The 69,728-nt window shown below is 33.9% G+C and overlaps 4 protein-coding genes across 8 annotated transcripts in view; 3 read left to right on the forward strand and 1 right to left on the reverse strand.

Moving 5' to 3' along the window:
* Positions 1–5,311, forward strand: part of LOC113869246 (probable UDP-3-O-acyl-N-acetylglucosamine deacetylase 2, mitochondrial) — an 11,254-nt gene extending 5,943 nt beyond the window's left edge. For 3 of the 4 annotated variants that reach the window (XM_027505482.1, XM_027505484.1, XM_027505480.1), the window contains 2 exons: positions 19–83; positions 4,537–4,801. In XM_027505482.1, the coding sequence (XP_027361283.1) occupies positions 19–83; positions 4,537–4,738 (267 nt within the window). In that variant the 3' untranslated portion in view covers positions 4,739–4,801. Of the gene's footprint in view, positions 1–18; positions 84–4,536; positions 4,802–4,968 lie in introns of those variants that run through there. The other variant, XM_027505481.1, reaches the window with a different exon arrangement.
* A 5,243-nt stretch (positions 5,312–10,554) lies between these two features.
* On the reverse strand, positions 10,555–11,040 carry LOC113870067 (uncharacterized mitochondrial protein AtMg00810-like). Its single transcript, XM_027506666.1, has one exon. The coding sequence runs from the start codon at positions 11,038–11,040 to the stop codon at positions 10,555–10,557; it is 486 nt and encodes a 161-aa protein (XP_027362467.1).
* A 22,568-nt stretch (positions 11,041–33,608) lies between these two features.
* LOC113869176 (E3 ubiquitin protein ligase RIE1-like) lies at positions 33,609–45,945 on the forward strand. 2 transcript variants are annotated; one of them, XM_027505375.1, is made up of 5 exons: positions 33,609–34,280; positions 39,456–39,575; positions 44,190–44,322; positions 44,415–44,573; positions 45,493–45,945. In XM_027505375.1, exons 1-5 carry the CDS (start codon positions 33,790–33,792, stop codon positions 45,652–45,654), a joined length of 1,065 nt encoding a protein of 354 aa, XP_027361176.1. In that variant the 5' UTR covers positions 33,609–33,789; the 3' UTR covers positions 45,655–45,945. The 2 variants fall into 2 exon arrangements, with proteins under 2 accessions (XP_027361176.1, XP_027361177.1); XM_027505376.1 differs by having other exon boundaries at positions 33,609–34,268; positions 45,493–45,880.
* A 23,007-nt stretch (positions 45,946–68,952) lies between these two features.
* Positions 68,953–69,549, forward strand: LOC113870068. Its single transcript, XM_027506667.1, has 2 exons — positions 68,953–69,313; positions 69,458–69,549. Exons 1-2 carry the CDS (start codon positions 68,953–68,955, stop codon positions 69,547–69,549), a joined length of 453 nt encoding a protein of 150 aa, XP_027362468.1.
* Positions 69,550–69,728: the final 179 nt, after the last annotated feature.

The following is a 69,728-nucleotide window of genomic DNA, read 5'->3' on the forward strand; positions in this document are numbered from 1 at the left end:
CTTTAAAATTCCTTGCAGGTTGAGCAAATGCGCAATGCTGGACTTATCCGAGGAGGTTCTTTAGAAAATGCCATTGTGTGCAGGTAATTACTTTGTTTCAAGCATGCATTATAAATGTGATTGATGCTTAGCTATATGATAGCTACTGAACAAATTTGGTAGCCTATGGTACTAGAGCAGAGAAGTTTATGCACCAGTAGTGATATGTTAGAAATTTCATGTAAGTTCATTCTTGAAATTATTTACTTCAAACAAGGATCTAGGCATAATTCTGCATACAAGGTCCGTACTCCCTAAAACATAGACCACAAATATAAATCTAGGCACTAGGTCCTTAATGTAAGGCACCCTTTCTTTAAAATAAGGCATCAATTGTTTTGCAATTATATGGCTTTGTCATGATTAGTGTTTTTTTGAGGAGCTGAAACTTCCTTGTAAGCTGTAGTTGTATGAATCCTTTTCAAGACAGATTGTCAGATATTTATCCCTTAATTTCAAATAACAAGATCAATTGTGACTTTTCTATCAGCAGTCCTGTTCTCTAATCCTCCTTTCATAATCCATTACAAATACCTTCACTTCTTGCCAAGTCAATTTCTTGTTTCTGATGTGAATACCAAGACTTCCCAAAGTAGCCAAAAAAGGACTTGTCTCAATTCTGAAGCTCTCTGGTAAGGACATGATGGTATCAAAAGCAACCTGAACCAATTTCATTGCAAGGGAATCAATTGAAACAATACAAAGAACCTGTACAGAAAGTTGTTAGTCTTCTAAGCAGCAAAGCTTGAACAAGGCTCTTTCCAAGATTTCTTGGTATTAAAAAGGTCAAAGAAATACAGGATATTCTGTGAGATGTGATTAAAGTATTAGAAAAGTTGTTTTAATCAAGCTATAGAACCTTTGGAGTGTGAATGAAAATGTATGGGATTTCTATACCTGAGTGGTTAGGTTGTTGATGAAATTAGAAGTTTATGGTGCTAGCATTCTGTAATGAGTTTTGTTGAAAATGTGATTGTTATTTCTGTACTAGAAAAATCCAAATCTATTCCACCATAATACGCTTGAAGTATCAAATTCTCTTGAAGCCCATGAGAAAAGAATGGCACTTGTACACAACAGCCACTACAAAAAGCTTTTTAATATAAGGGGATCATTTGGTATGTATAATCTTTTTCCCAACACAATACCCTTCCTATAAAACATACAAGTCTCAGCATTATCAACAATATCACAAGTAATATCCCCTGCTTCTCCATCAAGTTCCCAAATACAAATCCTTGGAAAACACACTCTTACACCCATCCATTGACACCCTCTTCTTCACATCCCTCTCCTTCTCAAACCCCCAACTCCGTGACCACAATATTCTTGTGATACTATTGACTCTATAACATGCAGCACGTAGAAATCCCGTATAAGCCAAGCACCTGCTTTTGCATCCAGAAAGCCTTTGTCCTTCGGAGCTTCCCATTGCAACTTTATTGATGTGCTTTTTGATAAATTCTTTCCACAGAGAAAAATAACAATACTAATTAGTTGAGTTCATTCACAATTGCAAAGCATTTCATCGAAACTATAGAAAATATTATCTCAATTAGATAAAGGCATTTGGTTACCTTAAAACTCAAATGGGATGAACCGATTAAATGAAATGAAACAATTTGGATTGAAATTCAAGCGATGAAGATTAGATTAGGGACTAGTAATCCAAAGTATGTTGCCTAAGCAATTCTCCCAACTTCCTCCAAAGTACATTACTGTTAAGAACTATGGGAAAATACCGATAATAGCCACCTAAAAATATCATGAGGGCAAGGGGTTTGTGAAGTTGGAAGGTGGTGGTGTTTGTGGGGATGGAGATGGTGGTTTTGTTAAGTTGTAAAGGGTGAAGAGAGAGGTTGAAGAAAATTGACTAATTATTAATTTTTAAATTAATATAAATTTTTTGGCTTTTTTTTTAATCTAAATAATATAATTTTTAAAAACTATTTTGAAAAATAAGGTTAATAAAAAAATATTTCCTATTTGGTACTTTTTTCTGTTATGTCAGAGTGTATCCGACTTTTATGGACGATAATATTTTTTTATTATTTTTTAAACCAATATCGTAGGTTTTAGTTCAATATTCATCCTGCTAATGACACGTAGCATGCTCAGAGAGAATATTTTTATTCTTTGAGCGATACTGCTTTAAACCTTGACACGTGACATGAATTTTAAAAATTTAAAATTATAAACATAGAAAATATTTTTTAAATTAATAATTTATATTTATATCTTAAATATATATAAATTAATAATTTTAAATTATATTTAAATATAATTTAAATTTTTAAATATATTTATAATATTTAAAATTATTAATTTATACATATATAAGATTAATAATTTATACTTAATTTTAAATTATTAATTATAATATAATTTAAATATATGTATAAATATAATTTATAATTTTAAATTATATTTACAATTATGAATTTAAATTATTAATTTATAAATATATTTAAGATTATAAATGTAAATTATTAATTTATAAAAAATATTTTTTATATTTATAGTTTTAAGTTTTTTAAGTTCATGGATCAACACTAGTATAAGTATCGAATTGAAATCTCTGATATTGGTTTAAAAAAAAAAATATTATCATCCATAAAAGTTCAATTCCTATGTGGGAAAAAAAAAAAAAAAAGTACCAGACAAGGTTATCCTTAATAATGCATCAATGTTGGGTGTCAATCTTCTTCAATGAGAGCGATCAGCCTCAGCAATAGTGTTGGCCTCCGTTGTTAGATGGTCATGTAATTTTACCCAACAAGCAAAAGACGAATATTTTTGTAGCCCTAGCGGTATAATTTTTACCATCCAATCTCTCAATAGAGAGAGAAGCAATGTTGTTAAAGATGGCTGGTTCAGCCTTGGGAGGGTCGGTAGTAGCCGTGGGCAGTGCAGAGGAGACAGGGTTGAGAACACCAAACAAGAATGTGAACAATGAAGAGAAAATGGACCATGGATCCAGGAAGAGCACACACTGACGATCTCATCAACGTTAAAGGCGGCTGGAAAAATGGTTGGATGCATCACCATGCATGGCGGCAGTGACAGCGGAACAATAGAACCACGCCTGCTTGTGGAGGCGGATGCAGGCGCATCGGAGCTCTGATGAACATGGGGACTGGTGCCGTTGGGTGGTGCAGGCAATGATGAACCAGATCCAGTGATCAGAAAGGTTGCCAGAAAACGGTGACCACTGGCAAGAACAGTACTTGATGAGGAAAAAACTGTCAGAAACTGTGAACCAAAACAGATTTTGAAAAAAAAAAAAAAAATATTATGCCAATGGACAGTAGGAATGGACAGACTGACAAATTAGGAATGTCCTCTTGTCCGGCTCTAGATACCATGTTGAGAGAGAGAAACGAGAAGACATTGGATGCATCTGTGCGCTGTAATACACAGTGGAGCTATCTATTTATAATAATGTTCAATGATTACATAATTTTTACATGATATTCTGTTATCTAGAATCGCTATATATGATTACGCCATCTACATAGTTACCTTATTTACATTATTCTCAACAAAAATTAACAGCATGCCTTTAAAACGGCAAACAATATCACACTGCCATTTATTATAAACAATCAAAATGAACCCAGGTTTCAAATCATATAAAAGGTTCTAATTATACCCTAAGTGGCCAAAGGGACCCCAAATTAGAATTTCTACATCCATACCTCTCTTTCCTCCTTCAAGTCTATATAGCCCCTTCTTAAGATCATATATGACAGCCAAGTGCCTGGCAATTTTAGAAGACATGTTTCTGCATATTAAAGCATGCTTGGATTTCTAGAAATTTAAAAATTCAAAGGTTTTGTTTTAAATTAATGAATGAAATTTCTAGTGTATAAATAATTTTGCATAAAATAATAAGGCATTGTACCCCATGGAATCTGCAATTCACCCATACACGCCCAACCAAATACATATTACATATTACACACTGATAAGAATTGGCAGTGTCATGCTCTCAATTCTTGCCTTTGTATTTCTTTTGCTTTATTTATTTGTTTTATTAATAATTTAATATTCATTATAATTCTTTTGTCCATGCAAATGCATGGGACCAATACGTAGTTTTTCTAACAATGATAACCTATTTATCTCCTGATCCTCATGGCAAGAATGATTGAATTTCAACAATCACGGCAAGAATGATTAAATTATCATGATCATGTAAGGTGTAGGAATTTGAAAAAATACACAATTGTTTCATGAGTTGACTCAAGGCATGGTTGTAGTCAACCATACACATCTAACATATTGTAACTTTAGAATCTGTAGATTCTAAGTAGTACACATGAAACTTTGGTATAGTAAAATGTTGGCCAAATGAAATTGTGTTTGCAGAGTTGCAAACTTTGTTGATAGTTTTATTAGATCTGGGGATACATGAGAAAGTCATGCATTGATCATGCACATATTGCCTATTGTGCTTCTTTGTCTTTGTATAATTAGTAATGTTTTCTTCTGCAGTGCCAGTAAAGGTTGGTTGAATCCACCTCTGCATTTCAGTGATGAACCATGTCGTCACAAGATCTTGGACCTTATTGGTGATCTCTCGCTGTTTGCTCAGTTTGGGAATCAAGGACTCCCCGTGGCACACATTGTAGCTTATAAGGCATGTAAATTTGGTTCTTTTCTTCCCAATATTAGATATTCTCACTTGTCAATTTAATTTTCATTCATTCATTGTCAAAATTGCTGATGTTGTGTCTTGTGCAACCTAATTTATCCAATCCCTCCCTCTGGAAATATTTGAAGTGGCTTTTGGTTGATCATGATGCAAAATAAGCTATTATATGTGTTCTACAATCCTATACCCAGATTTGAATTATGCCCATTGCTCAAGAGGCTGCACCTGCATTGACCATGATCTTTAATGCATTTGATTTGTGCTTGATGCAGGCTGGTCATGCATTGCATGCTGATTTGGCACGTCGCCTAATGGGAATGATTTGAGAGGCTAACATGTTGCTATCAATTACTGAGAAGCTGTTGCAGTTGTAGGTGAATTTGTTGCAGTTCAAACACTAGGAGCTTCTCTGCACCAAATGTTATATCGAGTAGAAAATTTTTTTTTGCTCTAGGATGCTTGAAGATAACTCTTTGAATCAATCAAATAATATATCTCCGTGATGCATGTAAAGAAAACCTTTATATTTATGGTCAATATGCTCACTTTAGTGAGTTTAAAGACTAGCATTGGTTTATTTGAAAAAAAATAAAAAATACTTGCATTGATAACTTTTAACGTTAGTCAGGTAACTTAAAAAGAATAATTTTAAACACGTACAACATTCTTATACTAATAATCTTCAATAATTAAAGGAGATTGCCGCAGATTTCACTCCATTCAAAGGTTTTGCTTAATTCAGTGATCAAAGCTGTGTGTATAACATTTAATATTTGAACTTGAATAACATTTTTTATTTTTCTTTTTCCCCTTTACTCTTTTAATCTTCTGTCTCCTTTAGCTTCTTTATTGACCTTAATGTTTCTTATTTTTATTTTCTCTTCTTCCATTTGGCTTTGTTTCTAAATGATACTGGATCTCCGGAAGTCGACCACAAATATTGATGGTGATTCTCTCTTGACTGTGTATTCCTTTTTGTTAAATGAATATCTCAATGATAGCCCTCAACGGGGTGATCAATACCTTATGGCAAACCTAGACAAGGAAAGGTGAAAATTAAGAATGAGCATTTCCTTAAGAGTTTTGATGAGTTGCTGCAACATAAAGAGACACTTGCTCCTTTTCCCGAGCTACTGCAAGGTTTCCTTTCTATATCTTCTAAGCTCCATTTCTAAAAAGTGGTGTGATGTCTCAAAGCATCCAATTAGCCTATTAAAATCAAATTTATCTTTAGGGCAAAGATGTGTCTCACATTGTGCAATCTCCACAAGATTCTACTATAAAAGTTTTAATATTAATTGACCGTTTTCCCACAATATCAAGAGATCTATCATCTACAAGGTACCTTTCCAAACTTTTTAGACACAGCAATTCTTTAGAAGGTGTAGTATTCAATATTACGAGTCCTTAACCAATAAATCAATGAGATTATCCAAGCTACAAATTCATTTATTTCTGCATTTGCAGATTCATCATCATCTTTTGGATTGATCGGTAACATGACCCTTTTTTTGTCACAATTCCACCAAATAATATAATTTTTGACTTTTTTCTAATCTCAACCTTGGACCTTATTCTAACCTTTTTAACTACTCCTTCTTATGCTTTCAATGTTCAATGCGAAACTAAAAAGCAAAAGTGGAATACTTCTAAATATTAGGATGTCAAAATGAGTGAGCCCACCCTGACCCGCTTTGTCAAAAGTCTGCCTTAAAATGGACTAGCTTAAGCCCACCATGTTTAGAAAATGTACTAATTTTTTTAGCTCGGTCCATTTAAGAGTGGGCTGACGAATGGACCAGTCCAGCAAAAATTAAAAAAAAAAAAGTTAGTGAGTCATTGAATTAATGAGTTAGTCCACAAAAAATTAACCAAAAAAATAAAAATAAAAAATTACAATAAATAATAAAAAATATTTAAAAATATTTTTATATTAATATTTAGGATCGTCAAGTGATGATTTAGTAAATAATGTTTCACTTCATACCAGTCACATAATATGCTAGTTTCAAACATGATAAAATTTAACTAAGTAATTAGTTCCTAAAAAATATTATTTTTTTTAGAATTAGTCCCGATTAAATTTTTATTTTGGTTTTAGTTTTATAAAATTTTAAATTTTTGAAATAATCTGTATTGTTATATCTTAAATCACTATTATTGATTTAGATAACATATTACACTTCATCTTTCTCATAGGAATATTTAACGAGTTAGTACTATCTGAGGTCAAATAGTAAAATACTTTAGTATTGAATGTAATGATGAAAAGTTAAACTAGAACAAAATTGGAATCAATCAACATGCAACATTTTAAAGTTTTCTAATCTTCTACTTTTATTATCATGAGAAAAGAGTCTATATTCCTTTTGTTCAAGGTAAAACTAAGTATGATTAGAGTAAGTATTTCCATCTCATAGATAATGGGAAACCTCTATATTATCTCAACTGATGAAAAGTAGAAATATAAGTCCAAAGAAACACAATAAAGTAAGTCTTCCTTCTCCACACAATTCAATTGCTTTTAACCTAATTTCTATTTATTTTTTTTTGTTTTTAAAATAAAAGAGTTTCTAAAAAAATAAAAAGAATTTTGACAAAAAATATTCCTTTTAGCTCAAGCAAGAATATATCAAATTTTCTCGTTTGTACTCTTATTTAAGCGAGAAATCTGTTGCTTGAGCAAAAATTAGTGACTGAAATAGGTAGCTTTTTGTCTAGTTTTCGCTCTAGCGAAAATACCCTCACTCAAGCAAGAAAAATATCAGCAAAAGAGTAGCAATTTTTTTTTTGTTTTCTTGCTCTAGCGAAAATACCCTCACTCAAGCAAGAAAAATATCAGCAAAAGAGTAGCAATTTTTATTTTGTTTTCTTTCTCTAGCGATAATTCACAAGTTTTAAAGAGTATTTAAGGGATTGTCATTCTAAAATTTGTATTGTAAGGCAAAAAAACCTCTTACACACATTTTTCTCTATTATCTCATTTCCTTTCTCAAATAAACCTCTCCCAAACCTCAAACTACTTCCGAATTTGAGCTTGGACTTCCTTTCCTCTTGATCCTAAGTAAGTTCCTTCAAGCCCAATCCTTCAATCTCATTTCTATATTTCTCTGTTTTTTGTAACATCCAGTATTTTTAAATATTAATTAAAGAATTATGTGATATTAAGTGTGATTAGAATAGATTTAGATGAAGTTTGAAATTGAAAAAAAAAAGTGAATAGTAAGTTAGTCATGAACAGTAATTCTGGCAATAAACAGTGTTTTCAGCGATAAATAGTAAGTTGGTGTGAACAGTACTAAATTTTTTTTTTCGAGATTGTGCCTATAAATAGGGGGCGTTGCATGAAATCTTCATTCTTCACACTTCTCAAAGGTTCTAGAGAGACCCAAAGCCATATACTACCATTTTCTCTCATCCTAAGCCTCCTAAACTTTGATTTTTCTTCAGATCTAGGATCGTATGTTCATTTTATGCGATTCAAAGTAAGTTTTTCTAAGTTTGAATCTAGATTTATTATTCATTTCTCTTCATCTCAAATTTCTTATAGGTATCTTATGGTTTTTAGGATAAACTTTGATTTTAGATTAAAATCTTCTGTTAAATCTTTGAGAAATCCTTATCTTAAGGTAAGGGAGGCTCTACTTTATCATTTTATTATGTTTATTACTTGTATTCTCATAGATCTTGTCATATATGTGATTATATATGGAATAATCCTTGTTTTGTGAAAAATAACCGGTTAAAAGTGAGAATAATTGGTTGTTTATGTGATTTTATGATGAATATATGGTGAAAATGTGTTATTTTGTTCAAATAGTGCATGATAAGGTATATTGAGGATGATTAATATGATTTTGTGATTTTGTGCTATGAAATATACAAAGAGATGAATGCTTCATGTTTGAATATATTGTGGTTCATGTAAAAAATGATGTGTATTGTGAATATGCCATGGTTTGATGTATATAATGAATGGTATGTGGAAATATAATGAAAAATGTGTGAACATGAGAAATGACATATGTGAACATGTGAATATACTCAAAAAGAGTATAAGATGGAAATGAATATGATGTAAATAGTTATAAAGATACACTGGAGAGTGGAAGATGGAGGCAATGTGGGATATCTTAGGAAAACGTAGGGTGGTAAATAACATTCGGGGTTATACACGAAATATTGTGTACGAATGCACCATATGGCTGCACACTCGTTTCCTGACTTGACTCCTGACCATTACCTTTGCTAAGGGGGTGTCTATTGCATGCGTTGTATCCGTATAACATTGGACTATCTGGCGACTATTTACATAGATGTGTATGACCTCGAGATAGAGACATCGGATAACTGTGACCACAGGGTGCAATAAGCACAGATAAAAGAAAAAGAAATTGTGAATCTATGGAATATAATATGTATTTATGTGTTGAGATGAGAATTTGATTTATATGACATTGTGATATGCAATACTATGATGTTTCTTTAATTGTAATAAGATGTGTGTTATGATGAATATGTATTATGTATGAGTAGTAGGGTAGAGACTCACCCTTACACAACATTTTCAAGAAATCAGGATGAGTAATACCAAGCTCACAATGCATGGATGGATGAGAACTGCTACAGGACTTATTTGAGTTATGTAATGAATATTTTCAGTTCTATAGCATTCTTTTGGAACAGTTGTAAAACTACTATTTCTTTTGTTGTAGATAAAAAATTTAGAATCTTAATTTTCTATAGTATTTATGAATCAATAAAATTTTTACACTATGGTTTATATTATTTTCACACTTCTTTCTCACTTACAAGAATGTTCAAAGGAATTCATTTTATTTTCTTGATTCTTTTATGAAAATATCATGTATTTGAGAAAAAAAAATAAGACGTTACGTTTTCTCCTTCTCAAAAGTGCTCTACCTTGTAATATATAGAAAGAATTTAGTCTTTGGACAATCTCTTCCGCAAAACCCTTTATAAAATCATCTCATTGAGGTAAGGAGAGTTTTATCCCATCATTAGAATCTTAACTACATGTTGTTCATGTGTATGACTATATACTCTCTTTTATTTTAGAAATATGAGATAAGAAATTATTGCTTTGAGTGGTTGAGACTATGGTTATTTCTTTCAATAGTGGGTGAGCTAATGTATACTTGATTGTTTTTTATTGATATGAAATATATGTTGTATTGATAATATATATACAATTTGGGCTGAGTTCAGGGTGTACGACCTCTGACAAATTTGTTGATGAATTGATTATATATATGAATGACATGTTATTATGATTATGGATCTTTGTTTGGAAGTTGAGATATGTTTAAACTTATATTTTTCTATTGTTCTCTCTCAAATTATATGTGAATTTATGTGTAAAGAGTAGAACTTGTGGAAAACAGTTTTTTTTTTCTTGAATTTATGAATGATACATCGGGAGATATATATAAATAAGCATGACATAATTAGGGACATTAATCTAGCCTAGAAATTAGGAAAATTGATCTCCCCATAAAAGCTAATTCTAAATAAGGCAAATGCAAAATTACAGCTAACAGTTATTACACAAAATCTCTAATAAGTTGTACAAGGTAGAATATGAGGAAAATTTGTTAATTTTGTGCCGATCTTTAACACTCCCCTCAATCTGGGTGGTAGATGTATATCATACCCGGATTAGATCTTATATTCTCGTATATATTCATTGGTTGTTTCTTGCTTCTCTAAGTTACCGTGTTGCCCCATATACATGTTCAATATCTTGAAGTTGATTTTCTATCATCTAAACATCCTGCCCAATCTGAGTCAGTATAGACTTCAATACCTCTGTTTGAGTTCTTCTAGAAATAAAGCCCTCAGCTTGGTGTACCTTTAAGGTATTGGAGGTTTCTGTTTACATTTCTCATGTCAGGTTCTGTTGGGTTTGCCTTATAGTGACTAGCCATTCTCACAACAAACCTGATGTTTAGCCTAGTATGAGTTAGATAGATTAGCTTTCCAACTAGACTTTGATATCTATCTTTGTTAGCTGGTACACTGTCCTTTTCACTCCTTTTGGCTGGTTCTATAGGAGTATTGGTTGTTTTACATTCAAGTACCCTTGTTTCTTGAAGTAAATCCAAAGTGTACTTCCATTGAGAAATTGAAATACCATTCTTTGTTTGAGCAATTTTCATCCCTAGAAAATACTTAAGCTGGCCTAGGTCCTTGACTTCAAATTCCTTGGCTAGGAGACTCTTTAGGTGCTTGATTTGATCATAATCGTCACCTGTAATAATGATATCATCAACATATACAATGAATAAAGCTATCTTTCCGTCCACAGAGTGCTTGGCAAACATAGTATGATCTGTTTGGCATTGAACAAACCCATCTTGTTTGACAACTTTTGTTAGTGTAACACTCGTACTTTGTTATTTATTAATTTTGTCTTTTGTGTGAATGGTTAATGCTTGTTACTTGAAATTAAGAGAGTTTTAGATGTATGAGTTGCGAGATTTCTCACTGTAGCGAGAAATGAGTATTCAAAATCAGGCTCTTTAATGCTCTCTCACTGTAGCAAGAATGTTCTCGCTGTAGCGAGGAGCTCTTGCTGTAGTTAGAATAAAAGACAGCAAAGTGAAATTTTATCTGATATTTTCGCTGCAGCGAATTGGTTCGCTGTAGTGAGAATGTCACAAGTTGAAGAGTATTTAAGAGTTTCTAAGTTGAGAAACTTGGATTATAATCCAAATTACGACCCTTTCCATTCTATCAACTTCTCTCCTCATTTTTTCAAAAAATTCTTGAAAAACTCAATCTTTCTTCAATCCAAGCTTGGAAGTTCACTTTCCTTGCTATTTAGTAAGCTCTTGAAGCTTAGTTTTCTATTTCTTTGATTATTTTCTTGTTTTTCCTCCTCTAAATAGGATCTCTTATGATATTTAGGAAGAACCCAACCTTTTGAGCAAGATCACTTAAAAACCCTTCACTAAACTTCCATTTCAAGGTAAGGAAAGGTCTATCTTGTTGCTAAGAAAGTAGTATGTTTGTATTCATAGAAATGTTGTGATGAAATGCATTATTTTGGGTATATGTTGGATGAAAACATATTCTTTTGTTATGTTTGAAGCATGTTTTATGATGTTGATGACGTAGTAATAAACTTGAGTAAAATAAAGAAATGAAAGGATGAATAATATGATAGTATACAGGTAATGAGTTCAGGTTATAGTAAATCATGAATTTAGGCCATAATGACTAATAAGAAGAGCAAATCCATAATGAGAAATGTAGAAATAAAATGGAAAATATGGAAAGAGAAGTGAAATGAGGAAGGAATAAGATAAGGACAAGTATGAATAGTTCAGAGGTATATTGGGGGTATAGAAGATAGAGACGATTGAGAAATTTTGAGAAAATGAGGGTGGTAAATGTTTTTCTTGAATTTCGCATAACAAATGAGAGAAAGATCACCACAGGCCTCACACTTATTTCCTGACTTAAACTTTTGACCATGTTTTTGCTAAAAAGGGCCAAGTCGGCACACGTTGTATCCATGTAGTGCGACTATCCAGCAATTATCTATGTTAAGGAAGACCTCAAGGGATTCTAGAGGCAATGAAAGTGTAAAGTGAGAACTCTGAGTGTTAATAGAGACAAAATGTAATAAGTTGAATAATTGACGAGTGTTGCTTTTATTTGCATGTGATCTTATGGCATGATGGTTTGTTGTGTTTACTTTTGTTGTGTTGTTGAAGTGACTATGAATGTATGATTGGTAATGAGAATAGAGGCTTATATAACCTTTCAGGAAACTACGATGACACCTAGAGAAAGCATTAGACTTATAAATAGCTTTATACAGTGCATGTTAAATTATGTATTTAACGAGTACCATAGATTTTGTTATTTTAAGTTGGCATTTCATGTTAATAATGTACCTCGTAACATTATTATGCTAGAAATGGAATTATCCTATAGTGTATCTTTTGATTTCTCTGTAAACAATAGAACCCACCATATTTTGTGTATGTACCTCTACCAAGGCATAGTTAGAGATAGGTGGCATGGGGACCACTAGTGTCGTTTCAGTCTTGGGGTGATAGGCTGCTCACTAGGACTTATTATATTTTGTATATTGTAAATGTCATAAATGAGTCGTAAAATATTTTAATGTTATATTTTACAAATGTCAACTCCTTGTGAACTTATGAGAACAATGTATATTAATGCTATTTCACATTTCTTTTAATTAGTTTAATTCTATTACCTTGTTATTTATTTTTATAATTCCACATGTTATATTTGGCTGACAAATAGATTTAATTTAAATCTTTCTTTCCTAACTATGGAATTATTTTCTTATTATTTTGAAAAAAAACAAGGATGTTACAGTTAGCCTGTCAAACCACGCCTTTGGGGATTGCTTGAGAATATAAGGACTTATGGAGCCTGCATACCGTGTCTTGGGTGCCGGATGACTCAAATCCTAGAGGTATTTGCATATATACCTTCTCTTCTAACTCCACATTTAGGAAAGCATTTTTTATTTCTAGTTGGTGTATAGGCCAATCTAGATTTACTGCTAGATATAATAGGACCCGAACCGAATTAAGCTTGGCAATAGGTGCAAATGTCTCTTCATAATCTATTCCATATGATTGTGTAAAATCCTTTGCAACTAACCGTGCTTTGTATCTTTTTATACTTCCATCAGCATTGTATTTGATTAAGAATATTCACTTGCATCCCACTGCTCTCTTCCCTTCTAGAATAGTGGTTATTTCCCATGTGCTATTTTTTTTTACAAGTGCTCGAATTTCTTCTTTCACAGCTGCTGCCCATTCAGGGATTTGTAGAGCTTCTTGAATATTTCTTGGAGGTTTTATGCTGTCAATGGCTCTACAAAGGACCTATCAATGGGAATAAAAGTATCTGATGTGCTTATATCAATAGGTTCAGGGTTAGGAAGAGAATTACTTGTGAGAACTTCATTTCTTGAAGCCTGGTGGGATTCATAGTTTTGCATTGAAGTTGTGCTTCACGCTACATCCTTCCTCCTTATCTTTTTATAAACCTTTTCAGTTACCTGCTCCTTGTTTAGTTTCTATTCCAATTTCTGTAACAACTTTTGTTGTCCTTTTAGCTGGTTTAGGTAAAGGTTTAGCTGTTTGTGAGTCACCGTTCTGGTCTAGTATAGTTTCAGCTACTAGTTGAGCGTATGGTACGGTTTCATCTGCTGTTGGTTGAGTGATAGAGGTTTGGTTTGGTAGGATTTGTGCAAGTTCAATTAGCTCAAGAACCAAAGGTTGTTATTCTGAATTTTGAGTTAAATATGGTTGCTTCCCCTGAATACCAAGACTTTCAAGAAAGGTTATGTCCATGGTGTGATAAAAAATTTTGGTATAAAGAGAGTAACACCTGTACCCTTTTTGGTGAGTAGAGTAATCGAGGAAGATGCATTTGATGGATTTTGTGTCCAATTTGCTACGATGAGGGTTGAGGTTATGGATAAAAGTTGAACATCCAAACACTTTGAATGGAATCAAAGAGAAAATTTTGCTGGTTGGGAAGAAGGTTTGAAGTGTAGAGAAGGGGTCTTGAAGTCAAGGACCCGTGAATGCATTCTATTTATGAGGTAAATTGCTGAAAGGACAACTTCTCCTCAAAACTGTTTTGGAACATTTGAGGCTAACATGATTGATCTAGTCACTTCCATAAGGTATCTATTCTTTTGTTCTGCAACTCCATTCTGTTAGGAGTGTCCATGTAACACCTTCATTTTCTTTATTTAAATAAACAAATTTTTATGGCGAATGGAAAATAAATTTATTTCTAGTCATGGATTTAATAATAGAATAAAGATAGAATTTTATATTTCCTTCTTATAAAAGTTTCATAAAATTCCAAAAAGGAGTCAAAGCTTCCGAGGGTAAAACCTTGAAATAATTTAAATAAAACTTAACTTTACTTCTAGCAAATCATTTAGTTCATTTTGAATCCATATAAATTTAGAATTTCCACTAAGAACATCTTCAAAATATTCATTACAATGAAATTGACGCAAGTATAATAAATTCTAAAATCTGACATTTAAAATCATTGCCAAATTTACTAATCACGAAATACAGTTAAAATAAAACAACACAATTTTTCAAATGGTCTTAGTCCCTACAGAACAGTCTTCCTTCCAGTACCCTTGGATTATGATCCTAGGACGGACCCGACACCTTTATCTGTTCACTTTCATCACCTGAAAATATTAGTAAGGGTGAGTATTTTTCGTCCCACTAAATCTCTGGTTTAACATAAGCAAATACTCACATGTACATACAGTACTAGGAATATTACTTAACATGGATTAAATTAGCAATAACACTCAAATCATTCAAGTTGCCATCACAAAGGAGTACACACAGGACAAACAATCAATTATGTTCACCACTTCAGATCATGCATCTTTCTACTAATCTGCACGTTATAATACATGTATTATACCACGTAAATCAATATGTCACAACACATATGTTTTAATTGCACCCGTCGATGTATTGCGACACATATATCATAACAACATCAACTGATATGTTATAATGCATATATTATGACTGTATAATTTCTATACCGATTTATACACATCGCACTTTAACATTTATTTCACTTTCATATTCAATGCCCCTGGAATCCCTTGAGGACTTCACAGTTTAGATAGCCGCCAGTTAGCTGCAGCAACACGGATACACGTGTGTCGACCCAACCCCTTCTAGTAAAGGTATAGTTAGGAGTCTTATTAGGAAATAAATATGTGGCTTATGAATGATTTTACTTTCAACAAATTATTGTGCACTTATTCACACTTAGCATTCACCACCCTCATTTTCCCAAGATTTTTCAAATCTTCTCCAGAATCTATACCTTTAGTGTATCTCTGTAGCTATCTAAACTCAGCACCAACATTTCTCATTCCTTTCCACACCTTTTTACAGGGCACATGTCATAATATGCGAGCCTTATCCACATAACTTTATGTGTTATAATACATTTATTATGAGTACTCCTGTAGGTTGTATCACAATACCTATATTGCAATCATATTCATTCATCCAGTCTGACTCCCGTATTATGATCAGTTTTTCCAGCATTTAATTTAATTCATTCACACTTGTGCTCATTGCACTTAGTCACGCTCATTATGGCACCGTGATTACATCACATATTACACATAAAACATTTTCTTTATTTAAAAATGGACAAACACTCGTATCGATAACATGGTTTCACTCATTTGGCATATCTCAATTATCAAAAAGCATAAATATATCATACTTCACAAATTATCATCAATCAATCTCAGCATGCCTCAATCATCAATGACACTCATCCAATCACAGAATCACCAACCATTTCGCACATCACACAGTCAATACAATATGTTAGAAGTCAGACACCCCGGACTCTGCCCAATCACGCAACTTAACATACATATTTTCTCATTGATAATAATAAGGTCATCTATCCTAAAGTTTAGTATAATCCATTATTCCAAAAACATCAAATAGCATACCCCAACTACTCTTAGCAATGTTTACTTAGTAAAATTATAGTGTTCTACAAAGAGTTTTATTTAGAGCCTTTATTACATGTTACATTTAGATAGTATAAAAGTAATTAGGGTTTTTTCATCAAATTCAAGGTACCCAAGAGAAATTAGGGTTTGAGATTAACTCCCCTTACCTTAGAATGAAGACCCACTATGAAATCAACAGTAGAAACACCTCTCACACAAATTTTTGTCCTAAATACATGGAATAATCCATGAGAAATCAAGAGGGATGAAGAGAGAGTAAAAATCAAAAACCCTAACTCAAAATACTCACCTCCAAACGTTCCAAACACGATTTCAATCTTCAATCTAGGGCATAAATGGCTTAAGGGGCAGTTTAATCAGTGAAAAAGGCTAGAGATTGAGAGAACCGACGAGAAAAGGAAGAGAGGAAAGTGGGAATGCATTTTTTCTAATCCTAAACTCCTTAAATACATAAGATGTCGTGACATTCTCGCTACAGCGAGATATCTCACTGCAGTGAGGCTCTCTCGCTACAGTGAAACTGCATCAAAAAATGTACCTCTCATTGTCGCTTTCTCACTACAGCGAGAAAGCCACAGTCCCACTCCCTTCTCCCAGGTCCTTCTCATTACAGCGAGAACACTCCAGAAATACCCACCTAACCCATTTTTAACCAGTTCAGCACATCTAATCACAATGCACAATTAGCATTCACATTTATCTCACGTATACGCATATATCCACATGATGCATTCACACCACCATCCAATACACATCATCATCATATACTCAAACATACAAACACATGGAAAGTCCCATATGTGTATATATGTAGTAATTAAAATATTATTACAAAATCTGGGGCAATCCACACAAGAACTTTGGTGAACATTTCCAACCTTTTGAAGATATGAATCAAGAGCAAGGTTGTAGTACTCACGACCATTGTCAGTTCGAAGCACCTAAATCCTGCTTTGGAATTGTGTTTGTATCATGTTGTGGAAGATTTCAAATATCCTTCCCACTTCATAATTTTCCTTCATTAGGAACACCCAAGTGATGTGTGTGTGATCATCAATAAAGGTGACAAACCATCTCGAGCCAGTAATGTTTTGAACTTGTGATGGTCCCCATACATCACTATGAATTAGTCAAAATGTTTGGATGGTTGATAGGGTTACGAGGATGATGGTTGCGTGTATGTTTAGACAATTGGCAGATTTCACACTGAATAAGTTCATTCTTTTTATTGAATAATAAGGAAAACATCTTTTCCAAGTACATAAAATTTGGGTAGCCTAATCTATAGTGCCACAACATGATAGAATTGTCACTACTAGATGGTGTTGTTGCCACATAAGAATGTCTCTTAAGTTCTTCTAGTTTGTCAACTTGAAGGAGGTAGAGTCCAGCACACTCTTCAGCATTGCTAGTCGTCTTCCCTGACCCCAAAATATGAAATTCACATAGATTAGGGGAGAATTTAGTAACACATTTCAAATATCTTGTAATCCTGCTGACAAACAGTAAGTTACAATCAAGTTTAGGCACACACAGAACTGAGTCAAGTGTAATAGTTTGTGAAATAATAATTGGTCCTTTAACCATAACCTTAGAATGTGTACCATCAGTTATTCGAACAATATAGTTATATGGACAGGGAGAATAACTACTAAACAAAGTAAGATGTCCAGTCATGTGATCTGAAGCTCCTGAGTCAATGATCCATGACTTTGTTCTTTCTTTACTAGTGTTTAGAGAATGTAAAAAATTACCTAGTGTTTAGAGCATGTAAAAAATTACCTCTTTGAGCCACTACAGCAGTACCACCTTTTTCTGCAGCTAATCCAAACTGCTGAAACTATTTTTAAAGAGCTTCTACTTGTTTTTAAAGAACCTCTATTTGATTGAATGGAGATAAATTAGAATTTATTTCAGCCTCTTGATGGTTGATAGCTGTGTTGCCTTTGCCTTTCGTGCTTTTGAACTGCTTGGCTTCTGGAGGTTTTCCATGTATGATTCAACATGTTTCCTTGGTGTAGCCTAGCCTCTTGCAATGATCACACCAAGGATGGATTTTCTTTCGGTGGTGGTCGAGGCTAGTTTCCTCTTATTGCCATCGCAGACTCAGTGGATGGAGATGAAATGGATGTTCCTAGCATGAGTTTCCATTTGCTTTCTTCCCTTCTTACTTCTGAGAAGACTTCCTGAATTTTGGGAAGTGGTTTGGTTCCAAGGATCCTTCCACGAACTTCATCTAGATTTTGATTTCGTCCCAGTAGGAACTTGTAAGTCCTATCTTTTCCACCAGCTCCTTATACTTCATCTTATCCTCTGTACAACACTATGTAACTTCTTCATATATGTCCAACTGTTGCCAATGTCTGTAGATTATGTTAAAGTACTCAGTAACAAAGGACTCTCTTTACCGAAGATCATGGAATATGCTTTTTATCTCAAACACAGCAGATGTGTTGTCTACGTTTGAGTACATCTTCGTCACTGTATTCCATATGTCTTCTGCAGTGTCATTGATAAACGAAAGATTTGTCGCTAATTCTCATTAAAATATAAACAAAAATTAATGTAATACTAGGGTGCTAACCTAGATCATCCTCTTATGAATCATTGGATGAGTGACCAAATATCAAACATGTAGTGTGCAATGTATTCAGTAAACAAGTATAAAGGGGGGATTTTGTGGTTTCAAGTTCAAATTACTTAAACAGAAAATTAAATTGTAAAGTCTAATCAATAGAATATAGTAACCCCTAGTTTGTCCATATAGATTCTATCTCAATTCCTCTTAAGATTTAATACTCTATTCTTTTCCCTAAATTAGGTTAATATAACAAGCAAAAATTAACCTTAAATTCCCATATGAAATTAAGCAAATCAATGGGCTCCAATCTCTCATCCCCAAGATTAAACAACTTAAGGATTAAACTCAAAATTAAGCAAACCAAGTTTAGAACCTCATTAAAATGAATTAGGGTTAATTAAGCAATGCCCTCTTATTCGACCATTAATTTAGTTCAAGAAATTAGGAGAAAAGAAATTCATGAAAAATGGATTCGTATTAACATTGAAAACCTAGGAATTTAAGAATCTATATGAATTCACTAGGGAGTACAAGAAGTTTAGCCCTCCATGAGGATGTGTCTCACTATTACAAAATGAAAGTAAAGAGAAATTAATAACATCAAGATGAAAAATCAAAGAAAAGTGAAGCAGAAATGAAATTCAAACCCTAGATTGGACCTTGGCTATCACCCAAGGCTAACCTAAACTCTACAAAAATATCCTAAAACCCTAAAATATCTAAAAGCAAAAGGTTTTGCAAAAAAATTCCTAACCCTAAATGGTAAAAATCTATTTATAGTAAACTTGACGTCCTTCATAGTAACTACTATTATTTACGATAGTAATTACGCATAACATAGTAATTACTATCGTTTATGATAATAGACATGTGCAGCTCCCAGGATTTTCCTTCCTCTCTATAGTAACCACTATTGCATATGAAAATAAGCTATAAAAGTCTCGCAAATATAGACTTATCAACTCCCTCGTACTTCTCAAGCAAAGTCCTAGCTAACAAAAAAAGGACAATTTGAAACATATTATTGCAAAAAAGGAACCTAAAATATCACAAGATCAGAAGAATAAAAAGCGTAACATCACTAAACAAACGGATAATCAAAAGATCTCCTAATTAGAGTCTCATATTCCCTAACTTTTCACTCAAATATCAAATTATGACACTCTATTTTCCTCTTTCTTAGTGTTTAAGGAAAAAAAATATCATTTAATTCTTCCAAAGAGAAGTACGCTACTATATGTTGGACCATAAATCAACTCTTAATTAAGTAAATTGAATCCATGTGAAAATCACAAGGTTTTTTTAGGTTGTAGTGTGACCAAAAGGGTTTTAATGAACACAGGTGAGATAGCTAAAGAAGAATAACACACAAAGGTGGATAAGCCATAACAATCAACAAATAATCTCTAAATTTATAAATGAAGCTATTGGGATGTCTTACATATTTCATATACAATTAGTTTCTTACTCCTCCTTATTTTCTTTTATTTGTACCCTTTTCTTTTTCTTTTATTTTTTTCCCCTTATTTTTCTTTTCGCACATCAGAGAAGAGATAAAAAAGAATATATATAATAAAATGTTGTTACTTCTTAAATATTTTAACCAATTGCTCCATTCATAAACACAAGGTCATCAAAATATTTTATATAATTCAATGCATAGGGCCAAAATAAAATTATTCAAGTTCAAAGTGGACAACTAGGTATTTCTTAAACATAATGATAGTTAAGAATAAAAATAATACCTTAGTCACATTAAAACATACACTTAAAAATATTAGTCTTCAGTTGGTTACAAGTCAAGTTCTACAGCACAAATCCTAAGGAGAGAATCAAACACAATAATGAGGAAAGGGGTATCATCAATCAAATTAGGATAAACTCCCCATAAAAAGCTCAAAATTCACATATGTGAGCTAAGTTTAATGCAGAGTAGAAAAATAGGAAACTTGACTAATTCGTAGTTTCCTAATGATAGTTCTTAATTCAATAATAATTACTCAACATGTTATTCTATAAAGACAAATTAAGTTCCTTAAAGGTGGTAGCTTTAAGTTATCAAAGCAAAGGCAAGTACAAGAGTTCACTTAAGCACATGCAACAAAAAGATTATTAGTTAAATACCCTTTCATAATTAAAGTACAACATTGTCCTCAATGTTATAAAGAAAAGAGAAATAAAACTAAATGAAAAGAAAAAGAAAGGAACTACTTGATAAATATGTTGAACTGTCCATTTGTAAAATTATAAAAGACCACTACTAGAATGATCTCTAAGTGATACTAGACAAAAATAGAATAAAAGCATCAAGAAAAATAAAGAATAAATAAACTAAAAATAAAAGGGAATAAATAGGAAATAGTCAAATTCAACACTAATATAAGCAAATGCAAATGAGTTTATACATACCAAAAGAAAGGAGATATATATATATATATATATATATATATATATATATATCATACTCATATCATAATACCCATATCATACTCGAAGCATAACCATGCATATACCATAAGCATAGTCAAGTTGAAAATCCTAATTTTAAAATTGTAGTCCCATGCATAACCATGCTACTCGTGAAGCACAAACATGCTTAAGAACAGAAACTTAGAAAATGACTATGCATGACCATTCTACTCATAAAGCACGATCGTGCTTATGGCATAAATCCAAAATAATCAAATAATGCAGGTGATAATTGGTCAAATCAACTTTCCAGTTTTTCTAGCATGTATATTCCTAATCCTAATCCTAAGAAAAATGATAAAAACATACCTAAAATGATAATAATTGAGAGAGCTAAGAGAAAGGAGAAGAAAGAGTTCTCTAGAAAGTTGGACATGCTTTTGCCTTTAAAAAATTGCTAGGAAACATGGTTATGCATATTTAAAAGAGGGCAAATAAGTGCTTCAATTAAGCATACTCATGCTCCCTTGTGATTATAGAAACTCAATCCCTCATACTTTATTCCCAGGAACTTGTAAGCACAAAATAAAGGTATGAAAAACACTAAGTTTAATAAAGTAAATATGAAATAAACAAAGAAAATGAATTAAAACTAAAATAAAAGATGTAGGTTATCTCCTACAAGCACATCACATGACTGACATCCTATTGGGCTAGTTCAGAAGTAAAGTATGACGTTTAAAGGTCACTCAATCAATGTATAGTTTTTCTCTTTGCTTGTTAACTCAAAGTGCCTCTTCCCTATCGTTGGAGACTTTAAATACTCCATATGGAAGGGCCTTGGTTATACTATGTAAGGGTCATCCCATTGAGACTTCAACTTCCTAGGAAATAATCATAAAGTGACTTGTAAATTAACACTCTATCTCCCACTTGGAATTCATGGTGTAGGATGTGTTTGTCATGCCTTCTAAACAAATTACCACTCTTTTGGCATTTGTCACAAGATTTTGCAAAGTTGTGAGCATCTTTAAAAAAGTGTTGGCCAATAAAAACTACTTTAAAAATCCTTTTGAGCAATCCTAGTATGGTTAAAGTGGCCTTTTGCTTCTCTAGAATTGCAATGATTAGGAATAGCGATAGTTTGACTATTAGGAACACACCTCCTAATCACATAGTCCCCACAAACTCTAAACAGACACGGTTATTCCCACATATAATATTTAGCATCATATAAAAACTTCTTTTGCTGAGAATATGAAAACTCGAGGAAAAAGATATTACTAGCTAGGTAGTTAACCAAATCCACATACCATGGTGCCTTAGAAATTGTCATGACCCCTTTTTTTTTTAAAGGATTTATGACATGCTAAACCATTTATTTAAGTATAAAATATCTGCATTTTGAAAGAGGATTAAAATTTAACAAAACGTGAAAGTCCAAGATTCTGTAATAAAATAAGGCCTTATGATAAAATTTTGAATATATATATAATCATCCATTAACATTATTTACATTAGACTTGCTCGACATACAGCTCAAAATATAATTTTTATAAACATTTACATTATTGAAGACTGTAGCTAAATAGTCTAGACCCACTACTAAGACCTAGACTAACAAAATAAATAAAACTACAATCTTCACAAAAGTACTTTGACTCCATGCATTTCTTAGCCAGACCTCTCAACATGAGAAGTGAATGCCTTACCTGTCACACTTGCTCACGTACCACCATACGATTATCACAGCAACACACACACATAGCAACACAGACAAATGTTAGAGTGAGTTTATGTAACCAACAATCATCACTATAGAATATGAAAATATCATAAATGTTTATACAGCTCATACAATTCTCTGCAATTTAACATAACAATTTAGCTGATTCTCAACCCATATAATGTAAATGCAATATTTCAGTTCTAACTGGTTTCACAGGTTAAGTAATCCAGAAGGAACTATTCTTGATCTGGGAGTGACCCATTCCAGTATCTGGATTTAGACACAGCACAGCTCAGCATTTCTATTATTACATGTCTAACCACCTAAACATGTAGCACAAATAAATATATTCGCAGCCTCAGCAATATATATATATATATATATATATATATATATATATATTCATAACAAAACTAAGCAACTCACGTTATTAATCTAATATTTCAGCATGTCATTCTCTACCACAGCATTCCAAACATTCATCAAACAACAGAAAATTCTACTCAGCCATACATACTCTGGGTTCTAAGCAAAGGTTTGCTCATATAACCAGTTATTCCTAACTAAAACAAAATTATTTATATAAATATCTCAACATCTATTGAATGAACAAGGCCAGCTCAGATAAGCTCCCCTTACCTAAAATGGATTTTCTTAGTTTAGAATCTTCATGAGTCCTAAGAGAAAACAAGGTCCAACGGTCTCAGATCTCCTTAATATTACAAAATAGAAGACTTTTGAGGAGGAAAATCAAGAAATAAGGATTAGAATAAGAGAACAAAGTCCCAAGAACTCACCTAGATCCGTACTTAATGAATATTTCCACTTGGATCAAGAAGAAGTTAGAGTTTGAGAAGATTTTCTCTAAAGGATGAACGTGAGAGAACAGAGAGAAAAGGAAAAGGGAGGGCTATTTGGTGAAAAATAAACGTTTCTTTGCGTTGGGTTCCTTAAATATCCTTCCAGGTTTGCGTGTTATCGCTTGAGCAAGTCAATTCTCGCTTGAGCAAGTCCTGCTCTTGCTTAGGTGAGCTTATCCGTGTCTGGGAAAACTAGACAGTGAAACTCTCTAAATTTCTATTATTCTCGCCTGAGTGAGCTGCATCTCGCTTGAGCAAGCAGCATTCTCGCCTAAGCGAGATTGGCTCTAGAGAGTTACTCATTTTTTTTGCAACTCCTCGCTTGATCGAGCTTCTCTAGCTTGAGCGAGATCGTTTCTCGCCTGAGTGAGAGGACAGTTGAAGTGATCCTATCCAATCTCACTTGAGTGAGACTGATCTCGCTTGAGTGAGAACACTCCAAAATGCTCAATTTAACAAGACTCAGCCTTACTTGAGCTTGAATTACCTCACCTAAGTGAGACACCCTACACCCAGAACTCCCAACAGAGGCATTATAAATCCTCAGCTATAATTCTTAAGCTATTACTTACATGGCACACTTAATGATTGATTACCAACCTACACTGCTAATAACATTCAACAAAATCAACTTACAACACTGCGGACACACAACTCCTTATCTAGCAATCATACAACTTTCATATTTACATTTCAACATATGAATAATTCATATAATTCAAGTAAATACAACACAATTTACAAGAAATTATATATATATATATATATATAATACACCAATCTGACAGAAATAGCTAAGAGTCTCTCATTAGGAAAGGTTTCCTTAATCTCCACCTTGGTAGTTTGCCACACTGAAGGATCCAGTCTAGATAGGTGATTAGCAACTAAGTTATCACTGTCCTTCTTAACTCTTATCGCTGCATCAAACTCTTGTAGCAAGAGAACATAACATATGATTCGTGGTTTAGCATCTTGTTTAGCTAATATGTATTTGATAGCAATGGCCAATGAAAACGATAACCTTAGACATAATAAGATGAAAGCAGAATTTATCAAAACCAAAAATCACAAGTAGCATTTCCTTCTCAGTTGTGGTGTTGTTGCTTTGCATGCTATCCAAGGTCCTACTAGCATAATAAATGGCATAGAAAATCTTATTTTTCCTTAGACACAAAATTGGTCTAACAGGTACATTACTGGCATCACACATAAGCTAAAAAAGTAAAGATAAGCTAAAAAAGTAAAGATCAGTCAAGAGCTATAACCACACCTGCATTAATCAAATTACTTTTTAAAGTATTAAAAGCAAATAAACATGCATCATCAAAATTAAATTCCATACCCTTAACAAGCAAATCAGAAAGAGGTTTAGTTATCTTAGAAAAGTCATTGAACCTCCTATAAAACCTCGCATGCCCTAAAAAGTCCTAATGGACTTAACACATATGGGAGGAGGAAACCTTACAATCACCTTTATCTTAGCAGGGTCTACCTCAATGCCTTTGCTAGAAACCTTATGCCCCAATACAATATATTCCTCAACTATGAACTAACATTTTTCCTAATTTAAAACTAGGTTGACTTTCCTACATCTTTGCAATACTAAGTTGAGATCATGTAGACAACTATCAAAAGTAGTACCATACACAAAAAATAATTCATGAAAATTTCAATACAGTGCTCTAACAATAAAAAATAAATAAAGTTATCATGCATCTTTGAAAAGTCGTTGAGACATTACATAATACAAAAGACATCAGTTTATATGCAAAAGTATCATAAGGGCAAGTGAAAGTGATTTTCTCTTCATCTTCTAATGCTACAGGAATTTGCATATTCAAACAACAATTATACTTGCGCCTAAACAAATTCTCTAACATTTGATCAATAAAGGGAGGGGGGAAGTGGTTTTTTTCGGGTGGCCTCATTAAGCTTCGTATAGTTTATGCATATACGCCACCCAATTACCTTTCTTACAGCAATGAGTTCATATTGCTTATTCTTCATAACCATAGTTCCTCCCTTCTTCGATACAACTTGCACAAGGTTCACCCAAGAACTATCAGAAATAGGAAAGATAATGTTAGGGTCAAGTAACTTTATTACTTATTTTTTTACAACTTCCTTTATACTGAGGTTGAGTCTTCTTTGGTGTTGCACCTTTGACTTGAATTCTTCCTTCAAGTGAATTCGATGAGTACATATGGAGGGAATAAGGCCCTTGATATCATGAATGCTCTACCTAAAGGTTTCTTTATTCTTCCTCAAGACTCTCAGCAACTTCTTCTTCATAACATCTATCAAATTAGAAGAAATTATCACAGAAAGAAAGAAAGAATGAGAAAGATAAGCATATTTAACATTCGAAGAGGAGAAGTTGAAGCTCAAATTTTGAGGGTTACTTAATGGATGGTTTAGGATTTTATAGGACACTTTCTTCCAAATCTTCAAAATGCCTACACCCTAACCATCTTCTTGGGATTCCACGCTCCAAAGCTAGAATCTCATCTATCACTTCTTCAGAATCTAACACTACATCTCTCCTAAGTGTGAGAATCCTCTCTAACGCATCCTTTATCAACCTATCCATCAATTGTACATAAGCTAAAGAAGAAGAAACAATATCCATAACACTAACAAAATTACAAGAGTCAAAAAGTAAAAAGGTGTTTAAGAGACTCAAAGACTTTAAAAACAATTTTCTCGTCATTTAGCCTCAAAGTGAGCTTCTCCTGTTAGACATCTATGATGGTCTTTCTTATGGTTTAGAAGGGTTTGCCTAAGATGATGGGAACCTCGTCATCCTTTCCTATATCTAATACTATAAAGTTTGTAGAGAAGATAAACTTGTCTACCTTCTTCAAGACATCCTCCACTATGCTTTACAAGTAAGCCACAGATCGATCAACCAACTACAATGAAATAGAAGTAGGTTTGGCCCCTTGCATGTCCAACTTGCAGGAATTTTATATATAAAATTAAAGATAACACAATTATATATAATACACATCATAACAACTCAATACAATTCTAACTATATATAATTGAATAATTGCGTTAAACGCGTACCTGATGAGAACCCACGAGTCATAAGCAATCTCGATGAGAACCATGAGTCATAAGCAATCCTTGTTTTGAGTGAGCGTGTACTACTCTCTTATCTGATTGCTATTATCCCAAACTAGTAACTGTCTAATGGGGCAACAGTTATATAAGCCTAATCAGATGAGAGCAGGAACCTCTCACTGGGCACATAGAATAGTCCAACCCATCATGTACTATTCACACTAAGAGCCCAGTTACAAAATCTATATAATAATTATTATTATTATTATACACATTTATTTTACGTCATAATTAATAACAATATAACCATAATAATTTAATAATGCTAATCCATAAATTAATATAAATATTAATATTAATGTTAAAAAATCTAACACAACTATCTAAAAACAAAGAGACGTTAGATTTATACTAGCGCCCAAATCACACAAAGCCTTATTAAAACACAAGTTACCTATAGTGCAAGGAATAGTAAAACTCCTTGAGTTTCTTTAATTTTAGTGGTAGCTTCTTCAATAGGATGGATAAACATTCTTTATTGAGCTTCACAGTCTCATACTCCTCCAACTTCCTCTTGTTGCTAAACATCTCCTTAAGAAACTTGACATACTTTGACATTTGAGAGATAACATTGATAAAAAGGGAATTTACTGAATTGTAGGTTCCTTCAATTGTTTTTATCCTTTATGAGAAGGGAATTTTGGGCTCATGGGCCCTTGCCAATATGAGATGCTCTTCACAATTTGTTTTAGACCCAACGCAAGAAACATGGTCATGCTAAGAAGAAAACACGACTATGCTACCCAGCGAAGCATGGGCAAGCTTGTTGGAGGAACATGGGCATGTTCATCATGAAGAAAAGGCATGCTTGTGTCCTTGTTTTGTGATTCCTTGAGCGCTTCAGGCAGTTTCTTCCTACTTCTTAAAGTAATGGCCTTGACATATACCTTAGACTAAGTTAGTAATGTTCCAAGTGCTATTTGACTCAAAAGGGTAGTCAATTGCTCTAATTGTGATTCAATCTTCAAGAGCCTTTTATTTGAACTTTGGGTTTGATGCTCTATCTTGGGCTCAAGCTTCGATATTCTTTTGCTTGAATAATGTATGAACCATAGTATGGTCTCCTAGAAGTTAAACTCAAAATTAGGAGTCTTCTTCTTCTCTAGTCTCGCTCCTTAGTTCAAGATGTAGGGAGGATGCTAGACATTTAAACTTTGGCCTCTCGGGCAATTCTCCCAAGAATTTATGGGATTACTTCAACATTCCAAATTATAATTGTTGCCTAAGAAGTCAACCACCTCTTGATGTTTGGCCTAATGATCTCCTACTTGACAATAACTGTCATGACTCACAAAATTGCAGTGCTTCAATTTGGAATTAAGAAGTCTTCTTATTCTCTAGTCTCACTCCTTGTGTTCTATTTTCCTTTAGACTTATACATTTGGAATTAAGGAATTAATCTTTGTGTATGCGTTCAAGAGAATTTGTATACCAAGGAATTAGATATGAATTAATTTAGTGAAAACTTTTCTTAACATCTTCAGAGCTTGAACTAGTAGGAGAGTTTAGTTTATCACATGAAGAATGGGTAAAGTCTAATCCTAACTATCTTGTCATTGAATTTTCTCATCTTATTTCATATTTTGTTGTTTATTTACTTGCAAAGTGAATTAAATCAATTTAGAATTTAGAATCCCCTTCAATCTTAATCGCATTCAATTAGTTCAATTTAGTGAATTAATACATGTTTGCATTAATCTGTGTGGGAACGATACTTTGCTTTCACTATATTATTTGTACGATTTAGTGCATTTGCTGAAGGCATTGTTAGGCCTTATTTGACTCGTTCTTCATAATGGTTTCTCTGCAAGCTGCATCAACCATGGACCTATTGGAAAATGATAGTCCAATATAGAAAAGTTGCAATTTTCACTAAACAGGAAAATCATGGTGTGAGCATTTCCTTATAAGCTTTTTGAACTACTCCTAAGCCTCGTTTAGGGACTTAGATTTGTACTGCTAGTAACTAGTGATTTTTGAAATGAGCTTACTAGAACGAAATAAGAGAAAGTATTTTCTCAAGAACTATGAGTTAGGTTATCCTATGTCATGATGGAATTGAGAACCACAATCACCTTTTTCATGATAGAGAATAGAAAAAGGTGAAATTTAATGGCATCAGTGACAACCCTCTTGTACTTGATTGTGTTAGTGAACCAAAGAAACTTCTTCAGATAGAGGTTGGGGTCTTCATTAGGTGAACCTCTAAATTGCATGGAATTATGAATCATATTGATCAAAGCTAACTTCAATTCGAAATTATTGGCTTCTACATTAGGGGCCGCAATACTTCCAGCAACACCCTCAATAGTGGATGTAAAGTAATCTTTTAGAGTTCTTCTTCTCTCTGTTATTCTTTACTCTATGAACTCTTTCATTTGTTTGTGTACAGTCTTTTCAATCTCCATATCAAATACAACATTGTAAGAGACTTATAATGATTAAGCATATAACAAAGGAAATTCAACAAAAGCATAATAAAACAAAACAAAAACAGTGAGATGAAAAATGGAAATTAAAAACTTAAGGAACTAAATAAGAAAAAAATGTTCAAATCAATTTAACGTTGATTTTTCTCATTATTGAAAAACAATCTCTGACTAGTCTCAAAAACTTGTTCGTGGACAATTGTACTTGTGAAAAAGTAATAAAGGGTTCTTAAATTGAATTACTAGAATATTATCCTACAGAAATTGTTTACAATTACAGAGAATATCTTGATTTAATTGCTTGAACCAAAACAATGCATAATAAAATAAGAGAAAATATAGAAGATTTAAATTAAATAGTAATGAGAAGAGAAACTTTTGACAAGAAAACTATTCGAGATAAACCTATGGTATAAGTCTTCACCTTCACACCTCTTTATGGTTAATTTTAGTTTATCCTTAATCACAGTTTTCATTTGATTGCCAATCACTCATACTAAAGATACTAACACTCAATAGTTATGCAATGTCAATATTATTTCCCAAGCTATCACCTATGTAAGATAGAAAGAAAAGAAAAGTATAAAGATCATGTGAACTTGTTAATTTAGTAACTAATTGAAAGATAAAAACCAAGTTTAGTCCACTTAATTTCCTATCCCGTTTTACTTTATAGTTTCATTAACTATATGTGGTACGATTATCTATCATGCAATTAACTATGAGATGTTAAGAATGACCAAGTCCCAACATAAAAACATGCACACGCTAGGGATAAAATGAATCTTGAAAAGGAAACATAATTGTAATTAAACAAAAATATCATATAAAGTGTGCAAATGATCCACCATAACTCTATCTATGAATTTAGCTACACATAATGAAATAGGCAAAGAAAACAAATGTAACAAAATCTATATTCATTTAAAAAGGAAACACAAACTAGAAAGTTCCCAGAAAGAAAGAGATGAAAATGATCCTTGTTGCTAAAGCACGTTGTTGATTACTTGCTCAAACTTTGAAAAAGTATTCTTCATTTTCACCAATGATCTCTTCCAATCGCATCCCAAAGTTGTCATAAAATAATTTTTAAATAAAAAATTAAAGATTTATTATATAATTATCTTTAAATTTAACAAATTTTATACATTTAGAAACGATAATATTTTAATTATTAATAATAAATATTCTATTATATTAAACAAGACTAAATTAAAAAAATAAACTTTCAAAGTTAAAATTAAATTTAGAACATAAATGTAAAATGTAAAAAAAGTTGATTGATATAATAAAGAAGATGACTAACGTCTAAAATCATTCTCATTTAATATAACTCTTAAAATATTGTGATTTAAAAAGTAAGACTCAGTTTATATACAAATACAAAAGAAGATAATTTTTGCAACAATTATTTATTTATTTAAATAATTTAAATAAATAATTAAATATATATATATATATATATATATATATATAAATTTTTTTTACACTAGAATAAATTAAAAAAATTTCATACTCAATTTAAGTTTTTATTTAACTTATATCTAATACTTAGATATAATAATATTTTTATAAAAAAATTATTATTTTCTAGTAAGTTACTTTTTTCGTTAAGTTTTTGTTATAATGATGCTCACACTGATTTTAGTCGTATAACTTTTTTACATTCTAAAATATATTATTCTAAAATATATTAATCTAAATTTCATAAGTAATAATATTACAATAAATTTTATGCGGATTTATTTATTTTTTAAATATATCAATCTTTTTATATTTTTAAATTTTTTTAATAATAATTACTTGATGAGTTTCTACAATCACAATATAATCTAAGCAATTAATACAAAATATATTGAATGTTTTTTAAGAATTCATTTAAATGTTTAAATAACTTTATAATCGTTTAAAAATTCTTAAATTTTTTATTTTATCTTTCATTAATTTTTTAAAATAATTTCTCCAGAACCCTTTTTCATTCACATATAATTCTCTGTTAGCAATTTTCTTCATTATTAAATACAATGGGCTTTATATACAAGCCAAATATATAAACCAGAAAATAGAAAGACTATTTAACTTCGTAAGAAACTAACTAAAGGACACATGGAAAATCATGTTGGTTTTATTTTTGGTAATAGTTTTATCAATCCTTTTAAGCAACAGATAAAAAATTAGAGAACATTTTTACTTTTTAAGTATTAATAACAAAAATATATTAATATTCTGTTGTTATAGTAATTTCTCATGTATATCTTTTTGTTACTTAAACTGATAAAACAATATAAAATGATTTTGATATATTGTTAGTATAAAATATTTTTATCTATCAACTCATTAGAAATCACATTAAATATGTCTTTTAAAGTAGTTAATATAAAAAATAAATTTTAATTAGAGTTTAATTTTAATTCATTTTTTGCATAATAAATTTTGTATTATTAATCAATTAGAATTTAGAATATATATAACATATATGAATTACTATAAAGTCAATGATTTTTTTTATTTGACAATTCATAATTAAATGATATTGTAATTTTTTTTATATGGTCAATGTATCCAATTAAATTCTAAATATTAAATGTTCGTACATGCCTAAATTTTTTCCTTAAAAAATAATTTAAAAAAAAATAAGTTATATCTAAACATGATCTAAATATTAAATAAAAAAATTTTAACATGTAATTTTTTATAATTATTTAATATTTTATTCTTTAAGTAAATAGGACAATTATTGAAGAAAATTTTAAATAACTAACAAATATAGTGACATTATCTTATAAGTCATTATAGAAATTAACATCATTAAAATAATAAATTAGAAATATTTTGAAAATATAATTAATAAATTGAATTTTTTTTGGGTCTCTACTTAAATTAACCACACAAGCAAAAAATAAATAATTTAAATTGAGTGTGTTGGGTAGCTCTTTGCTAGTTAAAAAACTTGTTTAATAAAAACAACAGTATTTAAAAAATAGTTAAAATGAGTAGTAAGCATTTTTTTTTGAATGCTACTTGTACCAACATTTTATATTTTTAACTATCAGTTAAAATTGATTTTATCACTTTTGTCTTTTTACTTTTACACATTTATTTTTTATTTATTTAATTTATTTGATATTATTCTTTTTATATTTTTATTATGTTAAAAAGGGAAAAAATGTCATAAATAATAAAAAAAGTCACAGTATTTATTATTTTAAAAAATATAAATCATTGATATCTTGAGAAAGAGTTAATAAAGTCATTAAATTTTCTTCTTTAGAATAAAATATTTATAAATGAGAAGGACATTAAAAATTTATTATTTTTATTTGAAAATAATAAATGATTTTAAATAAAAAATATTTTTTTTTGCTATAAATAAAAATATTTTTTAAAGCATATAATTACTAAATTTTAAACTTTAATCTACTTGAATTTGTCGTTTTGCATTTATCAATTAACTTACTAATTAATTTCAACAAATACATTTAATTTAAGTAATTAACCTTTCTGTTTTCAACTACAATTTCGACTTTAAGTTAGATTATCTATTAATTTTACCAAGCACGCTCTTAATCTATTTTATTATTTTCACTTAAAATTGATTTTTTTTTTGAAAAATGTGTCAAATTAAATGCAAACATGAAAATAAACAAACACGAGGGTGAGAGAAAATTAAAATACGATAAGCGGCTCAGAATACTGATATAATAACTATAATAGTTATAATAAAACAATGTAAAAGTATCTAAAAATTCATCAAGAACACATAATTGATAATGTACTCTTAAAATTCAGTTTATATTAAAAAAATATTTTAAATGTATACTATATATAATCAGTATTTAAAACTAAAACTAAAACTAAAACTAAAATTAAAATTAAAATAAAATGAAGAAATAATGTTAAAAAAAACAAAAACTGGAGAATGTTCTGATTTAGTAGAGGAAAAACGGAGCCTAATTTATTAGGTGAGGAAAGGGCATAACTGTCCTTCAAACCCTAGAAATGCAATTAGAAAGGCATAAACAACTGAGTCTGAGAAGCACACTGAGAATTATTGTTGTGAGCCCTCATCAATCGCAATTACTGAAACGTTTTCAACAACCGATTATCGTTTACTCACATCTCATCTAACTTTCAACGCGTCACTCCGAATCGCTTTCTCCTTTAATTACTTTCTCCCAATCGTTTCTTCTGCGATCACTCTTACCTTTTAAACCCTTTAAATTCTTTTTCATTCCAAACTGTTCCCTGTTTTAGTTATTCTATAATAATAATAATATTATTATAATAATTATTATTATTATTTCGTTCGCTTTCCCCTTTTTCAATTTTTCCACTTTAAATTATGCAACGCGCGCTATCTTTTTCTCTCTACCGAGCTTAGCCTGCCATGTCATCACAAACCGCCGCTACGGACGTGCCGGAGGCCCACGCACCGCTGCTCCGCGCTCGCCACGATGTTACGCGAACCCCTGCGCTCGCGCTCCTTCTCGGCCGCGCCGGGCGCCGCGGCCCCTCCATGCTGGTGCGGGAGACGGCGGCGCGTGAGCTCGAGGAGCGCCGCGCCGACTGGGGCTACTCAAAGCCCGTGGTGGCGCTCGACATGTCATGGAACATGGCGTTCGTGGTCGTCTCGGCAGTGATGCTGGCGTGCACTATGGATGAGCGACCGAACACGCCGATCCGGGTGTGGATCATCGGGTACTCGCTGCAGTGTCTGGTGCACGTGGTGCTCGTGTGGCTCGAGTACCGGCGCCGGAGCCAGAGAGACTCGCGGCGTGGACAGAGGGCGCATGACGTGGAGAGCGACGCCGGTAGCGTCGATGATGGCAATGACAGCGATGACGGAGATGGGAGCTCTGGCGACTCGTCTCGCTCTGGGTGCGTAGAATTCAATTTTTGTTCATTTTGAGTTTTTCTTTGTTTTTCAGTTAATAGATTGCTTCATCCTGTTTTTCTGGTTGTTAGGGTTTTGACTTTTAATTTCTTAATTTGATATCTTAGTGGGTTCAGTTCGGTTCAATTTTGTTTTTGCCTTTTCAATTGTCTAATATTTGATTTAATTGCAATTTTGAGCTTATTTTTTTTAATGGATTTGTTCATATATTTTAAATTGTTTGGATGCTTGGGTTCTGAGTTTTGATTTCAAGCTTGACTTGTGAGTGTTATTTGGAAAACGACAATTATGAAATCTGATGTGCTTTGGAAAAATTAGTGCTTGTGTTATGTTCGTGTCGTGATGGTGTTGTGTTGTGGAGGAAGAGAGCAGGAACTGGAGTAGTTGTTTTTGTGCCTTTGGTTTTGTAGATATGAGTTGGATGTACAACCTAACCCGAGTTGAGGTGGGGGATTATGTGTTCATGCCGAAGAAATTATCAAGATAAAATGGTAACTGCAGTTGGTCAATAAATATTTAGTGTCTTGTGCTTTTGTCATGTTTATATATACTGGTTCTTGAGAATGTGGTCCAGTTAAGGAGCATAATAGAGAAGTTATTCTAGGAAATGTAAAATGTTGTGCTTTGGAATTATGATTAAGGGTTGTGTAATTTGTATGATTGGACTTTATAACCCTGATGTAGTGCCATGATCAAGACACTAGGGATAAAGAAATTTGTTTTGCTAGAGGTAGTGAATTAAAGATGTGAAAAGGTTTCATTGATCAATTTGGTTAATCAGGGAGAGTGAAGGGACCACGAATGCAAGGTAGTACATGGTGTATGTTATTTCCTAAAATCAAAGTGTGGACAAATGTAGGTGCATAGCAATCTTTTACTATCTTGTGAGGGCAAACTATTCATTGTCTTCGACAATCTAGAAAGGATCCTAATGTCATTTTTTATGTGTCTTAATCGTGCATGTAGCCTTTATTATTGTATAGTTTGTGCAGAGTATTTGTTAGAAATAAATATATTTTTGAGCCCAACATTGCATTGAAATATACTAACTAACTCACTGTACCTTACTATAGGGATTTGTGTTCTCTATGATGTGATTGCATCCATAATTTTGAAAACATGCTTATTTTAGGATTGAGCTCCACTAAAGTGAGGAAATGTGTAGGTAAGAAAGTGAGGCTTTATCCACCTTAGATTTGAATTGAAGTATTTTATAACTATCCCTAACTTGAAATTAATTGATCTTCACTCTCTCACTTTACACATTCATTCACTTTAGAGGAGCCAAATCCTTTATTTTACTGTCCAATGTGCATGGTTTGAACCAATGCATAGTCGTACCAACACTAGCTAGAGCAACCTCATTAACAAGGCATGTGTTAGATATGGAGTGCTCTTGTAGTCTTGTTATGAATTTATGTGGCTTCTTTTGTCCTGAAATGTGATGACCCCAAGCTTTATTCAGTAGTCTTCTCTAGTTTGACTTTGATGATGTAGCCCTTTCTTTACAATTTGATGTTGGCAATTTTTAGATTGAGTATATATTTTTATTGTTTGGCTTGATTGCACTTTTGGTCCCTCAACTTTTGTGTTTGTTTGATTTTGGTCTCCCAATTTTCAATTGCATGATTTTAGTCTCATTTTTTTTTCTCATTAAGTAAATTTCATCCATTTTTTAAGTTGTCATCCAATTTTTAACTGAGTGGTGATTGGTGACATAGATTTTAATGGTGCTAAAGTGTCTAATTGTAAGAATTAGTGATTAATTAATTATTTTTAATAAAATGATACATGGATTAGCTTATGTGGTTTAGTTAACCCTAGAGTATACATTAAGCTAGATTACAAAAATAAAAGCCTTTCTTTCAAAATCAGAATCAGGGAAGATTAGAGAAAAATTGAGGTGTCTTCAATGGAGTGAGAGTACTGTTGAGGGATTTAGGCAAAATGGGAGTGTTGTCTTCAATGAAGTGAGAGTATTGTGAGCAAACAGAGAATCACCCATCCATAAGCCATGTATAAGAAATTAACCAGAAAAAAACAATGTTGTCGCATCATGACAACCCACCTCCAACCCCTTTCTGAAGAATTGCAAATCCACACCCTTCTCCATCTCTTGCCTGTTCCCTAAATCACCCTTGTTTTTCTCTTCCTTGTTATCCTCATCTAGCAACAATGATAACCCTTTGCCTTGAATGTCAGGTAGAACAAACCACCTCAGATTTTGTCGTTGACGACAAGATAAGAGAAGCTAGAGTCCAAAGTGAAGGGTCCAAACACGAGAAAGCTGTCGTTGAAGGGGGGGTGGGGTTTGGACCCAAGCAGGGTGCAACTTCTGTCGTTGTTTAGAGAAAAGTCACCGTTTAGGGTTCTGATGGGTGAGTTGGAGGAAAGGGAAGTGACAGGTGAGGGGTGATTGTGGCAATGGTGGTTGACATTTTTGGGGAGGTTGAGATGTGAGAGGAGTGCCAAAAGGAGCGGGATCATGGATGATGAAGGAGGTGACATAGGCAGTGCCGTTTTCGACGACTGTGCAGAAAGAATGGATGAGAAGAAAAAGGAGGAGGAATGAAACAGTGTTGTTAAATGGCGGCCATGGCGGAATTTGGTGGCGGTTTTTAATCCTACTGTTACAGCGTTACCGTTTTATGGCGTTTTTCAATGGCGGTGCCATGGCGGCCGTTATGCCCATGGTGGTAACGGCGGCCATGGCAGAAAATGATGGGCGTAACGGCCGCCATGGCAGAAAATGTAGAAAAATGGCGTTTTTGTGGGAAAAATTGAGTTGGGCTACTGATTGGACCTGCTCCAAAAAGAAAATCTGAGCCCAAACCCTTTATCACATATTTTCTTCTTTTCTTCATGGCTGCTGTGCCGCTGTGGAGCGGCGGTCTGCCATGTGATGCTTGCTGTAAAGTATTTCTTCGTAGAGGTTAAGCCCTAATTGTAGTGTCGTGGTGTGGGTGTGCACTTTTGAAGTGTAATGGAGAAAGAGAGCAAAATTCCAATCTTGCCCTTGCTTTATGTATTTTAGGGTTTTTTAAGGGCAAAATAGACTTTTTCCACTTAAAATTTTTACATTCTCTTCTCAAGCGGTAAATTTTCTGAAGGGTAAAATATTTAGGGTTCTCTCTGCACTGTTTTTCTTCCTTCTTCTCTAAAGCTAACTTCTCCATCTCCTTCATCATTTTCGCCGGAGAAGACATCCTTTCCAGCAACTGTGAGTGGAAGGCCCTGTTTTCCTATGTCCATTGTCCATTTTGCTTCTCTGAGCTCTGTCCCTCTTTCTTAGTTTTTCCCTCTCCTATTTTTTTTTTCAGTTCTATTTTTCCCTCTCCCATTCTGTTTTACTCCCCCATTTTTTTTCGTTTTTTCTTATTATTTTGTTTTCTTGATTCTATTTTTCTGTTTTCACTTCCAAGTTTCCTTCTCCATATTTATTTTAATTCTCTACTTTTCTGTTGTTATAACTTCAGCTTTTTTTCACTATTGTACAACCATTTTATTCTTTTTTTCTCAAAACCTTCCTTCTTTTATATGTACTTAGTTTTCTAGTTTTATATCACATTTTAATATATATATATATATGACCGCCATTATTCCGCCATAACCTGCCATGGCATCCGCCATAATTTTATGGCAGTTTTTTTGCTTTCCGCCATGACCCGCCATCCGCCATTGATAATATTAGAATGTAATGAGGTTGGAAGAGAAGGAAGGGGTTACTTCTCTTAGGGTATGTTTGGGAGAACTTTTAGAGTGGAAGAGAAGGGATGACATTTTTTAATTTTAAATCACGAGAATTATATATCACTTATGATGATAAAAGCATGATTAATACATTAAGTTTATGTTAATATATCCATTTATATATTTTATTTTAAAAACATATTTATTTAAAATAAAAAACTTACCCTCCTCTTCCTTTCCCTTCAAATCCCCCCTTCCCAAACAACCCCTTACAAGTTTTGTATTTCACTCTCACCTCCCATTGTTAAAGGTTCAACCATCTCTTTTGTTTGGCCACAAATCTACACTTTGCAAAATTCTTAGGTTAACAAAGAATGATACTAATGAAGAGGGAGATTAAATACATTTGAATAAAAAATAAATCATTTTATAAATATATAATAACCTTAATGTTAGCATGTGTATTTGCCAAATACGATTGTTATAATACACATCAGCAAAAATTGTTAACAATTAGATGGTAACTTAATGGAGTGATTACAATTCAATATTGGGGGACTAAAATCAAATAAACTCAAAAGTTGGGAGACCAAAAGGGAATTGGTTTATTGACATGCTATAAGAATCTTTTCAATTCAGTAGTGTAGTGTTCAATTGTTATTGCTACATTTCATTCATACATTTAATTTCAGCTCTAGTTTTACATGCGTTTGTTGTTTGTACTTTGTAAGAGAGAAGATCATTTATGGGCTTGCACTTAACAACATAAGCTTATAGTAGAGTTGTTTCCCTGACAGTAGTTCTATGTTGTGGACTCCTAAAATATATTGAAGTACATCATGTTTATGCAAGTTAAGGTGTTTTAAGGTTAATTGGTATAGGGTTGACCAAGATAACTAGCAGAATGTTGCTTTTTGTACATAATGTATTTAGATTTTACGGTGACTTTTGGTTGCTTTACTTTGACCAAATGACCCACGGTTGAAACTTGAAAGGATTATAGTATAATTAGCTGTAGGCTTCTATCTATCCCACATGCCTCCCTCCCTCTACGATGGGTTGCCATATTGTTACCTCTGTAGGTTTACAGTCACTATACTATTGTTGATTAAATAAGAGTTAGTCTTGATAGTTGACAAAGAATTTGTTAGTATATATCTGGTAATTTTTCAATTTCTTATATTGAGAGGCTTATGATTTTGATCAAGGTTTCGGTAAATGAAATCTTTCCACTGATATTTTTGGCACTGGAGCTGTTTCTCACGTTGTCTTATGTGAGCACTAAGCACAGTCCACAGGACCAGACTGTCATAAAGGAAATATGATGTTTTTCCTTATTCTAATACCCTAGCTGATGTAGCATGTTAATCTACTAGTCTTATATGTTGTTTGGCTTACTATCATATACTCTATCTTTTTGGAGTGAAATTAAGAGTGGTTGACACTAATATTTGTTCTTTACAAAACAGATTCACAAAGCGATGTGAATCATTAAATACTGGTGTTTCATTCCTTTGGTGGATAGTGGGCTTTTACTGGGTTGTCTCTGGGGGAGATATACTTATGCAAAATGCACCACGATTGTACTGGTAAGCCTTTGTTTCAAACTTCTGAAATTATTGTTTGTATATTAATTTTAATGTTCTGATATCCATGTATACATGTAGACTCACACATACACGTTATTTTGCTATTTGATTGGGTGCCTGAACAATGCATATGCATAAGATCATTTGACCTTTCCTTTTGGGGGAGGTGGTATGTTTAATTTATGAAGACATGTTCCTTCTCATTTGTTCCTTTTGACTATCAGAAGACAGAGATTCCTTTGGTACCTGCTGTTCTTAAGACTTGAGAGAGTACCAGAACCCTTAGCAACTTGTGGCTAATATTTAGCTGTGTTCCATTTGGTTGTATTATAAAAAGGGACAACTCGGTGCTGCAAAGTTTCTGTATGGTGGGGTCCAGGAAAAGGTCCAACCCTTTATTTATGGGTTTATTGAGGCAGCCCATCCTTGCATTTGGTAGTGGCTGATTCCATAACATAAACATGGACCTAGTTTTATGCTAGCTACTCTTGCTATTGTGCTAAGACCCTCATTTAATTGAATTATAGATAAAATATAACTTATGTACTATAGTTCAAGTAAGTGAGGTGTGTTATTAAATATTAATCTATAATTACTACAGGGTATCTATGCCTCCCAAAACAAAAAACAAGGGCACAGGATGGGATGTTAAATTTGAAGGAAATATCATGAAATTAAAGTAGAACTTTGAATTTTAGGAGTTTGACAGCAGAATAGTGATGGGACAGGTTATGTAGGATGGTACTACTCTAATACCATGCTAAAATCAGTGTTTTATGTATAAAGGGAGGAGAGAGGTAAAAGAGAATGAAAACTAAATTATATTAACTGAGATGCATTATAATGTGGTGGGATGTTCATAAATCCTAGAGCACTAATCCTTATAGATGCTAATCATAATCCTAAATAATTCAGGAAATAAATTATGAAAAGATAAGGAAATATGGAAACTAATCCTAAGAGATAATGGGGAAATAGGAAATTAATTCTAGAGGATAATCTCTGAGATATGATGATGAGATATTTTTGGATATTTCCGTGTATAAACAAATGTATTGTTATGACAAGTAATTTTTTTGAAAATTTAGTTTTTTACCGAGCCCAGTGTTGTCATATGATCTATATAGCTGATCTCACTTAGTGGGATAATACTTTGTTGTTCTATTCTAACGAATGTAATGGGCTAGTAGCTGTTAATTGGTATAACAGAATAATTTGAATGGGAAGGTGGAAATTTGAGCAGGTAGCTTGTTATCTAGGGCAGATAATGAGGTGGGAGCTACTTGAAGAACTTGGATTGAGTGGTATTCTGTATTCTTAGTTCCATCACTTGATTTGAGTATCACTCCTATACTAGGATGGTGGATTGGAATCTAATCAATTAAAGACATTCTGTTGTTCATTCATTTTTCTTTGTATCCAAGTGTGTTGGAATCAGTTTTACTCTTTTTTTATTTGTCATTCTCAAAGTAGTTCTCAAAATTTAAAATATTAAATAAGGTCAAATGAATTGTTTTCAATCTCTATAGCCCGAAAGTCCTTTTTAATTCTTTGATTACAAGCTCATTTTTGCCCTACATTCATAAATATGTTTGTCCTTCAATGTCAATTAATACCATGGTGCCATCAAATTGGTCTTTAAAACACCATAACTGTTTTTCATTAATTGCTATTGAAGGTCCGATTTGATGTCCCCAATAAATGGAGAACAAATGTAATGTTGGGTGTATCTGTAGATGTACTCTACTCCCCCTTTGAAAATGAGATGACCTTTGAGTGTACTTGATAAGAACCTTGGGAGAACTACACCACAAAAGCTAGCTTTTGTGGTGTAGTTCTCTCCAAGCCTTATAATCCTCATATTAGAGTCCGATAACTTGCAATTGGATCCTAACATCCTACCACGCTCCGCAGCCCTGGTGCTCACGTGAGCTGGTTGTGCACTAGCCTCTTTGATTAGTCCCGGGCTAACACTGCAATGCTGATGTCGCCACCTGCACCACTTGTTTGCAGCTGGGAGACATGGTATAAGGCTTTGATACCAATTGACAAGAACCTTGGGAGAACCACACCACAAAAGCTAGCTATTGTAGTGAGAGAGCTCAAAGCCTTATAAACCTCACATTAGAATCTCATACTTCCAATGTGAGGCTCAAGTCCCATACCTTGCAATTGGATGTTAACAGTACTCTTCTCATGCAGATGTGTTTCATATTGACTTGAGTTTTGAACTTTTATATCAAATCAAATTGACTAAATATTGTTTTTCTCTTTCACTAACTATTCAATTGGTTGAACTCAATGGCTTCATGTGATCTATGTAGCTGACCTTACTTAGGGAGATAATACTTAATTGTTATTGTAGCTGTCATTAATTATTCAATCATAGGGGGATTTTACATTATTTTTTTCTTCAATGGTTGATTTTCTTCATTCAACATTAAGATAATGAACCCAACAGTGGTTGGTCATAGTAGAAGAGGATTGTGATCCCTAGGCAAACTTGTAACATCATGGGTCTGAATCTAGGAGTTGTCACCTTGGGAAGGCTTTACCTAACCATCATCCTTGGGTCACGGGTTTATCCTTGCATGTTTACTTGTGAGCTGTGAAACCTTGATACTTTAATGCTTTTTTTGGATTGGTGGAATGTAATGGAATAGAGGAGAATGACATGAAGTGTTATCCTATTCCAAATAGAGGATGGAATATAATGGAGTGAAATGAAACCCATTTCATTACTTATGCCCACATTTTTTCCCTTCAACTTAGGAGAAAAGGAATGAAACTAAAAATATGATATTTTATAAAGTTATTATTTTATCGTTGCCATATTTTTATTATCATACACCTATGTCTTGTTTGAATTACACTCATTGTTGCCATATTTTTTTAAATTGGGGATTTTCTAAATGGAAACATAAAATGATATTCTTGTTTTAATTTATGAAACTTTATGAAAATATTTTTTAGTTTGTATTGATTAATATGTAAATGATGTTTTTTTAAAGGAATGCAAATGGTGGCTAATTTAGAATTGACTGTCATTTTTAAATCTAAATATAATTAAATTAAGGGTCTTTCTGAGTATTGATTCAGGAATTGAAAATGAAAGTTTTTTTTATTGAAAATTACATTGAACTAAATTAAAAATCACGGGATAGGTGCATTAATAACATTTTTAGACAAAAACTTTCTACTTTTGATTTCTTAGCCAATGCCTTTAGGGTATTGCCTAACATTTGCTTTAAATTAAAATTGGATTAATGTTATTTAAATATTATACTTATTTTTAATTTAAAATTCTAAAAAACATTTCGTTATTTAACCTAGATACACACACACACAAGAAAATCCTATAACTCACAATTTTGCTTGTGGTGGGTCCTTAATTGGTGTGCAAAAGCTAGCTGTTTGTATTTTATAAACAATATATTTTGTTTGTTGTGGAATTTTTATTTTAATCTGTATACATATAATTATTTTTTATTTAATAATCATCATTTGTTAAAGTTATAACATCATTTATTAATGTTGTAATACAATAAAGTATAAACAAAATAAAGGTGTTATAATAATAAAAAAAATATACTTCATTAATTTGTTCCATTCACCACCCAAACAATAGAATGGAATTTTTTTTTTCTTTGCATTATAATATATCCAAACAATTGAATGGAATCTTTATTCTATTATATGTTCAGCTCTACTTCATTCTATTTTGCTCAGTCTCGTTCTATTAGCCAAGGCTCCACGCATAGCCCAATATGAGATGGGTACAATATGACACGTATAGGAAATTTTTTAAAATTCAGGATACGATACTCGTTGACATGAATTAAGAAAAAATGTTTATAAATGTACAAGATTTGTACAGAGGCATTCATCATTTTTAATTAGTTTATGATTATACCAGTGGATAAAAAAAAAAGGTTTGTGATTCTAGCAAAAATAAAAGGTTACATATATATCAAACCTGTATTAGGAATATATTACCTCCCTTGTGAGCATGTCGCCATAATTACATATTTTTCCTCCACGGCTCCACCCATGTTAGCCTGTCACAAAAAGCATCATTAGTCCTTTGCAAGAGTAGTCTTGGTTCTGTATACTTACTGTTTACGACAGCTTTTGGGATATAGAGCTAAAGATGGAGCCGTATGAGTTATGTACTATACAAAGTATCAGAGTTGTATCCCATCAGTTAATAAAATTTTAATACTATAAAAGTGAATTAGAGAATACTCCTTCGATGTGTATCTTGTTAGTATGGTAAGTGTGTTGATATTGGATAGGGCACAATATCAATACTTTGCCATTTTTATAGTATTTGTGCTTCATGGCTTGTGAGGATTCCTTGTCAAGACCAAAAGAAAATTTGGCATAATGAGATATTTCCAAGTCTCCATCATAATAATATTCTATATCAATTAAATCAATTTTTTCTTAAAATATTTATTAAATATATGTATTGTTACCTTTTACTTGTATTAAAAAATATCTGTGCAATGTATGGGATACTTGCTAATTCTTTTTATTTAATAGGTTGTATACTGAATTTTGTGAAGCTTGTTGACATTAGTGACAACTTATCTGTTTTGTGTAATTCTACAGGTTGTCTGTTGTCTTTCTGGCATTTGATGTCTTTTTTGCCATCTTTTGTGTTGTCTTGGCGTGCTTGATTGGCATTGCCCTCTGTTGTTGTTTGCCCTGCATCATTGCTATTCTCTATGCTGTTGCAGGACAGGTACGGACAAAAAGTATTTTAGACTGACTAAAATAATCCGAACAACTAGTGAACCTTCTAATTTCTCTTGTATTAATTTGGGTATAATACAGGAAGGTGCATCAGAAGCTGATCTTAGTATACTTCCTAAATACAGATTTCGAATATTGAACAACGAGAATAAGCCTAGTGGTGGAGCTGGATCAATGGTTCCCATTGAAACAACCAGTAGTTACTTGGCAAATGAACGACTACTCCTACCTGAGGATGCGGTATGCTTCCCTGAAATGCCATTTATTTCAGTCTCATGTTCATCACTTCTATGAAACAGAAATTGATGGCTCTCTGATTTTCTATTTTGGTCAATGCACGAGGATTTATTCTGTGGTTCCATGTAGCATGCGATCATGTGTGTGAACCTGGCAAACCAGAGGGAAGAAAAATAATAAATCCAATTTTTCCATCTAAGTACTGAAATTGCCATTTGCCAACTTCATCTTTTGATCCATATTTGTGACCTAATTTCTCAAATCCTTGATATTTTAGAAAGTTGGGAAAGAATTGACATTCAAAGTTGAGTTAGACAAGCATCTGGACTCTGAAGCAGTGTTCTATTATTATTTGTTTAATTTAGAAGATATGAAGAGGATATAACTTTGTTCCTGGGTTAAAAGTTAAACATGATTAACAGGAAGCAACTATATTTACATTTTCTTCTGTAAGTATAATGGTCCATGAAGCATTCAACTATATCTCATTGAAAGTAAATAAAAAATGCATTACTTTAGCTTCTATTTTGGTATTTCTAATCCCTCATTCTGAGTTCTTTTGGCTGTAAGGAGGGGAGGAAAGATGAGTAGAATTTGATGCTTATTAAAGATTAACTCTAGCATAATAATAACAGCAAAAACAACAATATTTGGTGTTATTTTTTTTACGTAAGCGGTGGTAATGAAGATTCTGCTTAACTTTTCTTGAAATATGAACCTAATTGAAGATGTAGGCGTGTGCTCTTCTGCTGCGTTACTTTATGTCTTTATTATTATTATTATCCTAATTTTATGTAAGATTTCTGCTTGTATATATGCTCCTTTTAGAATAACAGTATTTCCTTCGTTAGAAAAAATTCCTAGCTTAGAATTCAATTTTCAGGGTCTATTTTAATTATTATTTGGTGTTTTTGTTTTCTAGGAATGCTGTATATGCCTCTGTTCATATGAGGATGGAGCAGAACTCCATGCTCTTCCCTGCAACCATCATTTCCATTCTTCATGCATAGTGAAATGGCTAAAGATGAATGCAACTTGTCCTCTCTGCAAGTACAATATTCTCAAGGGAAACGAACAAGTGTGACTGAAGTGTCTCCTGCTGTGTATTTCCACAGCTGTTGTGTATATGTAGATATATAATTTCAAGACAAGAAACAGTTACGTCCCAACTTGGTGGGTTTTGATCGTTGTTTTGCTTAACTGTTTCTGTAGAGAAAAGATATAGAGCAATTATATATGAATAAGTTAGCGACTTTTGTCAAATTTAGTATTATTAAGTCCTGTGTTTGATTCGCTTGAAAGTTGTCCAATTATGGACTTTTTCTGACAGAAACTAGATTGCTTCATTTGCTACTGATTGAGTAATTGTAGGGTTTATTCATTTTGATCGTGTTAAATTAATCCCTTTATTTCTGGAAATAGTTAGTTGTCATGTTTTATGGTATGACAACACTTAAAACTTATAAACAGGCAGAACTCATTGCATATTTAGTAGGTCTAACTTCTTAAATTGTAGGTCTAACAGAGCATGCCAAAAAAGTGTTGGTAGAATTTATCATAAAAAAGATAGTGAACCAAGTTTGTTCATCGTTTAATTTAAACATAATTATAAAATAGCATTATCGTAATTGCGATGCAAAAATATTGAACGAAATTAAAAAAAATCCAACATCTGAGTTAATCAAATCTTAAAAGCAAAATATTTGCCATAGGAAATGTGCTATTACTGAATATATGTTTAGAAGATTAGTTGTTAATCGCCTGCAGTTGTTATGCGAGAGTTTGAATAGAAATATATATATATATATATATATATATATATATATATATATATATATACACACACAATTTATGTTTTTTAAGGTTCTTTCATTAAATTAGTGTACCAAAGATTTTGAAAGTGGGCCTAATTATGATTAAAAAGATAAATTTGGTACGTTTAACAGGATTTTTGGGAGTGACTTCTATAAATTTAATTATTAAAATATGTGATATATAATTGAATATTATTAAATTTTTTTTGTTACAACAATTTTGTTTTAAGTTATCATTGGACATTATATATAATATGGGCGTCTCTCCTTGTGAGGATGCATACTGTGCTTTGTCATCTTGCAGTAAATTGATGTCTTCCACAAAACATAACTCCTGTCAATAATAATATTATTTATTTAATTTAATAGTTAATATTTATAACAATTTAACAACTTAAATGAGTTTTATGAACCTATTTGAATTCATTAGTGAACTTATTAGCAATAAAAGAAATTTTTTGATAAAGATTCAACTAGTCCATCTAATGAACCTTACAAAGAATTGGAGGCCTAAAACTATAGCTTATATAAAGAATGAACTAATCAATGTAGGGCATTATCCCAGACAGGGCTGTAACGGAAGAAAAAGAAAAGAACGACAAATCAGATATAATATCGAGAAAAAAATAGAGGGAATGAAATCTTAAAAATAAATAAAATGGTTTGCACATTGAGGATGTAAGTTCATGAGTCTAATTATGTGTGAGAAAGGGGTTAACACCCATGGCATCTATAAAAACAGTATTTTAAAATGTGCAAAAAATTAAAATTTCATTTTATTGATATTTCTATTAAAAAAGATAAAATTGAGCGAAAAGAGGTTTCAAAATAACAGCCCCATAGATTTTAATCTCGCTCCTACGATTCCTCTTGTGCATTGAGGGTGTATTTTGAAAGAAAAATATTTTTGAAAGGTTTAAGCAAATAGAAAACGTTGAAAGGTTGTAAAGAAAGATTAAATACTAAAAACTTTTTTTGAAAGGTTGATTAAAATTAGAATAGACCGTTTGAAGGTATTGAGAAGTTTGGGGTATCAGGTATGCTTATTTTATGAAATTATAAATTCTGATTAACAATTATGTGATTTATAAATGATAGAAGATAGAGTATTCCCAGTTTCTGTGATTTATTTTTGGTTTTGAGGGATGTGATCTTCATATGCAGGTTTGATTGATTGTAGTTTAAAATACCATAGTTTTCTACCTGTTTTATTTCGTTGTTGCTTCTAAATGAGAGAGTTCAGAGAGAATCAAATGTGTTTTCTTCGTTGCCCCTTCAAGCTTATCAGTAAAAGTAGAAATAATAATACAGATTAAAATGAGTTTTAGGTAAAAATGTTTTTTAGATGTCTACTATGACGATGAGAAATGCCTCAAAAACAATATGCGCTCAAGAGGAGTGACGGTAACGCATTTTCCTAACACATTCTTTATGATTAATTGAAAATATTTGAAAACTATAAAATTATAAGTGAGGTTTGCTAAGTTAGAAGTGAAATTTCCATAATTTTTATTTTTATTTTTATAAATTTTAACTGATAAAGTGTGCTGCTAAAGAATGGTTTGGTAACATTTCCTTACCCTTAATCGAACCCTGAGATTCTCGGGGAAGGATCCATTAACGTTGAAATTTAAACAAGTAATTATATTAGATTTGTTAATAGATTAAAAAAAAACATGTACTGGATAAAACACTTCGGTCATCACCATAGAAAAGGGAAACTGAATATCTATTTGGCCTAAAACTAGGACGAAAGGTACCCATGCACTTTCAATCTAACCTCGAAACGAACACCTCTTTAATCATGTCAAAATAAAATAATTAAAGATTAATAATTGATAATCAATAAGAAAAAGGCCAATTACCTAAGTAATCAAAAGACTAAGACATGGTTGAGTCATGAAGTCCATTAACCTAATATTTTGTCTATAAAAGGAAAGTAAGAAGTACAGACAAAGGATTGACTTCTGATATTAAATAACATTTATTACCCTATACCAAATATTGACTTTACTATCAGAGTGTCTTTGCAGGTACCCTCTTCCCCCCGCATCATAGTAGAGAAGAATCTAGCATATTCCACAAGGATGTCACATCAGAGGACGAGAAGAGAGACTACGAAAGCTAAGTGTATCCTTAACAGGAATATTTTGGCGCCCACCGTGGAGCACGATTTGCCTCAATTTCAAGAAGATATGGTACTAACTAGGAGACAACAAGAAGGCCCCAGCCAGCCATAGGGAATGCCATGACAACACGAAGAACATGTGTAGAATCCGCTCATGCTGAAAGTTCTCCTTGAAAAAGGAGAGGACGAGGACCTCTCCTTAGTAGTAATGTAGCTGAAGGCAGAAATGATTGAGATGCAATGTCTCCAAGAAAAGGATGCTCTCGAGCTGTCGACCCTGCGAAGAGAGAATGCTAACTTGAGAAGTGAAATCAGGACCTACATTCCTTCTCAAGTTACCACTCTTGTTTAGGAACATAAGGAGTCATTAGCCTTGCAAGAGAAGTCAAAAACAGTTCAACAAACAAGGACTAGCCCCTCGGTTAGACAAGATGGAATCTCAGGTCGTAGTCCTTTTCCCCAATCGATTTTGGAAACAAAATTACCAGATATTTGGAAGGGAATAACGCTGGAAAAATATGATGAAAGTTCTGATGTGGAGGAACACGTCGATATCTTCACTACTCAAGTCGGCTTATACATAGATGATGATGCTTTACTATGCCGGATATTCCCGACATTGCTTCGAGGGCCCGCCCTGAACTGGTTCACCAAGCTACTGCCAGCGTCTATTGACTCATTTGTAACGCTGATTGCTCGCTTCAATCTACAGTTTGCTGCTAGTCGTCCTCATCAGTTGATCTCAATGGCTTTGATCAACATTCATCAGGAAAAGAAGGAAACACTTAGAACTTTCTTGGAACGATTTGGAAAAGTGGCCCTTTCTATCTGGAACCTAGATCCGGCAGTTGCTATGCACCACCTCACAACAGCGCTTAGACTGGGACCATTCATTAACAACATTTGTAAAAAGCCTCCTGCTAATTTAGATGAATTGCGCAGCCAAGTACTTGCAGACGGAAGTGCTGGCCAAGTTGCGTAGCCAAGCTCGAATAGAGCAAGGCCCTGGTCAAAGAGAATCTGATGGAAGCGAACATCCCAAGAACTAAAAAGAAAATAAAGATTGAAAGATCGGAGCAGAACGACTACTGAGAGGGCCCAGGTATTCAAGTTACAGAACATTGAATACTAATCAGTCTATAGTAATTAAACAAGCATTGGCAACAGAAATATTGAAGATCCCTAAGAGTGCAAATACCCCCCTCAGGAAGACAAATCCAAGTCATGCCAATATCATCAGAATTAGGGGCACACCACCAAAAATGCACAGCCCTTAAGGACTACATCAAAGACTTGATAAAAGCGAACACCTTCAAGACTTTGTAACTAGGCGGACAGAGAGGGAAAGGTCAATGGGTTGAACAACCGAGCTGGCGTAATGACAGAAGAGAATGACACCGTAGTAGATCAAGAGAATGGCCTCAAGAACACCGTGATGAATGGGAAAATCAATCATGTCGTATTATTAACACCATCACATGAGGGTTTGCCGAGGGCGGATCCACAAACTTGGCTCGGAAAAGACATTTACGGCAAGTTTGGTCAGTGAATAATATCTCGGTGGGAAGTGGAGTCCGGATCCCACCCATAACATTCACAGATCGGGATTTCTAAGAGGTAGACCCTATACAAGATGACCCTACGGTCATAAGCATTGATATTCACAACTGCACTGTCTGGAAAACTCTAATTGACCAAGGAAGCTTGGCTAACATCTTGTACTGGAATACTTTCAAATAGTTGGGTATCCCCGAAGAGGAGTTAAAAGAATATCATGAACCGCTTGTCAGATTTTTGGGGGAACGAGTGGAGACCCAAGGATGCATTAACCTATACACCCTGTTCGATTCTTAACGAGAAGGAAGGCGCGTTAAAGTAACATATCTAGTGGTTCATGCAAGTACTTCATATAACATATTGTTGAGACACCCTTCAAGCTAAAAGCCATCGTATCCACTCCTCACCTAACCATGAAGTTCCCCTCGAACAGAGGAAGAATAATCGTCGACCAGAAGCTCGCCATGGAATGTTATTTTGCAAGCCTATGCCTGAGACCTTTGACCAATCCTAGTCGAGATGTCAACATAATTTCTCCTAATTTAGAAGCAGGCTCCCATGATTTGGAACTCGATCCAAGAGTGGATGAAGGGTTTTGGGTTGAGCCTAATGAAGAAAAGAAAACTTTTCAGTTAGAAAGAATGCCCGATCAGGTCACTTACCTAGGAGCTGGTTTATCTCAAGATGAACAACAAGCAATTTGAAAAGTACTCCTCAACCATGTTGAATTATTCGCATGGACAACAACAGATATGCTTGGAATAGATCCAAGTTTCTTATCTCACCGCTTGTCACTCTATAAAGGAGCCAAGCTAGTTGTCCAAAAAAAGAGAAAAATTAGAGGAGAGCGGGCCTACGCACTTTGAGAGGAAATTGATAAGCTTTTAATGACAGGATTTATCCGAGAGGTGCAATATTCAACTTGGTTGGCTAACATAGTCATGGTAAAAAAAATGAATGGGAAGTGGAGGATGTGCACAGACTTCACGAACATGAACAAAGCATGCCTCAAAGATGCCTACGCCCTGCCTAATATTGATGCTTTGGTAGACGGAGGAGTGAGACACAGATTTCTCAGTTTCCTTGACGCCTATTTCGGATACAATCAAATTAGGATGTATCTGCCGGACGAAGAGAAAACAACCTTCATCACTAAGTCGGCTAATTTTTGCTATAGGGTCTTGCCTTTCGATTTAAAAAATGCAAGTGCAACATACCAAAGGCTAACGAATAAAATTTTCACTAAGCAGCTCAGGAGATGCATGGAAGTATATATGGATGACACAGTCGTCAAATCTACATCAATTTATGAGCATATAGCAAATCTGACCGATGTCTTTTCGAAAGCAAGACGACATAGAATGCATTTTAACCCTGACAAGTGTACATTCGACGTATCTGAAGGTAAATTCATGGGATTTATGCTCTTAGAAAGAGCGATTCAGGCGAACTCGGATAAAGGTCAAGCGGTCCTCGATATGCGCATCCCTAATAATGTCAAAGAAGTACAACGGTTGACTGGCCGAATAGTTACGCTGTCTCTGTTTCTTCCTAAGATAGCAGAGAAGTCATGACCATTCGCAGAGCTTCTTAGGAAGGCACAAAAATTCAAATGGTTCGAAGAATATGAAACTGCCTTTAGACAATTTAAGACCATCTTAGCAGCGCCACCCATCCTAACCAAGCTTAAACCTAATTTAGACATGATAGGCTATCTTGCGGTGTCGGACAACACCATTAACTTGGTCCTCCTACAAGAGACACCAGAACACTGCATGATGCTGGTATATTTCATCAGTCGAACACTACATGATGCTGAGACCCGATATCAATTAATGGAAAAAGTAGTCTTGGCGTTGGTCCACACAGCACGACGATTGAGACATTATTTCCAGTGTCACCGAATCGTGGTACATACAGATTGTCCAATTGCAAAGGTACTGCGTAAGCCAGAACTGGCCAAACGTATGATGTCATGGGCGATTGAGTTATCTCAGTACGACATTTGTTTTGAAGTACGAGGACCTGTTAAAGCCCAAGTCTTTATTGAATTTCTTAACGAATTTCATCCTTAGATCATGCCCGTCACCGACATATGGAACTCACATGTGGACGAATCATCAAAACTTCATGGAAGTGGAGCGGGGGTCATCTTAGAAGGACCAAAAAGGTGACATTAGAACAATTAATACGATTCGACTTCAAGGCTTCCAACAATCAGGCCGAATACGAGGCACTACTTGCCGAACTCAGGTTAGCAAAAGAGATAGGGTCAGAAGAATCACATGTTGGAGCGACTCTCAGGTAGTTGCCAAGCAGGTTAACGACACTTATCAAGTCAAAGACCCTACCATGTTGAAGTATTATCAAGATTTTAAAAGCCTACATGACGAATTTAATGAGGTACATGTCTGCCACATCCTGTGAGATCTAAATGAATAAGCTGATAGGCTTGCCAAATTGGCTAGTCATTAGAAGCTGGGACAACTCCCAAGCATGATCCAACAAGCTGAGTATTTTGGGACATGAATGCATGAAAATCGAAGATGCATCCCAGAATTGGATGACAGACATTGCCCAATATCTAGTCAACAATAAACTCCTAGATGATCCGGACCAAACCAAACGCCTTAGGATTCGGGCAACAAAATATACCCTCGTTGGTGGATAATTGTATAAAAGAGGGATCTCCATCCCACTGTTGAAGTGTCTCGATGAAAAGCAGGCTAATTACATCATGAGGAAAATCCATGAGGGCATCTGTTGAACCCACTCGGAAGGGCAAACAATGGCAGCAAAGGTGCTAAGAGCAGGGCATTATTGGCTGACCCTGGTTAAAGAGTGTGACCTTTTTATTAAAAAATGTATTCCATGTCAGCAACACGGCCTACTCATACATTAGTCTGCAGAGAGTCTACACTTCATTGCCTCACCTTGGCCTTTTGCTATATAGGAAATGGACTTGCTGGGCCCATTTCCTTTGGCCAAAGGATAATGCAAGTGTAACACCTAATTTTCGCTAGGCTTTATCTTACCACATCAAAGTAGAAATCTCTATGACATAAAGCGCCAACATGCATATGTACATGAAGTTAATCCAATTATCAGTATAGCATATTCATTCAATATTTCTGAACATCATCATAAAGGAATCACCTTCAAGTTTCCATGTCTCATCGTTTAATCATTGGCACATTTCAAGAGAAATCATAACATAATTATTCTCCTGTACAATTTAACACCATAATTTCAATCTACCCAATTAAATTGTGGGGATACATCATCATCAAGTGTTGAACTATTCATTATTTCGATGAGTACTCATCACATCCATTCTCATTCTAAACATTCATAATATAGTTTCATATCAAACAGTAAAATATGCATATTAATATAACATAACTTTAAAAACTGAATTGAGAAGTATGAACGGGAAATTGTATTAGAAAAGAACAAACGAATCATCCAAATCAAATTATCCAAGGTAAGTATACCAGCAAAATAAAACCCTTAAAAGTGTAGTATCTCAAAATGAACAAAAACAAACTCCTAGGAGCAATGTCAACCCATGACTACACAAAATAGCATACACATAGAATTCTAATGCAAGACAATCTTTGTTGGGATCTGATTCCATTCCATCAGAGTCAGGCGAGTCATTTGCTGGCTGAGAACGGGGAGAAGGCAGTAAGTCATCTGAGTTGCTATCAATCCAACCAATAGTAGGTGGTGGTGAGCGTGAAGTGAGTAGAGGTGGTGTTGAAGGGCATCGTGTAAAAGGTCCAGCTTCACTAGAAGAAGGTGCAGGGATCCTCAATAAACAGCGAGGTACAAGTTGAATGGAACACTCAACGACTTCAATGTCTTTCCATTCTGGTGCAGAAGAAGAACCAGGGCAAGAAGTAGGAGGGGTTCAAGGCTCATAGGGGCTTTACCTTTGTCAAGGGTTTCGTAAAACTTAGGAGGTGACGTTTGGTTTGGTGAAGATGGAGAAGGTGGGTGGATGATAATACTTTTCTCAGATGGCAAGGGTACATAAATGTCAACAAAAAATTAGTCACTCCAGTAGGGTTTCTAACCATCCTCAGCGATAAGTCCCAAATTTAGAGTGATCATTCCCTTGTACACGAGACGACGCGTCACTAGATCGTACGTCCATACCTCCCTCCCTCCCTCCCTCCGGAATCTGCTCCCCAAATCATCGCTTGCTGAGGATCCATCTATCATACAGTCATGCAACATACAGGAAAATATAACACAAGAGAGACACAACAGAAAGGGTGAGTCCAACATAGAGATTTGCCAATAATCAAATTAAATAAGAAAAATTCAAATGAATAAGAGAATTAGAATTTAAAGAAACACTTAATTTTAGAATCCATATCCAAATTTCATACAATCAAACTCAACACAAACAATAAGGTCAAACAAAATCATAAATGAAATGTATGCCTCTCATGCAATCATTACTTCCTCAAATTTCCAACGTTCCTCCAGTAAAGGTGATCAGAGACCCTCATTCTCTACAAGCACACAGGATACATATATACATAAGGATACTCTTCTGTTCAATTCATCTTTGTTCCTCAGGAATGAGTTCTACCACGTACGATCCTTGGCAATGTTTGCTCGCGTAAGGATTAGTGAAGGTTTGATGGCGACGTGTCCTAGCCACGGTGAGTTATTCCACGCTATTGGGGCAACCCCCGTTCATTACCCCCAAAGTCCTTCCCTTGAACCTGAACACTCCACATTCCTCAGCTGTGCCAAACTGTGACCTTGACTCTCCTTCAGTTCATGCATATGAATAATTATATGGTAACGTCCACTTTTGATATTAGTAATCACCCAACACTATCATTTTCGGATTGTACATTCAAGTCTCAAAGAAAATATTATACATCACAGAATTTGAATCACACTCCCGGACATATCAGAAACACGTTAAAAAAAGAACAATCATATACACACACAGTTTAAGGAACAAAAAGAGAAAAGAAAGGGAATGGAATTAAATACAACAGCTCTTGTGAAATATCATAATACAAAGTACATTTTCTAAATGAAGATTATTGAAAGCGTTACACAGAACAGTCGCTAGCTTAACTTTACATGCATTTTAATTTTTAAACTAATAGTTAATCAAAATCAGAGCTGAATGGTAAAACAAATTGTTCACAATTCAAAATCAGTGATGAAAATTTGAGTTTTAAAGGAAAGTGGTTCATTTACTCTCAGTAAAGTAAAAAAAAAAAAAAAGATAAGTTCTTCCTTCGATTCTTACTCAGAAAGACATGGATAGAAGGAAAATAAGTGGTTTTGTAAGAAGAATAGCATGAGATGGAGTAGAACAATGAAAATCGCGAAGAAAATAAGTGAACTTCACAAAAATGTAACATGCAACAACGCATTACTTCAAAGTCACTTTTTTACTCAATCAAAAAGCAAGAACAATCAAGGATCATGAAAATAGCAAGAAACCAGTAACATGCAAATACAGATTCATTCATAATTGCGCTCATGCAAGTCACAAAATCTCATCTTTACGGTATTATTCAAGTGAAACGGTTGAGAGATGAAAGAAAACCAATTGCATGTGAACTTTTTAACGAAGATCAGATACGAAGGTGAGGAAGAAGAAAACACATACAATATTCAATAATATACGTCCAAGCACACACATTCACACGCATATAAGGACACCCTTTACCTTGTTGAAAATGAGAATGAGAAGGAGGTTGAAAGTTTTTCCTTGTCGTTTGCAACAGCTCACCCACAAAGAGTAGGCCGTGAAGATGGGTTCTTCATGTCCGCGTGGTTCCCTTAGAAAGGTGAGGTGTTGATGAGACGTTCACGAGAGAGAAAGAGAGGCAAGGGTGAGAGTGAATGGGTCAGTTCTTTGTTCTTCCTTGGTCGGTTGCAGTGAGGAAGGGAGAGTTTGAAGAAAAAGAAGAAAAGGGCGCATGAGGGCAAGGAAAGCTTATATTGTGAGTGTAAACCATGAGTTGCATGTAAGGTCCTTTCGTTTCAAGGGACGTGATGGTCAAGAAACCACATATGGAGAGTCAGGTTAGGCACGTGTCTTTTCTTCTTCCATCTTCCAAACATTTGAATGGGTGTGACCCTTGGTTTACTTGTGAAAGGTGGCGCTTCCCTTAGAGTCATGTGCATGCAAAACGTCTCCATAATGAGTAATAAATGCAGCAAAATAGAAAGTGGGAATATGTAATTAAATGTGGGCACGGTTTCTAGAATTAAATGCTTCAGGTGATAAATTCAAATGTTGATTGGGTTGCCCATTAAATGCAGGCTGGCTGTTTGGGTCGTTTGAGGAGGGAATGAAGCGTCTGTCCGTTCATATTCCCTTGGGATTTAAATGTAGGTGGGAGGCAAATTAAATGGTCTTAGTGACTATTTAAATGGGGTAAGGAGGGGTTTCTCGATCAAGTGTAATCAAGGCACACTTACTAGGGATTGTCTCATTAAATGACCACGAGTTAATGTAAAATTATGGTGAACGGTCAGCCATAATTGGTGCTTAGGAATACGAAGAGTATGTATTCAAAGAGAAGGAATAAGGGCTTAAATTCTGGTGGTTAAGGCCAGTCTCTTTCTTTTGAACATTAATGAAATTTTCGGCAGCACAATTAAGAGGGAATTTTCAAATAATTGCCACGTGAATTGTGGTGACTTATGGTGGGACTGCTGCTCATAAATGAGGTAACTGGGAAAACAAAAATTTGCATTAATTACAATATTAATGGTTTGAATCTATGTTATTAAGGCTGATTTTCTCTCCCTCTCTCAAGCATTAATGAAAATTCGGTTACCATATTTAAAAGAGAAAGGTTTAAATAGGCAAGGTGTCTCTTGGGCTCCTTTTGCTTCAAGTGGTGCACAAAGTGAAGAGGAGTTATTTCATAATAAAATAAAGGGTTAATTTGCTGCGCATGATGACAGGGGAAAATGAAAAGGCTTAAGTAGATTATGACTAGGGTTAAGTGGGTATTTAATGGTAGAGAGAGAGTCATTAATAACGGTTAGAGAATGCAAAAAGTCACACATGCAACTCCTTTCTCAAGTAAGAAAAAAATACAATATAAACAAATAAAATGAATTAGGAGAATAATAATAGCAACAACAATAATAATAAAGCGGGGTTCACTTATTTTAATCAAAGGACAATTTCATCTAGGGTTTGTCTTGCTATCTTAGGATTTTCAAAATATTCCACTACATGACCATGAAGACATATGTATATAGAAAGTACATCAAACATTATCACATCATTGCACAAAAAAAAAAAATATGCAAGCAAGAAACACAAGCCAATTGGACAATCAATACAAAAAAAAATATGAACTAAAAATCAATCAATCTCAGAAAATACTTTAATACGTAACAAGAACTAAATTAGAGTAAAAGAAATGAAGTGAAGAGTCACTAAATAACAACAAACAATCCATGACGAGTAAACTAGAATTGGGATGTTACAGCAAGTTCCTTCTCCTCGTTGTTAACTATTTTACCAAGTGGATTGAAACTGAACCTCTCGCTACTATCACGGCCAACAATGTTCAAAAGTTCACTTAGAAGAATATCATTACACATTTCGACATACCAAATGCCTTAGTCACCGATAACGGCCTCTAATTTACAGATCGAGACTTCAATGAGTTTCTAGAAAGACTTAAAATAGAACACCAAGTCACTTCGGTCGAGCACCCTCAAAGTAATGGCCAGGCTGAAGCAGCAAACAAGATTATTCTTCACGAACTTAAAAGATGCTTAGGCTCAACAAAAGGAGAATGGGCCAAAAAGCTACCTGAAATCCTTTGGGCATATTAGTGCACTCCCCAAACCACTACAAAAGAAACTCCTTTTCGGTTAACTTATGGAACCGACGCCATGGTCCTAGTTGAGATTGCTGAACCTACGTTTCAGCAACAACACTTTGAAAAAGAAGCGAATTCTATCTCTCTAACCACCAACTTGGATGTTATAGACAAAGTCTGAGACTAGGCTATTATCATGACTGAAGCAAGCAGAAGGATGATATCGCGGAAGTATAATTCAAAACTCAGACCGAGACAGTTTCAGACTGGAGATCTAGTATAGAGGGCAACCAGTGAAGCGCGCTTGAACGACGAGAAGAAAAGCTTGCTACCAACTGGGATAGACCCTTTCGGGTAACAACAAGCTTAAACAACAGATCTTATAAGCTTGAGACTCTCCAGGGTAAAGCTATACCAAGGACCTAGAACGTATTACATCTCAAGCATTATTTCAGCTAGCAAATGTAATTTGTAAACTCAGTGCACTTTTTTCCTCACTCGGGTTTTGTCCTCTTAAAAGAACATGAAAAGAGGTTTTCCTGAGAAGGTTTTTAATGAGGTACTCAATCAATAAAGACTACTTTACTTAGAGTGTGTTCTTATTTGCTATTACAAATTATTCCCTCCCGAGTACCTCACTCGGCTAAGGTTGAATCATTCCTTCTCGCATACTTCACTCAGCTAAGGTTGAATCATATTCCCTTCCAAGTACTTCATTCGGCTAAGACTAAATCAAATACTCCCTCCCGAACACTCCACTCAGCTAAAGTTGAATAATAATATCATTGCAAGTATTTGGCTCGTCAAACATACCATGATTACTGTATAACTTATTCGGTTAAGGGTGACCAGGCAGAATCTAAGAAGTTACATCGCTCGAATTAAAATAGCATGATTAGCTACATACAACCCGTATAATCAATTTGGTTAATATGTAACTATTTATTTGGGTTAAGTATCAACATAGTTATTGCTAAATTAATAAAGAACATCTATTACTGTATACCTTAGTCGCATTGAAAACATTAAATTATCAATGCATTTTATGGTTACTCATCGGTTTAACTTATCTATTTTTTAGCCTCATCTTTTAAAATTATCGAACACAAGCAAGTATACAAATAAAACGTGTATATTGAATTAATAAAAACCCCAAAATGGTCAAAAGTATTACAAAAAATAGGCACTATCGGCCTAAGGATTACAAAAAAGTAAAAATGAAACCCCCTCCCTTTAGCATAGCTCATTTATTCTAACCCCTTCAGTCATGATCCTCCACAACATTGTCAACTGGGACATCAACCTCTTTGATAGGAATAGGCCGAGCTTGATAAGGAGCACAAGTGTTAGCTTCAACATCGTCGGCCACCTCGCCATAACTCAACAACTTCTCGTTAAAGAAGTCCTTCATCAGGTCAAAATGGAACACAAAGGAACTACTTGGCTCGGAGGTAATGTGCTTGGGGGGCTCAGTGCGGGCGTGTTTTTTCCTATGATCCTTCTCAGACTCTTTCCCCTTATCTTTGTCTTTTCTTTTCTTCAAGTGCCCTTCGGCAAGGGGAAGGTCCTATGGAGAAGGGTGCGCTTCAGCTAACACTGGTATTTGGTCTATTTGAGGATCTTGGTGCTGTTCAGTTGAAACCCCCTCAGGTGCTCATCACCACAACGCTTGTCGGTAGCTCAAACCATACCCGCTTTGTGCCATTATACTTGCACCATAAATAAGAAGTCAAATCAATAAAACTTAGCCAACAAAACAAAAACAAAGGAAATTAAGCATACCCTCTAAGTCTAAGCAAGGCTTAGGAGATTTCGGCAAAAGGATAATTGCCCAGCCAAGGAGTTCTCGGGGAAGAGACTTCAGAAAATTTAACGCCGAAATTCCTCTAGGGTCAGCATCTCCTTTGGGTACACATCATATCAACAAGGTACTTGGGTCCAATGGAAAGGGAAGACGGGTTTATCTTCATTATCATAAAAATATTTTTTGCTGACTACAAGGTCCACTTCCACCTTGAAGTAGTCGGTCTTAAAACCCTTGAGCGAATAGGTATAAGGTTTGAACAATGGCAATTTGGCTGGCATTATTAAAAAAACCCATCTCACCTTATTTGAAGGACGAGTACAAAAGAAATGAAGAAAAAGACTTACACTGGATTCTATATAATCGTATTTACAGAGAATTTGGCATGCTTGCATTGCCGCCAACCCATTCGATGCAACTGGGTCGATGCCACATTCAACACCCTCAGAACACCCATTTGAAAATCATCAAATGGAAGCACTATGCCCAGTTCTCAGAAAATACACTAATATACAAAGAAGGCACCGCCCATTCCGGTATCCTCACCTAAAAATACAAGGTCAGGGTTGGTTGACCCATATCCTTGGCAAACCTTTATGTTTATTGGGTAGGGATATAAATCGTCCCATAACACTATCCTATATGAATCTACAAAATTTTGAAGTCTCCCCCTTGCTGGAAGCGTGAGATTTAGCGGTCACTTCTCCATCCACCCACTCATATTTGGGAATAGTACACGGTACGAACTTTGGTCTTTCCCTTACAGGACTCGCGTTGGAGAGTGATTCATCTGACTCAGAGTTCACCTCTTTGGTAATAGGTGTTTCCGCTTAGTCGCCTGAATCCCTCACCATTTTACCCGGATTAGCACATATTTCGGCATCAAGTTTCTTCGATATATCTCTTACCCTTTCGGCTTCAACCTCATCAAAAGCTTGGTTTATTTTTTTCCCCATTAATCTCTCCGACTGATTCGGTACTCAATTCAGATTGGGCCGATAAAGAATCTTCCCACTCAATTGGATTCTCCAAATCCACAAGCAAAGATAAAAAGACAAAGAGGGTAACAGCAAAAATAAATGTACCTCAATATCTCAAAGAACACTGAACACTTGAGCTTTAAGCAAAATATACCCCTCGGTGGAAAGCAAAAGCATACATAATGTCTGTACCACAACCCTTTTTTATAAAACACAAGGACTCAGGTTGATGAAAGGTCACCCTTTTTCCCAACCATCAGATCTTCTTTAGATCAACAACTATAACGCTGCAACCTTTCGTCTCAGAGCACGAACCACGATGAAACCCTAATTCTGCTAAAACCCTAAATCGATAAAACCCTAGTTTTTTTTAGGCATAGCTTCAAAACCCTTATGTCATACTGACAAGGGCTTGGAGAGCAAGTGTAGAGGATAATTGGTCATTCCCAAAAAAGGAAACCATACCCTCTCAGCCTAACCTAAGCCGAAGGGTACCCATCCCCATTCGGCCTATATGAATGAGAACTATACATCAACAATAGAGTAATAAGTTGCCCACAAATCAATTCAAAAGCCCTTACGTCATACCTCCTCGGGCTTAGGGGGCAAGTGTACTGGATAAGATACTTTGGTCATCACCATAGAAAAAGGAAACTGAATATCCATTCAGCCTGAAACTAGGTCGAAGGACACCCACACCCTTTCGGCCAAACCATGGAACGAACACCTCTCTAATCATGTCAAAATAAAATAATTAAAGATTAATAATTGATAATCAATAAGAAAAAGGTTAATTATCTAACTTATCAAAAAGTTAAGACAGGACTGAGTCATGAAGCTAGGGATGGAAACAGGTCAGACTTTACTTTAAACAGGCCTGACCTGTAATATAATTATTAAGCCTGAGCCTAACCCGTTATCTATTAAAGACTTTATTTTCAGCTTGGCCTAGCCTATTTAAATGGCCTAACCTGACCTGACCTGGCCTGGCCTAAAGCCTGTCATATAAAAAAAAATCTTAATATTAATAAAAATATAACTACTTTATTATCAAATTAATTTACATATTTTTCTACTTTTCATCTGTATTATTGATAATTATTAAATAACTCTAATAATTTTTATATAATTTTATAAATAAATTTTAAAATCTTATTTGAGCATTAATTATAAATATGTCATATTAAATAAATTTTTAATTTTTATTTATCTTGATTTATTTTAAAAATTATTAAAGTATTAAATATTTTAATTTTTTTTATAATCATATTTTTTTTAAAGATATCTTATATTTAATAAACAAAGTCATAGTAAACACATAAAATTGATCACAAAAAATAACATTCACACAATTTATTGAATTAGCTAAAAGAAAATTATTATATTTTAAAAAATAAATAAATTTATATTCAATGTAATATATATATAAATATATAATGATATTAATAATAAATATTCAATTAAAAAATAAAATAGTAACAAAATATTTAATTTTATTTATTTTATTAATTTTTTATTTTAAATTAAAAAATATACGTAAAATTAACTATATTATAACATTAATAAAATATAAAAAATATTATTGATATAATAAATTAAAATATATACTTATATATAAAATATAAATTAATAATTATCTAATAATTTAATTTTTATTTATATAAATATTTGCAAATTATTAAATTTCAAATGTATGTTAATAACTATAATGTATTAAAAATTTTAATTATTCTTTTATGATAATTATATTTTATTAGTGTAAAGACATCTTATATTCAATAAATAAAATCACAATAAATACATAAAATTAATAACAAAAAATAACACTCACAAAATTTGTTGAATCAGGTAAAAAAAATTATTATATTTAGAAAAATAAATAAATAGTCATTGTAAAAATTATAAATAAAAAATATTTGTATTATAAAATTTAAGAATACAGAAAAATAACATATAAACATAGTAAGAATTAATAAAATTTACATTTAAATTAAAATAACTTATATTTCTAAACTTTTATCTTAATAAAAAAAATATAATAAAACTTTATATATATATATATATATATATATAAAATGACAATAATAATAACTATAAAATGAAAAAATAACTATAAAATATTGTATTTTATTTATTTTATTTATTTTTTATTTTAAATTAAAATATATACGTAAAATTAACTACACTATAATATTAATAAAATATAAAAAAATATTACTGATACAATACATGAAAATATATATATACATATATATTATAAATTGATAAATTATTTAATAATTTGATTTTTTATTTATACTTTTTTTGTAAATATTTATTAATTATTGAATTTTGAAGGTATATTAAAAACTATATTTTTTAAGAAAAAAATCTATTTACATCTATGTCAAATTCGTAAAAAATAATTATTTAAAATTTGATATATTTATATTTAAGTGTATTGCTGTGTGCTGTGGATCTGGTATGTAAAAGTTTTGTATAGATACTTTACTCAAAAAATTTATACTAATAAAAATAAAATACATATTAAATTACAAAAAGTATATATTATTATATATAATTTATTTTAAATTACATTATTTACTATATGATCCTTATATATATATATATATATATATATATATTGTATATAAAATTTTTTATTTTATCTTTAACTTATTTAAATATAACAAATATGATAATTTATTATTAAATAAATTTATTATTTCAAAAATATAATCGTGCATAAATATTTTTAATTATATAGACCGACCTGTCAGGCTTAATAGGTTTTATAAATAACTCAAGCCTGACTTGTTTATTTAAACAAGCTTTAAAAAAAGTCTAAGCCTTATTTATTTATTAAAAAGGTCAGGTCAGGCTGCAAGCCCCTGTCAGGCGGCTTGACCTATTTCCATTCCTATATGAAGCTCATTGGCCCAATATTTTGTTTATAAAAGGAAAGTAAGAAGTATAGGTAAAGAATTGACTTTTGATATTAAATAGCATTTATTACTCTATACTGAATATTTACTTTATCATTGAAGTGTATTTGCAGGTACCCTCTCAAACTCTCCCTCCACCCCTGGTCATCATAGTAGAGAAGAATCTAACATATTTCACAAGACGTCACATCAGATAAGTGTATCCTTAACAAGAACAAAGTATAAGTACAATTTACTATATTAAATATCTCTTTCAATGTATTTAACATTAAAGTGGAATTTGCATAGACACAATTATGCCCTTAAGACTTCCAAGTGCTAATAAGATAAGGTGCATATTCTTTCAAACAAACATTTAAATAACACACAAACAAAAATTTATCAATGTATTTAATATTAAACTGATGGTAGCCTTTTTGTTTTAGTACTTTATTAGGAATGTTGATTCTTTGATAATGATTTAGCACTTTTTAAGATAATCATATTAAATATGGAAGTTTAACGGTCCTAACTTACATTTTTTACAAACATAAAAGAATTTATTTATCAAATGTTCTTTAAGAGATTGATTTTGGATGAGAATATTGATGAGAAACAACAAAAAAAAACAAATTTAATACACAACTAAAATAATAAATTGACAATATTCTGTATTTAACCAAAGCTCAAGCAGAAAATCCTATTTTATTGGACAGTTATTATAAAATAATGTTAAATACACGCATCATTTCATATTTTTACCTTTTCTTTCTAATGTGTATGGTCTTGGATGTTGTACCGAATAAGACACTACTCGGTCTTACTTACAGAAAAAGGGAATCGAGTACCCCATCGGTCAAGATAAGCTGAATACCCTCTCGGCCATGATTAAAGGTAATTAACCCAATCAAGGGAAATAATCAAATTATTATCTACCCTAATTAAAGGACCAAAACCAAGGTTGACTTAGCAAGCTCATCCCATAATATTTTCTATAAAAGAAAGGTAAGAGGTACAGGTAAAGGGTTGACTTTTAAATATTTAATAGTATTTACTGCTCAGAACCAAGACTTGACTTCAGCATTGGAGTGTCTTTTACAGGTACCTTCCCCACGTCAGCAACGTACAGAAGGGCGTCATCCTACCTAGGCAGAAATTAGAAGATTAGTGTTTTCCTAACAGGAATATTTTGGCGCCCATCGTAGGGCTCGAACCCACAACCACAAGGTTAAGAACCTTCCTTTTTCAATCATCATGGTACTAACAAGAAGCCAACAAGATGGACAAATCAGCATGGAGAAACTTCTCATTAGCAAGAAGATACCACACCCAACCAGCTGATTCCTGAGGTGCTGGTAGATGGGGGAGGTGGTGAAAGCCTCTTTGCAGTATTGAGGCAACTCAGAGCAGAAATGATAGAAATGAAGAAGGAGAGGGAGAAAGAAGCTCTTGAGCTTTCGACTTTGAGAAGAGAAAATGCCAACCTAAGGGAAGAAATAAGAACGCACATACCTTCTCAAACTACACCCCTCGCCCAAGAACAGGGGGAGTCCTCAGCGTTACAAGAGAAGCCAAGGGTGGTCCAGCAACTTGGAACCCAATCTGACCGAGATGATGTAGTAAGCCAAAGCCCGTTTGCTCATCATATCTTGGATACCAAGCTACCTGACAACTAAAGAGGTCTAACAATAGAAAAGTATGATGGCATATCTTATCCCCGGGAACATTTGGATATTTTCACAACCAAGGTCAGTCTGTATACAGAAAATGATGCCTTATAGTGTAGGATATTCCCCATTTCGCTTCGAGGACCGGCCTTTAGTAGGTTTACCAGACTACCCCTTTTGTCCATTGATTATTTTGCAACCCTCACCAGACGATTCAATTTACAGTTTGCTACGAGCCGACCCCCCCTGACATCTATAGCACTCGTCAATATTCGTCAGGAGAAAACGGAGACACTTAAAGCGTTCATGGAACGCTTTGGCAAAGTAACACTTTCAATCCATAATTTGGAACCAGTCGTGGCCATGCACCATCTCACAACGGCTCTTGGACCAGGACCTTTTATTAATAGCATATCTAAAACACCACCCATGGACCTAGATGAATTAAGGAGTAGGGTTGCAAAGTATATGCAAATGGAGGAGTTAGCCAAGTACCGAAATCAAGTCCGAATGGACCAGGGGTCCAATTCAAAAGATATGAATAAAAGCGAAACTTTCAAGTCTTTGCAAGAGAACAAAGATAGAAGAAATGATGTTGAGAGGCTGCCGAGAGGATGCAAGTATTCGTCATATACAACCCTTAACACTAACCGGTCTAGGGTGCTCGACCAAGCTTTAGCAGCAGAAATATTGAGCATGCCCAACACGCCTCCGGGCAGACAAAAGCAAATCTTGCTGATATCATCGCAATAGAGGCCATACCACAGAGGAGTGCATGGCCCTCAAGGATAAAATCGAAAATCTAATCAAGGAAGAACATCTTCGAGAATTAGTGCAAACAAATCCTTCCAATCATGCTGAAAGGGGTAGAGACCGCTACCCCGAAACAACGGAGTTGGTCAAGAGAGCCCCCTGTCAAACAATATGACGAACGTGAAAAATATTCCAAAAGGGTTATTAACACCATAGCCAGTGGGTTTGCAGGTGGAGGGCCCACCAATTCGGCCAGAAAGAGACATCTGAGACAAGTCCGATCTGTCAACAATATATTGCTGGGTAGTAGAATAAGGATCCCCCCATAACATTCACTAACGAGGACTTTCAGGGGGTAGATCCTGTGCAAGATGATCCTATGGTTATAAGTGTTGATATTCTCAATTGCACATTCTAAAAAACTCTAATCGTCCAAGGGAGCTCGGCCGATATCCTCTATTGGAACACATTCAAACAACTGGGATACCAGAAGAGGAACTCAAAGAATATTACGAGCCACTAATCGATTTTTTTGGGGAGTGAGTAGAGACCCGTGGGTGTATCGACTTGTATACCTCGTTTGGATCAAAACACGAAGGAAAACGCATTAAGGTCACTTACCTGGTGGTACATGCAAATACTTTGTACAATATACTGCTCGGTCGGCCGTCCCTCAATAAACTGAAGGTCATAGTCTCCACTCCACACTTGGCTATGAAATTTCCATCAGAAAAGGGTCGAATAGTTACGGTCCACGCTGATCCGAAGACTGCCAGAGAATGCTATTTCGCAAGTCTACGCCTAAAACCGCTCCAAGGATACAAACGAGATGTCAATATCATATCTCCTCAGTTAGGAGAAAACCTGGATATTGAGTTGGACCCTAGGATTGATGAGGGGTGTTGGGTCGAACCCAGTGAAAATAAGCAACCTTTCCAGTTAGGAACGAACCTTGAACAGGTCACTTACCTGGGCGTCAGCTTGACTGCACAAGAGAGGCAAGACCTTCAGAAAGTCTTGCTACAAAATGTTGATTTATTTTCCTGGTCGGCTTCCGACATGCCAGGCATAGACTCAAAATTTCTCTGTCATCATCTATCGGTTTATAAGGGGGCCAAACCGATAGCACAAAAAAAAAAGGAAGATCAGAGGTGATAGAGCGAAAGCGGTGAAGGAGGAGACTAGTAAACTGCTACAAGCTCGCTTTATCCGAGAAGTAAGATATTCCACCTAGTTGGCCAACGTAGTTATGGTCAAAAAGGCCAACAGCAAATGGCAAATCTGCTCTGACTTCACAGACCTCAACAAGGCATGTCCAAAGGATGCTTACCCTCTTCCAAACATCAACACCTCAGTGGACGATGCAACAGGCCACAGAATACTTAGTTTCTTGGACGCATACTCTAGATATAATCAGATTCGGATGTATCTCCCAGATGAGGAAAAGACGGCATTTTTCACGGACTCGACGAATTTCTGTTACCGAGTAATGCCCTTCAGTCTGAAAAATGCAGGAGCAACTTATCAAAGGTTGATGAATAAAATTTTTGAAAAACAAATAGGGAAGTGCATGGAAGTATACGTTGACAACATGGTGGTCAAATCCATTTCCTTGGAACAACATCTCGCTCATTTAAAGGATGTATTCGACGAAGCAAGGCAACATGGGATGCGATTTAATCCTAATAAGTGCACATTTGGAGTAGCCGGGGGCAAATTTCTAGGGTTTATGCTATCGGAAAGGGGGATCCAAGAAAACTCTGATAAGTGCCAAGTCATCAGTGAAATGACCAGTCCTCAGAATGTCAAGGAGGTCCAAAGACTTGCCGGCCGGATTGTTGCCCTCGCCAGATTTCTGCCTATAATGGCAGAAAGGTCTCGACCTTTCATTGATCTGCTTAAGAAGTCGCAAAAATTTACTTGGTCTGATGAATGTGAGGCAGCTTTTCTCTAGTATAAATATATGTTAGCAGCACCGCCTATGTTGACGAAATTGAAACCAGGACAAGATATGATTATTTACTTGGCGGTATCAGATAATGTCATTAGCTCGGTCTTATTACAAGAAACACCTGAACTGGCCCCAGTATACTTCATCAGTCGAACACTCCAAAACCCCGAGACCCGGTATCAGTTGATGGAAAAAGTAGTGCTTGCTCTAGTCCATATGGCTTGTCGGTTAAGACATTACTTCTAAAGCCAGCGGGTGGTGGTGCATACTAACTGCCCACTGGCCAAAATTTTGAGAAAACTAGAGCTAGCTGGTCAGTTGGTGGCATGGACAATCGAGTTATCCCAATTTGATATCCATTTTGAAAACTGGCGCCCACTTAAAGGTTAAGTTCTTGCAGATTTTGTCAATGAGTTCACCACCCATGACCAGACCAGCACAGATATGTGGAACCTACATATAGATGGATCGTCAAACCGACAAGATTGTGGAGCAGGAATTATATTAGAAGGATCAAACACTGTAATGATTGAACAATCCATTCGGTTTGCATTTAAAGCATCCAACAACCAGTCTGAGTATGAGACATTGCTGGCCGGCCTCAAGTTGGCAAAGAAAATTGGAGTCAAACGCATCACTTGTTGGAGTGATTCAAAGGTAGTGGCCGAACAAGTCAATGAAACTTTTCAGGTGAAGGACTCAGTTATGCTAAAATATTTTCAAGAACTCAAAAATATTGAAGGAGAATTTGACGAAGTATGTGTTCGGTATACACCAAGGACAATGAACGAACAGGCTGATAAACTTGTTAGGCTTGCTAGTCAAAGAAAACTAGGTCGTGTGATTCACCAAGAGATTCATAAACCCAGCATCTCTAAGCATGAATGCATGGAAATTAAAGACTTGCCTCAAAATTGAATGACCCCAATCATTCACTATCTCACTAATAATAGCTTGCCTAGTGATCCAACATTAGCCAAGAAAACGAGAATGCAGGCTGCCAAGTACATCCTTCTCGGTACAGAATTGTACAAAAGAGGAATTTCAACACTCATGTTGAAATGTCTTGATGAGAATCAGGCCGGTTATGTGATAAGGAAAATTCATGAGGGCATTTGGGGTACCTATTCGGGTGAACGAACCATGGCAGCTAAAATTCTGAGAGCCAGATACTTTTGGCTGACACTATCTAAAGACTGCGACATCTTTGTAAAGAAGTGCATTCCTTGTCAGCAACACGGCCCCCACATACACCAACATGCCGACACCATCCATCCCATCACCTCACCATGGCCCTTCACCATTTGGGGAATGGACCTTCTCAGACCTTTTCCCTTGGCAAAGGGACAATGTAATTTTTTTATCATAGTCGTGGATTACTTTACCAAGTGGATTGAAGCAGAACCACTCTCCACCATCACAGCCAATAACGTGCAAAATTTCACATGAAAAAATACAATCACATGATTCGGCATACCTCATGCTCTGATAACAGATAACGGACTACAATTCACGGATCGACGATTTAATGAATTTCTGGAAGGACTGCAGATCAAACACAAAGTCACATCTGCTGAACATCCTTAGACTAATGGACAGGCCGAGGCTGCAAACAAGGTCATTTTACATGAACTTAAAAGAAGATTAGGTTCGGCAAAAGGAGAATGGGCAAAAAAATTGCCCAAGATCTTATGGACTTATCAATGTACACCACAAACAACTACAAAGGAGACACCTTTTCGGTTAACATATGGTACTGATGTCAT

Source organism: Abrus precatorius, unplaced genomic scaffold (genome assembly GCF_003935025.1).
Source record: "Abrus precatorius isolate BTA unplaced genomic scaffold, Abrus_2018 Scaffold6, whole genome shotgun sequence".
Taxonomy (NCBI): domain Eukaryota; kingdom Viridiplantae; phylum Streptophyta; class Magnoliopsida; order Fabales; family Fabaceae; genus Abrus; species Abrus precatorius.

Coding starts and splice junctions, on each gene's coding strand:
- LOC113869176 (XM_027505375.1), top strand. CDS start 33,790: ATGTCATCACAAACCGCCGCTACGGACGTGCCGGAGGCCCACGCACCG. Junction 34,281..39,455: donor GGCGACTCGTCTCGCTCTGG/GTGCGTAGAATT, acceptor TTTACAAAACAG/ATTCACAAAGCGATGTGAAT. Junction 39,576..44,189: donor AATGCACCACGATTGTACTG/GTAAGCCTTTGT, acceptor GTAATTCTACAG/GTTGTCTGTTGTCTTTCTGG.
- LOC113870068 (XM_027506667.1), top strand. CDS start 68,953: ATGCAGGCTGCCAAGTACATCCTTCTCGGTACAGAATTGTACAAAAGA. Junction 69,314..69,457: donor TCCCTTGGCAAAGGGACAAT/GTAATTTTTTTA, acceptor CTCTGATAACAG/ATAACGGACTACAATTCACG.
- LOC113870067 (XM_027506666.1), bottom strand. CDS start 11,040: ATGTTTGCCAAGCACTCTGTGGACGGAAAGATAGCTTTATTCATTGTA.